Source organism: Bidens hawaiensis, unplaced genomic scaffold (genome assembly GCF_021521415.1).
Source record: "Bidens hawaiensis isolate Kalapana, Puna unplaced genomic scaffold, B.hawaiensis_p1.1 tig00003115_1, whole genome shotgun sequence".
NCBI lineage: Eukaryota > Viridiplantae > Streptophyta > Magnoliopsida > Asterales > Asteraceae > Bidens > Bidens hawaiensis.
In genome coordinates, this window is record NW_027491167.1 from 668,897 (window position 1) to 731,403 (window position 62,507).

Genomic DNA, 62,507 nt, shown 5'->3' on the forward strand with positions numbered 1-62,507 from the left:
CGAGCGCGACACGTGTTTCTGACACTATGTGAGGGGACATGAATGGCAACTGTAGCACCTCGAGCACACGAAAAGTCTGACACGTCTCCATCACTGACGCATGTCAGCAACAACCAACCACGTACAGGGACGATTCGTTTTCAACCAAAAGGATAGAATTTCGCGCACCGATGAGTAATAAGAAGAAAAGACAAACCCTATTAAAAGAGCAAACTATTAAGTCTAATATCTATCTTACCTCGCTCGCGCGAGACAAGACACACATTAGACTGGGGGGGCTTGAAGAGGTATGTACCCGCCTCAACACCGAGCGAGGCGGGTCAACCCACAAGATATAGACAAGAGGCTTGAAATCAAGACATTATGAAGGCACAAAGCCAAAACCTATGCGCATGGCGCATATCACATATGCTCACGCATATCACATATGCTCATGCATCACATGCTCAGGCATCACATATGCTCATGCATCACATATGCTCAGGCATCACATATGCTCACGCGTATCACATGTTCACGCACCATATATGCTCACGCATATCACATCCGCGCGTGACGCATATCACATGCTCACGCATATCACATCTGCGCGTGGCGCATCCGCGCGTGGCGCATATCACATGCTTGTGCATATCACATCTGCGCATGAAACATCTGCGCGTGAGAATAAAGAGAAGACCTCGCGCATCTCAGGATAGGCGCATATCACACACGCACATAATCAACCTCGTCCTTATCCAAATCAAGATAAGGACAACCTTGATTGTGCACGTCAGACAACCTTCCAGAAGGTATCTTTTTAAGGAATAAGAATATGCTGATGTTGACAGCTGCCAATGAAAGGTGGACAACTCAGCAAAACCCATGTGCAATTAATCAATGAAAAAGCACCAGGTGTCCCAAGGACACGTGGCGCGAAGCAATAGGAGGAGGCCAAAAAGGCCCTAATTGGGTCTGAGCCCAATCATTGGAAACCCTAGCGCTATAAATACCACATCAACTCCACAAGGAGAGGTATACCCTATTACACAGTATTACACATTATTAAGCAATACATTTCAATTCCTTACTCTCAGATTATTATCTTCTCCTACAATCTCTTATTCTCACACCGGAGGGTTACCCCAAAGAGGACCCCTCTGTCCCTTTCTGAGGGGTAAGTTTACGGTGCTGTTCATTTTGTAGGTGGAAGAATCCAGATCCCAGGGAACCATCGGTGAAATAGCATAATCACACCGAGGAAAGTTGATCGTCTACCAGTGAGTCGATCCACGTTTCTTCACTAACTATAAATTTTGTGTCATTTCTATTCTTCCTACAAAACTATGTATTTTTATTTTAACCATTTTCTATATATATATATATATATATACATATAGGATCAGGATCATGAGAGAACATTTTTGAAATTGAGAACTTTGAGAACCATTTTGGACCACAAAAAACTAAAAATAAAAAAAATCATAAAATAAAAAAAACACACAAAAATGAAAAAAGTAAAAAAACCAAAATTCTTATTGTAACATCCCGGTTTCATAAAAAAATAAAAAATAAATAAAAAAAACTCGGTTGAGCTAAATTATATATACATATGTATAATATATACATATATGTACATTTACATGTTTTTTTATACAGATGTGTATAATTTAAGATACATGATACTGTACATATGTGTATAATACGACTTTTTTTTTAATTTTTTATTTGTTTAATGAAACTGGAATGAAATATAAGAATTTTGGTTTTTTTACTTTTTAAAATTTTTTGTTCTTTTTTGTTTTTTGATTTTTTTAAATAATTTTTTAAATGTGTTTTTAGTAGTCTAAAATGGTTCTCAAAGTTCTCAATTTGCAAATGTTCTCTTAGGATCCTTACCCTATATATATATATATACGTGTGTGTGTGTGTGGTTTCAGTTTATAATTTCCTTTTCATGGTAATCATTCTAAATTCGTATTAAAATCATATCGTTGAAGTAATCTTTTCATATTTACTTGTAAACGGTGTTCAAAGACATCCAAATCCATATCCAAATTATCCAAAAATCTGAATCCAAACTATCAGAAGATTAGGATATGCGAAATTTCGGATATCCGGATCTCCGATATCCAAATTTTCATATTCGAATAGTCATTTTAAAAATTTTCGGATATTCGAATATCGAAATTATCTGAAATATTTTTTTAATTGTTAGAAAATAAATTTTATTAATAGATTTGGGATAATTTTTAAGTATTTCAGATAATCTTTCGAATATTTAAGATAATTTTTAGATATTTCGGATAATTTTTGGATATTTTTTTTGAATATTTTGGTTATTCTTTCGGATATTCAAAATATTTCAAAAATAATTCTCTAATTTTTATAGCTATTTTTTTCAGATGTTAGAATCTGTTTGGATATAAGAATCCGAATTCAAAAATTTGGATATCCAATTTTCGTCATCAGATATGCTAAATTTCGGATATGGATTCGTATATTGACCAACTATCAGAAATTTCGTATATCCAAAAGGTATCGAATTTTCGGATATTCGATGTTGAACACCCTTAGGTCCAGGTCCTGTAATACAAACAGTTCTCGTTAATAATAACTGATTTAAAATGGGTGCGCATCTTATAGTTTTAAAATTATTTAATCTAGTTTCAACTCAGAGTTATCCCCTTTTAAAATTATTTAATCTAGTTCTAATTATCCTTTAATTTACTTCATTCAATAAATCAATTGTGGATTTGAACACAAGTATAAATGTGACATGGTTTTAGTTGACTCGGTTATGGCCAACTCGAATTGCCATCAAGCAATAGCTGAACGATTCATTTCCATGTTAACTATATTAATATAACCGGGTAGCAAGAGACTAGACGTGACGCGATAAAATACTTAAAAAAGCGACTATAAATTCATATATAAGACTACAAAAGAACATTAATGTAACCAACAAAAGGGTAGTTTGAAAGGGAGCAAGACCGAGTGTCGGAAGATGAACATTACTTTCACAAATACTTTTAAAATTTTACAACTACGTCACAACCACAACTAATGGTTGCACCTTAAAAGTCAGATTCATAATAGAAAATTAAGTTTGACGTCAAGTAGTGTCGGAAGCTGAACATTGATTTTGATTGAGGGGTCTTTTGGTCCATGAAGAAAGTTCCAAGGACTTAACCTTGATCTATCTGAAACACTTCATTTTGAGTTAAAAACTTTTAAGATTGGAATCGCACGTCAATTTTTTTTTTTTTTTAAATTTTTTTACAATGTTTAGAACTACCCCAATAGGCCAATACCCAAGTAAACCATTCTGAAACGAGATGCCAGCTGTTCATACTGTTTTGGTGTTACAAGTATGACTCACCTAAGAACACCATTAAAGAGGAACCCACCACTGTGAGAACACAAAGTTTTAATCCCGTTGAGAACAAAATCATGGCGTTATATATTGTTTCCGGAACCAAAACAGCCAATGTTGATTTCACGCACACCATTATGGTTGTTGGAAAATGTTAAAATACGAAAGAAGACAAAAATGAGAAGTGTGAGAAGGATTTTTGATCCCCCCCCCCCCCCCGAGCCACTTGTTTTTTTTACCGTACTGTAATCTACCCATTGAATGATTTTTTTTTATCCTTTATAAATAACCAAACACATCTATGGAGCAACCAAATCCCAACGAATTGCGTCACGAAAATGGAGCCATAAAGAAAAAGTATGTTAGCTAAGGCTTGGGTCTATGTTTCCAAAGACATGGACCCCATGGAGCAACGGACGTTGGGTTTTTGGCCACAAGTTTTGAATTATTTTGTTTCGGAGAGAGGGTCATGCAATCATACACAACACCAAGTGTGTTCGAAATGGCGACATATGATCTGATCGGGCAGTTTAACGCTATAACAACACGTTCGAAATGGCAACACATGACTAATATAATACAATATCGAGAAAAAAGACACAATGTCACGGAAAAAAACAAATCAATGACAAAAATAAACAAAAAACACAATGACAAATAAAAAACACATCGATCGTTTTTCATTAACATTATGGTTTTTAACGAGGTCGATGGTAGAAACGCTTTAGTTCTCTTTACTTTTTTTTTGTTTTTGATTTATATTTTGAATTATGATTTTTATTTTTATTTTTAAAGGTTTTTTAGACTACAAATCATTCTCATACTTCTCATTTTTAAATATAAAATAAATATTAAGTGTTTTTGATGAATATAATTACCTTTCTTTTAAACTTTTTTAAATGTTTTTAAATTAATATATTGTTAAATTTTTAATAAAGTTATTAGTTTATATTTCTAGTCACTTTTAATAAAAAACAACATTATGAATTATATTGATTTAATAAAAATATGGTAGGTTAGGTTGCTAATAAGTGTGGAAAGTTTGGGTTTGATAGGTTAGCGTGAGATAAATTAGTTTTATAGTAAAGATTAAGTTGGGTTTGTTTGTAAATGAGGATGATCATAAAAGAAAACCCATCACATGTAAGAAAAATTTCTCGCCTAGCCTGTAACCCCTATTTTGTGTCACATATAGGATTTGAACTCTTAAGTTAAACCATTTATCCACAAAAAACTTTAAACTTTTCATAACATTTAATTTGAAGCAGTCACTTTTTTCTATTTAAGGTAATAAGATTTTATTGTATACATGTAAGGTATTAAACCTTTTAGAATCCATTTGTGGATTTATGTTTTTGCCATTATCGTAAAAAATTTATCCCGGTAAAAATAATATCTCAGACACAGAGTTTAGTTACTCTTTTATTACCAATTTAACCGATCAACATTTTGTATTACAGGGTTAAAATGCAATGCTATCATCATAACTCGACCAAACTTGTCAAACAAGAAACCATTTACACAAAGACCATCTGGTTACGGCGGCAACAAATTAACTTAGTTAGTGCTAGGATCAAGCTTTCAAAATAATCTAAATTTCATTTACGTATATTTCATGCTCCATATTTTATTACCACTCTAAATTCACATAACAACATTTTATTACAAATTACTTTTCTATTACTTACAACGGGGTTCGATTTTAAAACCGATCCAACCAGTGAATCAATAAAACCGAGAGGCTATAAAAACATCTCGAAACATATGTGCAAAAGTAGAAACGATGGGGGCTAAAATGACAAGAGATTGAAAGGTGGAGGCATGAGTTAATAAAAAATAATATTATTAATAACATAAAGGCGAAAACAGGAGTTTAATAAAAAAATAATAAATAATAATAATAATAAGCAAAAGAGTGGATTGTTGATGACAGCGAGCAGAGGGTAGAAGAGAATCATAAAGCCTGGATCACATTCACTCACGATTGCTAATCAAACCACAAAATGAGCTTCCGATTGCCCACTTGTAAGTCTCTCTGATTGATTGTAAGCCTATTTCTGTTTCACTGCTGCTGTTTGATTCTTCAGTTTTTAATCCAATTGGCTTCAGCATTTGACGAGATCTAAATCAATTATGCAGATTTAATCTTAATCTTGTTTCTTCAACTGGGTTTTATTCATTTGTGGCTTAATTTTGCTCTTACTCAATTCTACATTAAATGTATGTAATATAATGATTGTTCTGTTATGGTTTTAGACATGTGAAGTATACCAAATGTCAAGAACTCTTGCAGCAATAGCGGGAGGTGCTGCAGGAGCTATGGCCTTAATCGTGTTTGTCGTTTTCGTTACATGGTTCTTCCTTTGTAATAACAGAAGCGTTGCTAGAACGTCAGAAACCGACTCTTCTGATCCCTCTCAAGGTAAGTTTTTAGCTTTGAACATTATGTTTCGAAACGAGGGAATGGTAATAATATGATTGACTGATTGTTTTGATTGTATCTAGCTGGAAGACCACAGGCGCTTCAGCTAGTTATTCGAGAAACTAGACAGTTTGAGATTGACGAATTGTCGTTAGCTACAAAAAACTTTAGTGACAAAAGTTTGATCGGTGAAGGAAAGTTCGGGGAGGTGTACAAGGGTTTGCTTCATGATGGTATGCTTGTAGCGATAAAAAGACGGTTCGCTCCACCTACTGAAGAGTTTGTAAATGAGGTAGTTATATTAATGTTTTAATACGAGTTTTGAATCCGTTACTGTTACATTGAAATATGTAACTTCTAAACAGGTGAGGTATCTGGCATCTATTCAGCACAGGAATATTGTGACTCTGTTAGGTTACTGTCAAGCAAGTGGTCAACAGATTCTTGTACACGAGTATGTACCAAACGGAAGTGTTTCGATCCACTTGTATGGTAATAATCTGTCTGCTAGTCGTTTATGTTAACTACTTTATTAATGTTCATGCATTTTTAATGTATGATATTTCATGATTTGAACATGTAGGGGCTGGTCATGTTACTAAAGAAAAACTTGAATTCAAGCATAGACTTTCGATAGCTCTTGGTGCAGCTAAAGGTGATCCTCTGCAAAATCAGTGAGCATTTTTGGCTTTCCTGGTATTAGTTCGTTTTTTTAAGATAAAACATAAAAACGCAACATTTTGTGAGTTGCTTGTGAAAAATTGAGCTGCTTTAATAATAATATTATTATTGTGTAGATTTAGAAAGAAAATGCTTTTTTCGCATGTAACTCCCATTCGTATTTTCTAATGTTCAGGTTTGGCTCACCTTCACTCGTTAAGCCCGCGCTTGGCTCACAAGGATTTCAAGACCGCAAACGTTCTTGTAGATGAGAACTTTATAGCAAAAGTTGCTGATGCGGGTGTGCGAAATTTCTTGAACCGAGGTGACTCAGCGGGCCCGTCTTCTCAAGCTAGGATTGATGAGATATTCCTTGCTCCAGAGTTGTACTCTTTTCATTAGGCTTGTAAACGAACATGAACTGAGAATGTTCGTGTCCGTTTGTTAAACTTTAAGCGGAACAAACAATCGAACGTGAACAGTTAAATGAACGGTGTTTTCTTGTTCATGTCTGTTCGTTAAGAAATGAACATTTTTGTGTTTGTTTATTAACAATATAAGCGAACGGTTCGCAAACGTAAACGAACAAACATAATTGTGCTAAAACTAGTTAAAAAGTAATGTGAAGAACAATGTGCTGGGTCTAAAAACTTATTAAAGCCAAAAAAGATAACTGTAAAATAACATAAATGAACATAAACGAACAAATGCAAGTGAATGTTCACGAACATAACTGAACAACGAGACATGTGTTCATGCTCATTCGTTTAACTAAATGAACCAAATTTTTTGTACATGTTTGATCGTTTATTAAATAAACAAACTTCCTGCCGAACTGTTCATTGAAGTTCGGTTCGTTTACAGGCCCACTTTTCTTGCGTTTTCTTATTCTTTTTCACACTTTTTTTCTGGAGTATTATTCTGAACGTTTATTGGTTACAGGGTACGAGAATTTAAACGCTTCTCTGAAAAAAGTGACATTTACAGCTTCGGTGTGTTCCTACTCGAGCTGGTAAGCGGGCAAGAAGCAGTGGAATTACTATCTTCAAACTCCAACCAAAATCTTGTTGAATGGGTATATATCTTTTTGTTCTAGATTGTTCTAGATCTTTCAAGAATTTTTCGATAAACCTTTTTTTTTTTTTCTATTGAAGGTTCAAAACCATCAAGAAGCAGGAACTATTTCTAGCATCATTGATGCACGAATGGGTAACAGCTTTACAACCGAAGGTATGGAAGAATACATCCACTTGATAATTCGGTGTGTGGAGGTATCAAGTGAGAGAAGGCCCGCAATGAGTTATGTGGTAACCGAGCTAGACCGAATACTTGAAAAGGAAATGAGTTTGACAACGATTATGGGGGAAGGAACCCCGGTTGTGACCCTTGGAAGTCAACTCTTTCGGGCTGGAAAATAAACATAATTGGGATTGGGATTTATTTATTTATTTCTATCTCCAATTTGGTGTGTGTGCTTTGTGAAATAATTCTTTTCTTTTTTTTTTGAAGGAGATTCAGCTGTTTGATAAGTGTATAAAGAACAGCTGGTTGTTTTTATTTGTTTTATTTCTCAATTGCCATTTGATTCTTGTTTATTGATTGTGAATATATGGAGGTTGAGATTGGTGTGCGATCATTGTAAATAATATTATCATTGTTTATTATTGACTCTTTATTATTTAACTGCTGGTGGCCAGCTTATCTTTATGTAATAGGAAAGGATAGTTAGAAAGAGATCATGTCCAAATAAAGTTAGTATCATCATGGAAATTGGAATCTTTATTTGATTGATATTCATCAGTAGCAAGTTGCCATCTATAGTAGTTCGATCGGTAATTAACTATGGTCAATAAGAAGTTGCTCATCTGTTCATCAGTGCATATAACTTTGCCGCCCGGTGTCAATCGCTTGATATCAACATTAAGGGTTTAAAGTTGTTTTCGATCGGTATAAAACCCACCCTTATGAGCATCATCTTTAACTCTTAGCACCAAGACACTTGGTAGCAATGCATTAACACAATAAATAACCTAGTTTTGTATTATAGGTTCTTTGTTATTTCCAACAAATATACATAATTTCTTTCACTTGTTGTTTTGGATTGATCATGTGGTGAGTTCATTATTTAATGCAAATCTACATGTGAGTTCATTGTTTAATGCAAATCTACATGTGATGTCTTTGTTTATTTCCAACAACTATATATTTTATTAGGTGGTTCATTGTATAATGCAAATCCACATGTGATAACAAGGAATCAGGTCAACAGTAAGGACACCAAGCAAATAAAGTAACAAAGCAAATGGATTGCATGTTAATAACATGAAAGGAAAACTGAACATTCTTCTCCTGCTGATGGGGTTGGTGTACGTGTACGCTGAACCATCATAGGCGTAAGCGAGTCTGGTATCTTTTACGAAACAATATTAAATGAGTTTTTCTAAGGAAGGTTTATTAACTATAGTGTTATCTCAATTAACTTTCTCACTAATATAAATATGTTAAAACTTTTAAAGCTATTCGAATGGACGGTTAAGAGGGTAGAGTTCTCTGGATCAAAGTCAATCTTATTTTTCTAAGAGTAACCCTTTATGAATATTCCATATATATAAATGTCCTTTTTTTCATTAACAATGTAAATGTGCTGTGAGCTTGTGACCGACAACTAAACCCTCACTCCAGGCTGGTTCAACATTTTTGGAGACCTAAAGTTTTCTAAATTGTTGGGGCATTTTTCAAAATGATTTGATACAAACCCTCCTCCTTTACCCGGGCTTGGGTCCGATAATAATAAACTAAAAAGCTTATAGTTGGCGGAGTTAAATTTATTTATTTTTTGGTTATTATTATTATTATTAATTTTGTGCATAAATAAACTTACACAAAACTTACCTTTCTTGCTTTACTTGATGCAAATTGTTTAATCAAATATTCATATCAAGTTCTTCAAAAAAAATCTTTCTCAGTTAACAAAATAGCTAAACCATTTAATCTTTCTTGCGACATCGTAGATCTTAAGTAATTCTTAAGTAGGTTTAACATTGAAAAGCTATGTTCAGCTGAAGCAACAATTACAGAAATAGTTAACATAATTTTATAGGCAACATATGCATTTGGAAAGAATTAAATGTTTTAATATCTACATATTTTAATAAAATAAAATAACCGAAAGTACGTGTCATTCTCTCAATCCTTTTTGGCATCAAAATCCCGCTCAAAATTTTCCTAATTCTGAGCCTAATAATCTCGCGGTGCAAAGCCCTATTTGGGTCCAAACCCATTTATTTCGGGTCATAAAGTTCCTGATTAATTAAAAGATTACATTCTAGGGTTTTTCTCTGGCCACGTTCTCCTTCGTATGTGCATTCTCCCCTTTATTCAGGTAATGATTCATAAGAGCTAATTAATCGATATCTTAGCTGATTGATTCTTAATATCATCATCTTATATTACAATTTATAATCCTAGGTTTTCAAGATTCATCTTCGTCTCTGACATAGATATATAATTTAGGTAATTAGTATTGACATGATTTGATTACTGTCAGATTTGTATATTTCCATCACATTGTTGTTATTGGTGAAATAATTACTCTTTTAACACTAGCTTTGTTGGTGAAATAACTAACCCCTCAATCCATCCAAAATACTTTAAAAATCTATTTATTGACTACAAACTTAAGTTAGTGTGGAAACTCAGAGAAGAAAATGGCAGCCTGTGAGTTCTTTGTTGCTGTCATTGGTTATGAAATAGAACAAGAGGTTTGATGGTTGATGCAACTCTATGGCTTATTTGCATAATATTGGTGTGGATTAATAAAGTTTTGCTAGCCAGAGGTTGTATTGTTGTTTTACCATGACTTATACAATCAATTATTTTGGCTCTATTTCTAACTCACTGCATGTTCATCACTAAATAAACATATATGCCAGATTAAATGTTATTCAATTTATTGCTTTGTTTATAAATTACTTTACTGTTTATTTTGCCATTCATGTTGCTTTTATTTCCATATGCCCACGTGTGAGGCATTTTTCCCCTTTGGATACGCTGAGGTTTATCGAGGAGAATTAGACTAATTGGTGATTACTTGAAAGTGATTTCATGCAATCCATTTTATTTGGCCGTTTATCATTAGACATTTTTGAATTAATGTAGGTCATATATAATATATCTTTCCCGGTTCATAGTTATATGCCACACTATATATGAATATAAAAGTTTCTCACTTCCTGACTTCAAACAGAGCAACAGATAAAATAAAATATATTTTTCGATAGAGGATTAAAGATTTCCATTAATCGTTTTCTAGAAGTTGTACCATTTGAGAGTTTTGGAGATAAAATTGAACTCCTACCAATTCATGTTTTAATCACTTATCAGAGTAAGGTGCTTTTTGACAAAGGTACACTATTTGCATTCATGAACTTTGTAAAACTAAAAGTTTTTATTTGGATATTGCGTTTTTGGAACAAACACTTTACGTGAAACAACTTATTATTGTATAAAACCGTAATAAGTATACTGTTTTCTATTTTGGTTTTAGGGTTGTGACGGTATCGCGCTTTTGGATGATACCGAAACCTTCAATGGTGGAAAGAATGCAAGCCCAGATCGTAATTTGGTTTGTGGGTATGAAGTTATCAAAAACATAAAAGCTTTTGTGGAATGGGCCTGCCCTGTGGACCGTTTCATATATTGACATTTTGACTCTTGCTGCTCGAGAGGTGTTGTTTTGGTATAACATGGCTAACACATTTGCGATAGTTCATTACTTGGTTTCAGATAAAGGGGATAATCAAGTCCGGGTTGTAAGCCTAATTTTTGTTTGACTTGTAATACTTTTTTTTTTTACATAAATATGTTCTTATGTTTTACTATAAAATTTTGCATTTATTTGTATCAAATTATTTATTGATTAATTTACACATTGACCTATCCCGTGTAATTTACGGGCTCTAAAACTAGTAACTTAATATATTATTAGGTGTGTTGGATTCTATATGTATAATCTATCTTAACATTTTTAATTATTGAAATAAATCTAAACCACCAATATCTAACTTCTCATCATGTTTCAATAAACTTTCAAGAAAAATACACTTTTTTTTTTAAATTTCTCCATTGATGGATTTTAACTTTCCTATAGTAAACATAAAACTGAAAATATTTTCAAATTCTTTAAATTGATCAAATCTATTTTTAAGAGAATTAATAGCATGATCTACAATGTACAAGAAGTAATCAGTTGTAAGCGTTCAATAGGAGTTTCACAGTTTCATTGTCAACATTTTCATCATATTTTTTATTTCTACGAATATTACGTTTTTCACGAAAAATAGGTTCAATACCAATATCTATAGCAATTTTCTTATCTGCAATCATAGCATTTTCAAACCCTTCATCTCTATATTTTTCAAAATACAAAATAAGCCTATCTAGTTGTTTAATGGCAACATCAACACACGTCTTTTGTTTGTAAGTTTTTACTAACTAAATTAATAGCATGCAAAACGTCATACCAAATAACCATCCCTAATAAAAATTCAAAACTTTCAAACTCATTAGTTGCTAAATATTTAGCATCTCTTTTGATGAAGCAGGGTTCAAAACAAAGTACATAAGTAATGTATAATTATTATTATTATTATTATTTTTTTGAAAAATGGGGGCCTAAAAATAGTGAAGGCCTCAAGCTTGGGCTTGGGCTTCATATACTGTCCAGCCGGCCCTGCCTCACTCTCGAACAAAGTTTATTATGCAAATAAAACACAATATTTGGTTAATCGCTTCGCTTAACACACTAAATATATCTCGGTGTTCTCTCTTGCAAATCAACATAAGGGTCTTAAGTTGTGAATCTAGAGATTTAAGTTAACGAACATTTTAGTCTAATTTACACATCAATAGTAAGTAAAATAAACACATGCCAACAAAATATTTATGAGAATTTTTTTTTATGAAATAAATTATTTTCACAATAATACACCGAAAAATTTGATTACTTGACCCATTTATCCTTTATATTCATGTCACAATGCTCAAAACTTGTGTTATGTGTAACAAGTTCAAGTAAACTTTTAGTTCAGTACGGTGCACCTAATTTTATTTAGATTATACGCTTTAACTTTCACGCATATTTCTCAACTAGTCTTCACAAAACCGAAAGGCGAAACCAATTAGGTATTCTTCAACACTCGGCAATTTCGCTGATCCTTGGTATAGTTTCATGTTTTGCGACTAGGTTTTAGTTACTGAGATTTAAACGGTTTGTTTGTGTATAAGTTCTTAATTTTGTTGCTCCACATGTTTACAATCTGGTGATCGTAACTAAAGGTCAATTTAAACCCTTAACATAACATCTACAAAATGATTTAAGGCCCACATTAGTGGTCTCTGCTAACAAAGAGCCCATAAACTTTTTTACCGGGTGGTCCAATAAATAGCCCCGCTCAAAATCAATTCTCGATTTCAGCATATATTTTTTTTATATTTCACCTGTAGGTAGGGCTGTAAGCGAACCGGACGTCCGGCCAGTCGTCCGTTCGGCAAGAAGTTTGTTTGTGTTTGTCCGTTTAATAAATGAACCGGACATGGACAAAAAAATTTCGTTGGGTAAGCTTAATGGACGAACACGGACAAAAGTCATGTCCGTTCAATAGTGTCCGTGAACGTCTGGTAACGTCCATTCGATTACGTCCAGTAACGTCCGTACGGATATGTTTGCGTATGTTTGTTCTTCATTAATGACAATATTAGTGTTCGTTGTCTATTAGTGTCCATTAATGTTCATATGTTTGTTTGTTCATTAATGTCCATGTGTTTGTTTGTCCATTAGATTCAATTAGTGTCTGTTTGTCCATTAGTGTTCGTTAACGTCTGTTTATAATATTAACGGACGAACACAGACAAACTCAATTTCTTAATGGACAGATACAGACATGAATTTTCATTCGATGGAGTGTTCGTGAACCGTCCGTTTGTCCGTCAAAAGCTTAACGGACGGACCCGGACAAGGTCTCTTCCCTGTCCGCCCGGTCCGTGTGCACCCCTACCCCGTAGGATAAGGTTAGAATATAAAGGGAGACAAAAATGAGAAGTGTGAGTAATATTTGTGACCACACACAAACTTCTTAAAAATAAATTAAAAATAAAAATAAAAAAATTCATAACTCCAAAATATAAATAAAAAACGAAAAAATTTTAAAAAATAAAATGCCGCCATCAATCTCGTTCAAAAAATAATAAATAAAATAAAAAAAAGTTGACGAAAATACACAATGACAAAAATGACCAAAAGACACAATTATTACTATAAAACGACACAAACGTCGCAAAATATAACACAATGCCGAACAAAATATAGCACAACGTTGAGTAATATAGCACAATATAAAGAAAAAAAGACACAATGTCAAGGGAAAAAGACACAATTAATGACGAAAATAAACACAAAACACAATGATACCGACACAATGATCTTTTTCACTCACTGTTATGTCATTTTTTTAGTACGAGAAATGCGGTGGAAACATTCTTATGTTTTACTTTTTTTGTTTTCTTGTTAAATTTTGATCTATAATCAGTGGCGTAGCTAGAAATTTTTTCATACGGTTTGAAAAATTTCGAGAGACAGAAGACCGATTGTTTATCACTTAGATTTGGGTTTTCTACGGGTTCGATATTAAAATTTTTACATACACTAATATATAACACAAAAACAAAATTTTGTATGGGTCCGACCGAACCCGTTTCCCTAAGCTCCCTAAGACCCAGGCTATGATTTTTTATTAATTGCTTTTTATTTTTTGAGGTTTTTTTGTTGCGTGCAACAAATCCTTATTATTCTCAAAATTTTCCTTTGTAGAATAACTTCACCATTCAGCCGTAACCTATTGACGTTGGTTCTGATTATCTGAATTCGACACTCACAATTGAAGATTTGAATTCACTCCGACCTTCGATCTAACGGTTAGTCTCACCGATTCTATCTTTCAATTTGATTCTAATTGTTGTAAACCCTAAATTTTAGTAAAACTGTGAAAGTAGCTACTTTTATTTGCTGCTACAATAATATAACCTTATGAATCTGGGATTAGTTTATCAGACCTTTCACTGTGTTGTCTCCTTAGCATCAAGTAAATAGTTTTAGGCTTTTAAGTGTTGGAAACCCTAAATTTTTAGGTCTAAACATAAGAACAATGGTTTCAGAACCTGACCCAGGGTTCCTTACCCGTGCACCGGTTATGCCCCGGATGTCGCCATGAATATGAATATATTGCATAAACACTCTGGTTGGAATGAAACCCGTTTTAGGAGCCGAATGTCTCAGGTTCGAGGCTCTTCTAAACTTGTTTTACTCTTTTTTTTTTGCTATTCTAAACTCGTTTTACTCTTTTTTTTTTGCTATTTTTTTAGTAAAATAGGCAAATATATAGTCAATATAGTAATTAGGTTTTATAAGTTTGTCAAGTCTCAACTGCTACCAGAAACAGAAGCTGCTTCTCAAGTCTCAACTCCTCCTCAGGTCCGCCACCTGCCCAACCCCTGCTCACTGCCTAGCTTCTCTGCTACCAGCCACCCTCTCGGCACTCCTTCTGATTTTGCCTCAACTCTTAGGTAATATTAGGGCTAAAAAACTAAAATGTCCAATTGATTGATTTTATGCAATTATATACTTAGATTGGTAATTGTATGTTGTATATTATTGTTAGATTGTGACTTTGTTATGTTAAAAACTTAAATTTTAGGGTTAATAATGCAAGAATCATTGAAAATAATGGGAAAAGGGTTTGAAGATATATATACACACACACATACGCACATACATATATAGATATAGATTTAGAGAAGAGCCGTGCTATGGAGTTATGGTTTGAGGAGAGTAACATGGTATATTTTATGGAGTCACGTCGGACCCATAACACCTCTCACTGACTCACTGAGCCATACCCGGTCAGCCTAATATACCCATGCCAATATATCATATCTATATTTCGTTGGGTTTTTGAGTGTTTGTTTTCTTAAAATGTAAGACCTGTTTTGGTAAATGACCCGCCCAAAGTGACTTATAAAACCCACCCGTTGGATCCGAAATAAAAAAACAACAGACAATAAATAACCCTAATTCTAATTCTGCTTCAGTTGCTTTGCTGAACCATAACCAATAATCTCAAGTAAGTTACTTAGCATCATCAATCTTCTAGACTTTTGATTTAAAATTCAATTACTTAGCATGAATAATCTTGTTTGTTTAGTTCATGAGATTTTGTTGCTGATTCGATTCATCTTATAATTGCAATATTTAATCATGCCCACCACCTGTTTGATGAAATGTCTCAATGCTATTTATTTAGTACCACTACCTGTGTTTTTGCTCTTGCTGCAATCAAACAAACACTTATTGCTCAATCATAGCATTTAGTTACTGTGATTTTTTTCATGTTAGTGATATATATTATAATCCTTTAAAAATTAAAACCCGCCACTCTGTGCACCTAATGTTATTTAGATTCAACGTTTTTAACTCTCACGTGCTCGACTAGTCTTCACAAAACCGAAAACCGATTAGGTATTCAATTTCACTGATCCTTGGTATAGTTTCATGTTTTGTGACTAGGTTTTGGTTCTTGAAATATTTGGTTGTATTTAGTTACTGAGTGATTTAAACTGTTTGTTTGTGTACAAGCACTTATTTTTGTTATGCCGCCATGAATTTAGTTTATTAATTCGTTTACAAATTTGGCGTAAATTTGCTATTTACTTATGTTTTGGTGTAGATATGTAATTTTAATAATGTATAAGCATTATTAAATATGAACCCGTGAATGAGATTTTGTGGAGACAGAAAGGAATTTGAAAAACTGAAGCCCTAACCTGCCCCATGTCCTGTCTTGGTCCGACCTGCTGTAGTGATAGCATTGATACAAAATTATATATTGAAATTGCGAAATAGTTTTGAATTGTACCATATTTTGTGGTTTAGGAAATATGTTTTTCCACATTGTCCTGGAACGAAACATGCAGCTTCACCCTTGCCATTTTGGTCGGGACCTTCGCGAAAAGCTTGTTGCAAAGCTCATGAAAGATGTAGAGGGTACCTGCAGGTTTCAACTTCTATACTTCACAACTGTTTTGGTGGCAAATTTAACCTAACTTATGTCTAATTTAATTTTCTTTTTATTTACAGTGGACGACATGGGTTTGTTGTTGCCATAACAGGCATAGAGAATGTCGGCAAAGGGCTTATTCGCGATGGCACGGGTTTCGTCACTTTTCCCGTCAAGTATCAGTGTGTTGTCTTTCGACCTTTTAAAGGAGAGATACTGGAGGCTGTGGTCTCCATGGTTAATAAGGTTGTTATATACTTTATGCAGAATGTTTTCTTTTTATAAAAATACATATTTGGCTAAATAAAGTAATCAATTGCCAAATTTTGCAGATGGGTTTTTTTGCTGAAGCTGGGCCTGTTCAAATCTTTGTGTCAAACCATGTGAGTTAATCCTCTTTAGCTATTTGGTAATCACATAAAGAACACGCGTGTTGATTATGAGCTCATAATTGTTCCTTTTTAATTTTCTTTTAGTTGATACCTGATGACATGGAGTTTCAGTCGGGTGATATGCCTAATTACACAACTTCTGATGGATCTGTATGAACCCATATTTATTTAAAGTTTTATATTTTATCGTTGTCATTCGGTGATGTATATTTGATTGCCATTGTCGTGTTTTTTGGGTTTTTTTCAGGTAAAAATTCAAAAGGATAGTGAGGTTCGGTTGAAAATCATTGGGACTCGATTGATGCCACTGAAATTGTATGGCATAAGTTATTTGCAAAAACACAATTATTAAAATATACGTAACTGTGGAGGTTGAATTGTGCAAAATAGTCGAGCTACTCGTGAGCTACTTGAGATCGGCTTGCTCGCTAAAAGGTTGAATTGAGCCGAGCTTAAATGGGCTTGAGCCTAAAAATAAGCTTGCTTAATAAACAAACCTGAGGCGAAGCTTTACTTATCAAGCTCAAGTAGGCTTAAACGAGCTCGACAACAAATCGTGTTTTCTTTTTATTTTTAATAATTATATGCGTTCTTTTTTTTTTACAAATTATATATATTATATCCCTTTTAAACATATTGAATTTATATAATGCGGTTGTCGCTTTGCAGTTTTGCATTGGTACGATTAAAGATGATTTCTTGGGTGTGATAAGTGATCCCGGTACAACTTCTTAATGCGTAGGACTTCTCAAGCGTTGTAGACTTGGTACAACTTTGTAATGCATGTGATACTTGTAATTTCAATAGGACATTCAGAAAATGAAATCATGCATGTACTGCTATTATATAAGCTTTGTTGCACTAACATTTGTGGGTTTTATACTTTTATATTTTGTGGTAGTATAAGATGCATTGTGAATTGTGAACTATTAACCTGTTTTAGAATTGAGCCCAAAAGTTTATTTGTTTTATTTATTATGTTTGATTTTTGTTTTTTGATTGTGAATTTATAAAGGTTTGAGATTGGTGTGTGATCATTGTAAACTATTTCCAAAAGTTACATTTAAGAGAAAGTCTCACTTCATTACTGATAAGTCTGATACAATTTGTCTATTTTGGTGTCATTAGCCTTTTTATAATAATCAAAACTCACAAGAAGCCGAAGACTTTAGGATAAGTAATAATATGGGTTGTTAGGTGTTAAGTGTACATTCATAAACTATTTTAAATAAATGGCACATGTGAGGACTCAAAAAGGCTAAAGATAAGCTTTGATAATACTCAATTTCAGTGTGTGCAAAAATTGACAATTTGTTGGTTGGTTTTGACATTTATATTAAAGTTTATAAAAATTGATAATTTGTTAGTCGGCTTTGAAATGTATATTATAGTTGGTCGGATTTTATTGGAAATAATTGAATGGTGGGCGCAATTGTATTGGCGAGAAGGAGGGCTAGCACCCAATCACCATCGAGTTGTATTGGTGGTTGGTGCCTCGCTTGCTTATGTGGCCGGTGGCTGGCACACCTCCTATGACTACAACACTCAGTCTAAACAATTTTACATGCAAGTATTAGATTGCGAATTAAATTTATAAGAAAAAAGTTTATTTAGCTTTAACCTTATCAAATAAGAAAAGAGAGTTTGGTATAAAATTGTAACATGCATTAGTAGAAAACCAGTACTATGACCCATGTGTTGCGAAGGGTTGTGGAAGAGTAACCTAAATGACTAGTAGCTTCCAAACACCACCATAAAATCAGTCGTTTAAATCAAAGAAAGTTTTAGAAGGCTCAGAAACACTAGCTCATTGTAGCTGGGAAAAAAATGCCACGTAAAAAAAACTGAACACAACAATATTTTTTGGATCATCATCGCCTCGATTTCTTTGACTTTTAACCATTTAAAACTGAAGTCATCAAGTTAGGGTGAAAATCATATATGAATATATTGAAGATTTCACAATAGAAGGTTGAGGCGAGCATCATAGCCCTCAATGTTCAACTATGCATCATCGCATCAACATCAAAGTGGGTACAACCGACTACACGTAACAATTCAAACCTCGCATGCACAATGCACTTGCTAAGCATCAGGTAAAACACCATCTAGCACAAACCGAAAGGTTTTTACAGTAGAGGGTCCATAGTCCTCAATGTTTAGGTTGTCATCCACAACACTAATTAATAACATGAAGCACAAATAGTTGATTGCACTCCCAAACACTAATTAAAGGCAAATAAATCAGGAATTAAAAACCCTAAATAGAAAACACCAAAGGTCAGCACCGTACCGACCCGGTACCGGTACCGAAAAACCGATCCCGAAAATCGTGAATTCTTAGTACCGGTACCAAAATATTCGATTCGGTACCGGGATAGTACTGGTACCGAAGGTAAAAATTCGAGAAATACCGGTACCGTATCGATCCTGAAACTCAAAACTTTGGTACCGATTCGGTACCGACAGTACCAAATCGATACCGGTACCAATCGGTACAGGTACCTAATTTGCTCATCCCTAAAGGTTCAACAAAGAAAAATAGAATACACAAATTTTTGTAACTCCATATCACCCATCTTAAAAAGTAGGGATTTAAAAACTTAAGTCAAACATAAAGACCAAATAAAACCTGAAAATAACATAGAACCAAATTGTACCCAACAACTCAACAACACCATGAAACTAAATGAAACCAGGTTCACCGTCACTTAGAGTTCCGAACTGTAGAAAGTTTTTTTCAGCTTCTACTTTTCATAAGCAAAAAAAGAATTCCAATAATAGTATTAAGTATTTCATTTTCTTTTACAAAGGTAGCAACATTTACATTATTACGTTATTACTATGAGCAATCGTAATTAAATAATTTTGTCTTTTTCTTACGTGTCGTCCAATAGTATATTGCTTCATGTGCCACATATTGCTTATGCGTTGAAGTCATGTATTTCATAAAATGTCACTTATGTCTTAGGCTAAGGTTAATGGGGCTTGGTTAAGCCTATATGAGCCAAGCAAAATCCGACACGTAGGCGATGACATGACACTGGATCAAGCCCCTCAACCAAGCCCTGAAGGGTGTAGTGGTCAGATGATCCGGGGCTTGATCCAGTTATTTATTTATTAATTTTAATATAAATATTAATATTCTTCTTCACCTTCACCACATGGCTTCTTCACCTTCACCTATCACCGGACCACCACCACCACCACGATCCGGGGCTTCTTCCTCGGATTGTTCACACCACCACATGGCTTCTTCACCTTCACCGTTCACCGGACCACCGGACCACCACCACCACCACCATAGATCACACCACCGGACCTACTCTCTCTCTCTCTCTCTCTCAAAACATACACACACTCCTCTCTCTCCCTCTTTTACGCCCCGCGGCCACAGCCACGCCGCCCAACCGCGCCCCGGCTCACCTGAGCGGTGTTCGCGAGCCACATCACCGGCCACCTGGACCGCGCCCTGTCCTTCGCGAGCCACTACTCACAGTCTTATGCTGGGTCAAGCTGGTGTTACTCATCCTTTAAAGTTTAGGTTAAAGATGTTTACATCACTATATAATAATAGTAACAATATTAGTATGAGTTATTCCAAAATGATGTAGTTAAATATATATCATTTTTCTAATTCGTTGACTCGTAAAATACTAGTTTAGAACTATGGATAAACTACACGTACACTTAACCTTATCCACACTGAAGAGGTAGGTCCCAGCAGAGCCCAGTTGGACCCGCAAGACTCACCTTGAACAGGGACGTTTGCGCAACGACCAACTGCTCCCGCAGGACCCACCATGCTCAGAGAAAACCTTACGCGCAGTACGCCAGCTGTACCCGCAGGGAAAGCCTCCCAATGGTGAAGTACCCCGCCTGTTCCCGCAGTTGCAGATACAAGCCATCAGGGAAGGCTACCCGCACTAACAGCAAGGCTACACGCACAAGGCACTAGCTACTTCAGTAGTCACATGAAGGAATGAGCAAGGCGGGAATACTCCCGCCTAAATGAGCCAGTCCGTATGCTTCTGGAATATCTTTTGTACTATACCTACTAAGGTATGGGCAAAACAGACGATCTGACCGGAACAGCCCATGAACCAATCACAGGGTGACAGCTCACCGACAACAGTACGAGGAGGGGCACCCTCTAGTACTGTTGTCATTATTAGCCGCTGCCTACTCACCAACCCTTACTATGGGACGTGCGCAGCCTACAGTTGGTGATGTACAGGCAGTTCTTCGACAAGCTAGATGACGAAGACAAAGAGCGCCTGGAAACGATCTGCGCCTCGATGGAAGGGTTCGATGGCAGCACAAACACCCCCCTGGGCATCCTATCTTTCCCCGTCACTCTTACTGACGGGAATCACTCACACACAGAAGACGTGGATTTTGTCATAATGAGGATGCCACACCACACATACGACATTCTCTTCGGAAGAGACGGGATGGCAAGATTCAACGCCGTGGTATCCTCAGTCCACGGCATGATGGGATGGCCAACAGCTGAGGGTGTAGCGATGATCACCGGCATTCCCCAGGTATGCATCGCATCTGTCTCATCTAAACCCAAACCAAAGATGGCTAAACCAACCATCACCGAGCCAGAAAGATGGGCCTTCAACGGCAAGTACCCTGACCAGGCCGTTTCCATTGGCCCAACAGTTGTTGATCCCACACGCACCTTACTCAAGCGCTTATTACAGAAAAACGCTGACATCTTCGCGTGGACACCAGCTGACATGACTGGGGTACCCCGAAGTAAGGCAGAGAATAAGCTCAAATGCGATCCGGCTGTTACGCCAATCGTACAAAAGCGCAAAGTAATGGGGCCAGAACAAACTAACTCGTGTAGAACCCAAGTCAAGGAACTCCTTGACGCAGGCATCGTACGCGTTAGTAGATATCAAACATGGGTTGCAAATCCCGTTATGGTACCGAAGAATAACAAACAATGGCGCATGTGCATAGATTTCAAGGACTTGAACAAAGCATACCCCAAAGATTGTTATCCGTTACCTGAAATTGATCTTAAAGTGGATTCGTTGGCACCGTTCCGCCTTAAATGCTTCCTGGACGCGTATAAGGGGTACCATCAAATCCACATGGCCGTTGATGATCAGGACAAAACTGCTTTTCGGACGCCCGATGGCACATTTTGTTACCAAATGATGCCATTCGGACTTAAGAATGCCGGGTCCACATACCAACGCCTGATGGACAACCAGTTTCATGCCCAAATCGGGAGGAACTTGGAAGTCTACATGGATGACTTGGTCATCAAAAGCCCTGACCCAGAAGCGATGTTGAAAGACATCGAAGAAACTTTCAACACGCTCAGGAAGATAAACATGAAGCTCAACCCGAGCAAGTGTGCCTTTGGAATGGAAGAAGGGAAGTTCTTGGGGGTCATCGTCACTAAAGATGGCTTCAGAGCGAACCCTGAAAAGGTCGAAGCCATTATCAAAATGGAATCACCTACTACCATCAAACAGGCTCAGACACTGAATGGACGACTAGTGGCACTTAATCGCTTTTTGGCAAACCACGCGGATAAGTCGTTTCCCTTCGTGTCAACGTTGAGAAACTGTTTAAAGAAAACGCACTTCCGCTGGACACCAGAAGCGGAAGCAGCTTTTTAGGAGATTCGGTCACGCTTGATCGAACTCCCAACGCTCACAGCACCAAAAGCGGGAGAGGAGTTAATCCTATACCTTTCCGCAACAGATAGAGCAACCGGGGCAGTCCTGCTAGTAGAGCGAAAAGGCATCCAGATGCCAATCTATTATGTCAGCCGTATCCTAACAGACGTAGAAACCCGGTACTCTACCCTCGAAAAATTAGTCTTAGCACTTATACACGCTTCACGCAGGTTAAGACGATATTTCCAGGGTCACCCAATCACCATTCTCTCCAACTTCAAACTTGCAAACGTTCTAGGCAAACCCGAGTTATCGGGACGCCTAGCCAAATGGGCAATTGAGTTGGGGGAGTACGCGATAAGGTATAAGCCAAGACCAGCCATAAAAGGCCAGGTTTTGGCCGACTTTATTGCGGAAGTGCCTGCATCGCGGGAAAAAGAGTGCCAGGAAGAGGCTCAACCCTCTCCAGCACAAGACATCAATGATGTCTGGCGACTCTACACTGATGGAGCAACCAGTAACGAGGGTTCAGGCGCAGGGCTGAAACTAACCAACCCAGCAGGCCAAGAATACACTTACGCTATTCGACTGGATTTTCCAAGTACGAATAACGAAGCCGAGTATGAGGCATTCTTGGCTGGGTTGAGAATTGCGCGTAAGATGGGAGTGAAAAACTTGGAAGCCCACGTGGATTCCATGTTAGTAGCCAATCAAATCAACGGGACGTACACGGCCGTGAACGACACAATGGCCCTGTACCTCGCACAAGCAAAATCCCTTATGCGCGATTTCAACGACTGCAAAGTCATACACGTCAAGCGAAGTGAAAAAAAATCTGCGGATGCGTTAAGCAAGCTTGCATCATTAGCCTTCACCCACTTAGGAAAGGATATCCGCATTGAACTCCTCGAGACACCTTCGGTCCCGCACAAGGAAATTTGTGTCATCCAAACCGGCACGGAAACGTGGATGACACCAATAATAAAATACCTTGCGGCAGGTACACTACCAGATTCAAAAGCACAGGCAAGAAAACTACGCTGTAAAGCACTGAATTATCAACTCATCGATGACATCCTTTACAGACGTAACTTTCTTGGCCCACTCTTAAGATGCGTGGACAATCAAGATGCTGACTACCTCCTAAGGGAAGTACACGAAGGCATCTGTGGAGTATACGCAGGTCCCCGCGCCGTTATAGCTAAGCTAAACAACGCGGGATACTTTTGGCCGGGGATGCATACGGATGCGCTGGCATACATCAAAAAATGCAGGTCTTGCCAGCTCTACGCACCCAACACGCACCGCCCGAAGAATGAACTTGTTCCAGTCACCTCTTCATGGCCATTTCAGAAGTGGGCCATCGATGTGACAGGCCCATTTCCTACAGCAGCAGGAAATGTTCAGTTCCTAGTGGTAGCCATCGACTACTTCACCAAGTGGATAGAAGCAAAACCCTTAGCCCAAACAACCGCGAAACATATCAAAAAATTTATTTGGGAATTTATTATTTATCGTTTTGGACTTCCACAGAATTTGGTGAGCGATAACGGCACCAACTTTGCTGACAAGAAGCTACAACAATGGCTAAAAGAACTTCAAATCACCCACACCTTTACCTCAGTGGCACACCCGCAAGGTAATGGTGAGGTGGAAAGAGCATATAAGAGCATCGTCGAAGGCATAAAGAAAAGACTCTTGGAACACAGATCCGGCTGGGTGGACGAGCTTCCGCACGTCCTTTGGGCAAACAGAACGCTGAAGAAGGCCAGTACGGGAGAAACCCCGTTCAGTCTCACTTATGGCACTGAAGCCATGGTCCCGGTCGAAATTGGCTTACCCTCACCAAGGGTCTTGATTCAGCCAGAAGACAATGATGCGGAAAGACGGTTGGACCTTATGCTAACCGAGGAACGCAAAGACTTAGCCGCAGTGCGTGAAGAGAACTACAAGCGACAAATGCAAAAGTACTACAACACACGGGTAAAACTCTGCAACTTCAATGTAGGAGACTACATACTGCGTAACAACGAGGCTTCGAACCAAGAACGCCCAGGAAAGCTGGCCCCGGTCTGGGAAGGGCCATACATTATCAAAGAAGTCCTGGGAAAGGGCGCATACCGGCTTGAAAGGCTCGATGGCACTCCCATCCCAAGAACATGGAATGGAGCTCAATTACGCAAATGTTATATGTAGATCAATTCCAAACTTGTAAAGAAAAGGCCTAGAGCCACTTCTAATGGAAATGATTCTCCTTTCACAATGTGTTGATAGCCTTACCTTTATACTTATGAACTTCCCACACTGATGTGCCGGTATTCACCGCATAAATAGGGGAAGAAGTAAGTCGTTACGTGTGGAAGGCGGCAAAACCCGCATAAACACAACGGTAAAAATTTCAAGTTTTAAGGAAAACCTCCACGCAGGTCAGATGTAAGTAAAGTTTAGCTATCCTTGTAAGTGCAAGTGACGGTCTTACCCGCACAATCACGAACAAGGAGGCAAAACTTCAACCTATTATCTACCACGTCCAAAGGTTAACTTATTCTGAACACTTAGAAAATTTCCAAGGAAAAGATGAGGAAAACTTCCACGCAGGACAGATATAAGTAAAGTTAAGCCATCCTACTAAGTGTAAGTGACGGTCATACCCGCACAATCATGAAAGAGGAAGCGAAACAAACTTATAATTGGCCACGTTAAAAAGTTAACTTATCTAAGTACTAAAGAAATTGCTAAGTTAAATCAAAACATGCGTAAAATAAACAAGGCAAGGGATTAACACAATCTTTATTCCAAAAAGTTCAAATATTACAAAGATTGCTGGGTGCATACCCGCATACAAAAGAAGCTATACAAAAACAAAAATCTACGCTAATGGTGGAGAGGGATCTTCAGGATCATGCTTTAGGACCACTTCCACTTGGACCCGCACCATCAGTAGAGCGTGGCGGTTCAAGGAAAGCTTTAAGAATAGCTAGCCCATCATCAGCAGCAGCGACTTCGTTTACCTTCTCCACCACCGGATGCGGGAAGGCGGCATACTGATTCACTGCTTGGTCATAAACAGCTTCAGTATCCACATTATACAAAGGGAAGTTGGAAGGCGAGATGCCTTTCTCAACAAACCCTAGACCAAGCAGGAAGCCGGCCTTTTCCCCATCCTCATGAGAAGCGTTGAGGGCTGTGCTCATAGCATCGTCATAAGATGTCTCCGTGAAGACCCGATGCACAACCTATAAAAAAAAAAAAAAAAAAAATACAAGTATCAAAACCTTTTCTATTTACAAAGAAAAGCGTAAAAACATGAAAAGCTTACCTGAGACAACGCTTCTCGAAGAAGCCATTCCTTGGCAACCAGAGCTTCTTGGAGGGCGGCTTGAGCTTGGGTACAGGCGCGTTCGGCTTCACTTTTATTCAGGTTGGCAAGCAACACTTCCTTTGCAGCAGCCTCTTCGACGCCCTTTAGCTTCCGCTCAGTGTGGTCAAGCACGCCCCTCTGGTCCAGGATCTCTTGGAGCTTCTTCGCGTCCTCCATCGCCAAGGCATCATGAGCCTGTTGGAGCGCCTCTAATTTAGCTTTAAGTTCCTCATTCTCGAGGCGTAGAGGCTCAGCAACAGCTTCAGTCTTGGTGGCCCTTTCAGTTGCGTTCCTAGCAGTTTCCTTAGCCAGCCGAAGCTGTTCGTTAACAGCTTGGGCAGCCTTGGAACGGGCCTCGGGACGGGCCTGAACCTCAACTTCAAGGGCCTTGAACGCCTTCTCCTTCTCCACAGCCGCGGCGGAGAGCCTCCTATTCTCTTCCCGGACAGCCCGCGCCTGAGCTACTTCTTGAATACGAGCTGCTTTTAACTTGTCGTTTTCACGACAAAGCAGCTCGACGCGCGGCTGCATCCGGGCCAGGAGAACCCGAAGCTCATTTGTTAGCCTACCCTCCTGGTAGCTAGCCATGGCTTCCCCCAACGCACCACTGGGAGCTGCGTGACGAGCCCACTCCACGTACTCCACAGGTGTGCGAAGGGTTGTTCCTCGGCGGATGTTCCATCGTGGAACATACACTTCATTGGAATCCGACACTGCAAAAAACAAAAAGCAGTTAGGAAAAGATGATATAAAAAATAAATAAAAATTAGGCCAAAAAAACCCTACGTACCTGTAGGGTCAATAACAGGCCGATAGCCGCCAAACCCATCACCTGAACCTAAGGGAAATCCGTCCAAAAGGTTAGGTAGATGGGAAGGAGGCAGAGGTTGGCCAGAAGCCCCATGCATACCTGAAGGATCGGCCGTCGTTGCCGATGACGGAGGAGGCATGGTAAAGGCCGCCGCGGCCGCCGCGGTCGCCGTTGCAGAGTCCGCAGCAAAAGTAACCGCCGGCTCAGTGAAAGATGCTGTAAAAATGGCACTGACAGCCGGCGGTGACGTCATCACATCTGGAACAGTTGGCTCAATGGAATGAGCAACTGAACCAGCGGAAGCAGGCGCAGCCGCCTGGGTCGTCGCCTCAGGTAGGCTGACCAGGCCTACCGTCATTGGCGGGGGGGTACTCCTCCCCGCTCCACCCTGGAATGCGTCAACATCCACGCCTGCACAAAGAAGAAGTATTAATGATGGAAATCTATGAAGTTAAAAATAAAGTTTGTACTTACGGGTTTTCTTGAGCCTAAAAGTGCGGACAGGCGGGGATGAACCCGATGGAGCCGGCCTCTTCACGCCGGTCACCGTTGTCATCCTGGGCTCTCCGGAGGTGACAATCGTCGCAGCCTCCGGAGCAGTGGTCTTATCACCACCGGGGTTCCCCGCCACCTCCTCGCTCTCGGCCTCTGAGTCAGACCGAGGCACTGGATCGGCAGTGGAGGCCACCTTCTCCTTCCCCTTCCCGCCGGCAGCCTTCTTCTTCCGCACCAACGGAGGACCATCTGCGGATTCCTCATCAGAACATACGATTAGAGGAATTCCAGCAGAGGTTTCAACATTGAGGGGTCGAGGGTTGAATAGCGCCTTACCTGGCCGCCTGGCGCTCAGGATCTCGTGGCCTAGCGGGTAGACCTCCACAAACCGATCTGCCGTTTGTTCTAGGATGGGCAACTCGTTCTCGTCTAGAGCACGAGTACCCATCCGAGCGGGACTGTCAGCCTCCCGCGGATGCAGGAGCGACTGCAAATCGTTCCCCTCTGAAATAAACAGGAAAAAAGTTAGAAGAGATTCTAAATCAACAAAAAGAAACAGAGCATACCATAAGGAACAGAGTTCGAACCGTATTCGAGGACGATCGGGATCTTTCGCGCATCCGCATCCTTCCACACCCGGCTCATCCCGAGCATCACCATCCCGGACTCCGCAAACCGATAAACCGGAGATTGGACCCGGGATATCTTCGAGAACCATTCCGCCTCCTGGTAGTTGGAGGCGTGAAGGCTTGGGAGAGCTTGCCCATTCTTAAATTTCATGGCAAGGGGGATGGCGCGAGCAGAGAGGTAGAAGAACTCCCTCTTCCACGAACGAAGACTGCGCTCGGTTGCGCAAATCTTCAAACCCTTGATTCGGGTTATCAGCGTATACCACCCCTGGATGCACCTCCAAGAGTAGAAGGTCATCAGGCGGTCGACGAAGGGCTCAATACCCAGAATCCGGCACACCCACTCGAAGTGGCGAATCTTCGCGATCGCCATCGGGTGCACCTCGGTCAGGTGCACACCGTGCCTCTCCAGGACACGGTACACAAACTTTGTCAATGGGAACCTTAATAAACAAAGAATGCAGCATATACCCCGATCTTGCCTCTGGGGGCATCATACACCGTCTGATGGGGTTCAGGAAACTCAGGCTCGAGAGACTCGAGCATGAACTTCCTGACGATGTACTGGTACAGATCGACAGGCAGAGCACACTGGCACTCGCCAGCAGTACTCTTGTCATCGGTGAACACCCCAGCCTCCTGGGCTGTAGCTTCGAGATCGTGAGAAGACATCTTGCAGATGAAAGAAGAAAACGATTTCGAGAGAATGCTCGACTGAAAAGTTGAGTATTCGCCGGAAATCGCTTTGAAGATGAAGAAGAAAAGTGAAAGTGTGGATTACAAAGAACCCTCTCCCCCTTTATATACTAATCGCAATTAATGCGATGAAATTAATGCGGAAGAGAGAGAAAGTGAAGGTGCAATGAAACTATGACACGTGGCAAAAAGCAAGCTGGCAACAGCTGTTGAAAGGACGCGTACCATTAATTTCGCGGCCACGCGCCCGAAAAATCGCGCCCACGCGCCTGAAAAGGCGTCTGGAATGACCATGTACTGTCACGTCACCATAACTTCCTGCACGTCCTGACACAGTCAAAAGAAACCGTCGCACGACGTTTCAGAGGTTTGGACTGTTCTTATCCTTTCACCAACTCTTCGAATTTCAAAAAAAAATTCAAAAAAAAAAAAAGATTCAAAAGTAGGCGGGAAAATACCCCTTACCTTGGCAACCAAGTAACCATAAGACGGGTGCGGGTACAGTGTCAAGGCAAAACCCTTCACATACTTAGCACCCGCAGGGAATTGACACCAGGAATACCTTGGAAATAAAGTAACCGTAAGACGAGTGCGGGTACAGTGTTAAGGCAAAACCCTTCACATACTTAGCACTCTGCAGGGAATTCAAACCAAGAAGGATCTTCTGGGCCATGCTTGCGGAAACAGGAATAACATCCCCGCATGATGGGAACGTCGAGAACTATATTGTTTGAAACTCCAAGATGAAATTGGTGGTTTTAGCATAATTGATCAATATGTTGAAAACTACCAAAACCCCATGGAGAATCCACACAAGTGGGACTCAACGCTCCTGACTTGCGAGGAGGTTACAAACCTACCCGCTTCATACCCAAAGATCAAGCAGAAAAGTCGGGAATTTCTGCGTGACATCAGGAAAACCGCGGGAAGAATCCCCACGGAAAACCTAAAAACTAAAAACCCCTTTTCAAAACCCCTTGCTAAGTCCAAAAGTTCACCTCACTTATTAATAATTCATGAGAAGAACATTGGACTGGGGGGACTTGAAGAGGTAGGTCCCAGCAGAGCCCAGTTGGACCCGCAAGACTCACCTTGAACAGGGACGTCTGCGCAACGACCAACTGCTCCCGCAGGACCCACCATGCTCAGAGAAAACCTTACGCGCAGTACGCCAGCTGTACCCGCAGGGAAAGCCTCCCAATGGTGAAGTACCCCGCCTGTTCCCGCAGTTGCGGATACAAGCCATCAGGGAAGGCTACCCGCACTAACAGCAAGGCTACACGCACAAGGCACTAGTTACTTCAGTAGTCACATGAAGGAATGAGCAAGGCGGGAATACTCCCGCCTAAATGAGCCAGTCCGTATGCTTCTGGAAGATCTTTTGTACTATATCTACTAAGGTATGGGCAAAACAGACGATCTGACCGGAACAGCCCATGAACCAATCACAGGGTGACATCTCACCGACAACAGTACGAGGAGGGGCACCCTCTAGTACTGTTTGTCATTATTAGCCGCTGCCTACTCACCAACCCTTACTATGGGACGTGCGCAGCCTACAGTTGGTGGAACAGTGCATAGCCGGCAGTAAAGGAACAGTGTACAGCCGACCTTGTTACTGTCGACCGTAGTCTATCCACCAACCAGCATGGCCTGTGCGTAGTCCACTGTTGGTAGAACAGGAATACTATTCAGCCGGCTGTACCTTCTAGGAAACCTACCTTCGGCTATAAATACTCCAACACCTTGGAATGGTAAGGACATCATCTAATATCTCATTCTTATCTAGCAATCTCTTAATATACACTTATATTCAGAGCAATCTAGTCTGATTCTCACGCCGGAGGGTGGTCACAAGGAGGAACCCCCCCTTCTCAGTGACGAGCTTACGGTGTCTGTTTTGCAGGTCACCTGAAGAACAACCTTCTCTGCTGGACCTCATCCTAGTGGGAAACATTACTTAACCCCCAGATTATCCATAATCTGCCCCGGGTCACTTAGTGTTTCTTCACACACTTATTCAAAGTAGGCGGCAAAACAAAATTAAAATTAAAAGAGCCTTAAACATTATTTTACACCATGCGTGTCGTCAGCTTTACTCAACTATCATTATTTCCTTATTGGAACTAATAATCAACTTGTACAACACACTCTACACTATTACTCACTCAGATAACAAAGGCCTTTGTTATTATCGTTTTCAGGTTGCAGATAGCCACCGGAGACGATGAATCTCTTGCTGAGTACACTCCTCCTCCTCCTCCTGTGGTATTGTGCCGTGGAGTGCAAGTACATGGTGTATGACACTGCTCAAACAATCAAAGCTGACAAGCTCAATGTTCATCTCGTACCTCACTCTCATGATGACGTAGGCTGGCTCAAAACCGTTGATCAGTACTACACCGGTGCTAATAACTCAATTCGAGTATGTTTTTACTTCTCTATGCGCACTTGCATTTATTTGATTATTAGTTCATCATCAACTGTTGTTTGATTTAATTGAAATTGAAATTGAACAGGGCGCGTGTGTTCAGAACGTGTTGGATTCCGTGATTTCAGCTTTGATTGATGACAAGAATCGGAAGTTCATCTACGTTGAAATCGTAATAACTTTCTAATTTTGTGTATTCGTTGTAATTAGGTTATTGATTTGATAAGGCAAATTGGAGTTTACTAATCACACGTTTGTAGTTAGCCGATAATAGTCGCACTTCGATGTCACCGGTCCCACATTTAACATTAATTGTTTCACTTTCCATTGGAACTTTGTTAAGAAATACTTTAACTACGTAATGTTTTTTCCGAATTTCAAACTGATGTTTTAGGGATTTTGATAATAATTCAAACCGATGTTTTAGGGCTTTTGATGTCGATTGATGTAAAACGTATTATTTCAATATGGTGCTCCAAATAGCTTGGTTTTTGGTAATTGGAAGTTTAAAAACCTGAATTTGAGCACCGTTTCTAGGTGAGTTTTACATCAATCGACTTGTATCATCCTTCTGATAAAAAGCCCCAAAGCATTAGTTAGGAATTCGAAAAAAAAACTAATGAAATTTAGTGTTTTTAATGGTTCCAATGAGAAAAAAATAGGCCAAATGCGGGACTAGTGGCAAAATATTTTTGAGGTGGGATTATCAAAATTCAATTTGCCATTTAATAATTGATTATATTCCTCTTTTACGTTCAATTCAGGCGTTTTTCCAGCGATGGTGGAATCAGCAGAGTGAAGTACTTAAAACTAAGGTCAAGGAGCTTGTTAATAACGGTCAACTTGAATTCATGTGTGTTGATTGATTTTGAGCTTTTACTTTTGTTAAATTAAACACTGTTTAAATGTACTTGTTCTTAACCCTAATTTGTTGCACTATTAAGAAATGGGGGAATGTGCATGCACGATGAGGCGACACCGCATTATGTAGATTTGATCGACCAGACAACTTTGGGACACATGTTTATCGAACGGGAGTTTGGTCAGAAACCTAGAGTTGGTTGGCAGATTGATCCTTTTGGGCACTCTGCTGTCCAGGCTTACTTGTTAGGTGCTGAGGTATACAGTTGATTATCTTTCTTAGATATAACTTAATGAGCAGTTTAACCGATGCTTGGTTGATGTACTGTACCCTCAATAAGTCAATATGTTGCAGGTGGGATTTGACTCTCTGTACTTTGCTCGAATGGATTATCAAGACAGGGAAAAGAGGAAAAATGAAAAGACACTTGAGTTTGTATGGCGGGGTTCTAACTCTCTCGGTTCATCTTCACAGGTGATGTTTTGTCTATTAGCTTGTTCTTAATGTTTAAGTGGTCTGCCAGTTAATGTTTTTATGTGGTGACTTGCAGTTATTTACTGGTATATTTCCCAGACATTATGATCCCCCTGATGGTTTCACATTTGAGATAAATGATGTGTCTGAACCTATTCAGGTAATTGACATAGAACACAATTACCTTGTGTGATCTTTGATTCCTTTGTGGCTATGTTTGATTTTCTTTTCTTGGTTTGATTATTTGTTCTGTTTTGAAGGATAATCATCTCCTTTTTGACTACAATGTTCAAGAACGGGTCAATGATTTTGTAGCTGCTGCTGTTGCTCAAGTATGTAACTGAATCTCTGTTACATGCATGGGAATCTTTTTGTAGTTTTAAGTAGTGTTATATTCTTAATTATGATTTATATTTGGTGAAGGCTAATGTAACAAGGACAAACCATATAATGTGGGCAATGGGAACCGATTTTCGGTATCAATATGCAGTTTCATGGTTCAGGCAGATAGACAAATTTATACATTATGTTAACCTGGTATTGCTCTTTATATTTGAATGCGGTTTATTTCTTTGCATAGAAACTAATAAATTAGTTATTGTGAAGGATGGGCGTGTGAATGCACTATATTCTACCCCATCCATCTACACAGATGCAAAATATGCAACTGATGAAACATGGCCTCTGAAAACTGATGACTTCTTCCCGTGAGAACAATGCTATCCTTCAATGTCAAACAAATTGATACCCTGTACTTCATCTTATGTTCTAAAAGAACAAATGAAACTTTTAGATATGCAGATAAAGTAAACACCTATTGGACTGGATACTTTACTAGCAGGCCAACTTTTAAAGGTTATGTCAGGACAATGAGTGCTTACTATGTGGTAAGTTGTATTAATTATAAAAACTCTTTTTTTATAATTCTGTACTTCTGTTCAGATCTCACACTGTGCTGCAAATTCAGGCTGCAAGACAGTTAGAATTTTACAAGGGCAGGAATGGTTCTGGACCAAATACAAATGCTCTAGGGGATGCTCTTGCAATTGCTCAACATCATGATGCAGTTAGTGGTACCCAAAGGCAGCATGTGGCTGCTGACTATGCACTGCGTATCGCAAAGGGCTATGCTGAGGTGGAGCTGATTGATATTGTTAAATTTAGTTTAAATAATCAAGAGTCGCGTGTGTTGATTATTCTAGTACTACATACATGCAGGCTGAGAAAGTTGTTGCTTCTTCTTTGGCGTTCGTAACATCATTAAAATCAAGTGGAAACCATGAAAATGAAGAATCAGTTGGCACGTTTCAGCAGGTTGAATGTGGATAATATTTATGTGATTTTGACTACATATTTGGTCAATGGCTAATTGGTAGTTTGATATATCAGTGTCCTCTACTTAACATAAGTTATTGCCCTCCATCAGAAGCTGTTTTGAGTGATGGAAAGAGTTTGGTAAGCATAATCCACATCTCTTTTTTATTAATTTCTTATTTTTTTTGATGTCTAGATGACTATCATAGTAAACTCTCTTATCCTTATAGGTGATAGTTGTCTACAACCCTTTAGGATGGAAGAGAGAAGAAGTGGTCCGAATTCCAGTGCGTGCTGAACTTGACCTTGACTTTAATATATTTTGTCTCTGTTTGATGTAATGCGAGTTGCTGCAGGTTTCTTCTCATGAATTAATTGTTTCGGATTCAAGTGGAAAAGAAATTGAATCACAGCTTCTTCCAATTTTCAATGCGTCATTAAACACAAGGGATTATCATGTTAAAGCCTATCTTGGTAAATCTCCAACTACTACACCCCAATATTGGCTTGGATTTACAGCATCTGTACCGCCTCTCGGTTTCAGCACCTACATTATCTCAAGTGCCAAACACACAGGTCAACTCACTGACCCTGTTGTTACAACTGTGTCAATGTTACAAATAAAGGTTCACAACAGTTGAGATGATATTAATATGGCATGTGTAATAATGATTAGCAGATACAAGTTCAACAATGTCAACAGTGTGGACTTCAGATACTACTAATGATAAAACTGTAATTGTTGGTGGAGGAAACTTGAAGCTGCATTATGCTACAGATGAGGGAAAGCTTACACATTATGTTAATAACAGAAACTTGGTAGTTAGCTTATATTAAGTTGTAGCAGTTGTAGCAACCGTGTGATATATGATTTTATCTAACATAATATTAACATTCCTTTCTCGGCACATGATTCAAGGTTGAAGAATCCATTGTACACTCATATAGCTACTATTCTGGGCATAATAGCACAAATCAGGTACATTGATTCAGTCCATTTTTTTTTCATTCTTGTATGATAATTAGATGAATGGTCCTTGAGGTATATCCGGATCTTACTTTTGGTCCACAATTATGATTTATGAGAATGTGCACTATCAGTCCCAACTTATACATAAACGTAACACAAATGGTCCCTAACATGTATGGGCGATTAACTTTTGTTGTTAAGTGGTGTAAAATGACCAACATACCCCTTACTATGTTACAGTTGTGCATAAGTTGGGTTCTGTGGTGTACTTCACATACCTGAGGATACAAAGTGAAATCTAAAAATAACACAGGGACCATTTGTGTAATTTTTTTCTCTTCTATTCATCTTCTGAAGTTGTTTCTGATTTTTGAAGGCCTCTGGAGCTTATATATTCCGTCCTAATGGCACATTTCCAATAAAATCTGAAGGACAGGCAAGCAATTATTCTTTTTCTAGTCCTATTTGATTTGAGGTAATTAACACAAGGACCCATTACATGTTCTATTACAGAAAGCTTTTGCTGTGCTAAAAGGTCCGTTAATGGATGAGGTGCATCAACAGCTCAACTCATGGATATATCAGGTCACTCGTGTATACAAAGAGAAGGAACATGCTGAAGTTGAGTTTACTGTAAGTTTTCAATGGCTTGATTATGTCATGGTGACAGTTTTCTGGTGACACGTGCATACTATCTAATTTCATGTTCTATAATTTGGTAACTAGATTGGACCTATACCTATAGATGATGGTGTCGGGAAAGAAATAACAACTCAGATTACAACTTCCTTAAAGACAGACAAAACATTCTATACTGATTCCAATGGGAGAGACTTCATCAAAAGGGTATATATATAGATATATAGCTATATTTGTATCTTAATATTCCTCTCTTTGTTTACAGCCTGATATTAGTCACTGTTTTGTAGGTTCTTAATTACAGAACCGACTGGGACCTGCAAGTTAACGAACCAGTTGCTGGAAATTATTACCCAGTATGTGCTCAAATAATAACTTAAAAGTTTGAGTTTCTTATAATTGTTTGACTTCTTGTTTTTTTCATGGTTGCGTAGATAAACCTTGGAGCTTATGTTAAGGATGGAAATTTGGAACTTTCGGTGTTAGCGGATCGTGCGGTAGGTGGCTCAAGTTTAAAAGATGGTCAAATAGAACTAATGCTCCATAGGTACGATTTTCAGTCACTGATGATGTGGCACCTCCAAATATAATAAACATTTATATAAGCATGTACTTTTAAATTGCTTTTGTAGGAGGCTGTTATTCGATGATGTTAAAGGCGTTGGTGAGGTGCTAAATGAGACGATATGTGTCCTTGATGATTGCAAGGGATTGGTGGTAAGCACGTTGCTTCATTGTAATATTTGTTCACTTAGCAAAGTAAAAGAAAAAGAAAAAAAGAATGCTAACTTAATATTCATGTATGGTGTTTTTTAGGTCCAGGGAAAGTATTATATTAGAATTGATCCCGTTGGAGATGGTGCCAAGTGGCGTCGCACATTTGGTCAAGAAATTTATTCTCCACTCCTGTTAGCATTTGCAGAACAAGTAATATGATCTTCTATCATTATACATACATATATATATATATGTGTGTGTGTGTGTGTGTGTGTGCATTCATGTGTCCTTTATATATATTTATATGTTGCAGGATGGAAATGATTGGAAAAACTCTCATGTATCATCATTCTCAATGATTGATGAAACATATAGCTTGCCAAACAACACAGCAATTATAACTCTACAGGTATACATTGATCATATTGCAATCCTGTGTTGTTCATTGAAGTTATTCATTGATCATATTGTATTTGAATATTTGATCACTGCAGGAGCTTGAAAGTGGAACCGTACTCCTTCGATTGGCTCATCTTTACGAGGTTTTTGTTCAACTTCAACATGTTTTATAATAATTTGTCATGTAACATTTAGTATGATACTTAACAGGGTTTTTGTTGTATGGTTTTGAAAGGTAGGGGAGGAGAAAGATTATTCTGTAATGGCGAGTGTGGAGCTAAAGAAGCTGTTTCCAAATAGAAAGGTATTTTACTTTTCATTATGGGATTATATACTGAGGTTGTTTTGATTTGTGTTAATTTTTATTCCAGATAAGGAAAGTGAGAGAAATGAATCTATCTGGTAATCAAGAAAGAGGTGAGATGGATAAGAAGAGGTTAAAGTGGAAAGTGAAAGATTCATCAGAAGAGAAGATTGTGAGGGGAGGTGGTGTTGATCCTGAAAAGCTAGTGGTGGAACTTGGACCCATGGAAATCCGGACGTTCTTCATCAACATTGATAATCTCATAATGTTTGGTTCTAAATGATGTATATCTGACCATGTTATGGTCGTGTAGGGTGAACTTTTACCATGTTATGGTCATGCAGGATGTATTTGACGATGTGTTTTTATTCGTTCATCCTTTGGGTTTATTTTGAAGTCTTTTGATGGAAAATAAGTCCGGGTTTGGTGACACTAAGGAGTTCATGAAACGAGTCACACTTTGCGACAACCAAAGGGTAACCAATTTCCTTTCTTTTTAGGCCAAATGTGTGTTGGATATGATGCTTGAAGCTTTTAGACCACCTTCCCTTTTAGTTTTACCTCAACTGTCTGCATGATAAAGAAGCGGTTGGGGTCAAGCTCCAAAGAACAAGAGAGTTCCTTTTGAGACAAAAGACATCTGATGCTTGATTCTTTCTAATCTAAAAAACAATTATATATGTAAAAGCAAACTTCATAATGGAATAAATCTGAGTTAATTGTGCTTCCCCCTTGAACCGGCTTCAGTCTTAGACTCTTAGGTCAAGCGGACGCTACTGCAGTAAAAAAACACACATCCAGTGGGCACTACTGCAGTAAAAATACACATCACGCTGCAACCTTAAGCAATGGCCAAGTTCATCAACTGTTTTAACCAAATGCCTCAAACGAGCACGTTCACTATTTGAAATTGATTTTTTAACCACAAAATACACCCTTTAATTCTACTTCTAAAATCCACCCGTTGTCTGCTTTGTGGGACTTAAACCCACACCAATTTGGTGGGATGAACACCAGGCACCACTAGGCCATCAGCAAATCGATTCTATATCTTTGGGTGTTCTAACTAGCCACCAGAAAGATCTTTCTAACTTCAAATTTATGCCTTAAGATACAGAATTGATGTCAAGAGAACATCACATCCAAGGTTGATCTTTTGCACATATGTGGACAGTTTGGTAACACACAAATTTGAACGAAATGTCATTTGAGCCAGAGAAAATCATGTAGTCTTTAGTCCTGAGATCTTAATAGGATTAACAAAATTTTCAAAACAGTTGCAATTGCACTATTCAACATGAAGAGTCCAAGGGATGATGCACTTAAATATCATAGTGAGCGGGCCGGGTAGTGATTGTTCTTGCACACATCAATATACCATTAAGATCAACTGCTGAAGTAAAGAATTTGCATGCAGCAATAAAGAATATTTCCAAATGTGTTGGGAGATATATCATAGTCAGGGATTCAAGCAGGTAACAAAGATACAAAAATGCCTGATAACAAAAAAAAATTCTTGCTTTTATTCTTGTTCTTTATCACTTTCATTCCATAACGAATAAATAATAATTTTGCATATTCAAACATAAGTTGCCCAATTCAACTGTAACACCAATAATATAAACACAGGTAACGCATACTCTCCAATCCATTATGAAACAAGAAGCACACAAACAAATCCCAATAATTAACCGACCGCAAAAATCCCTAACCAAAGCACTCTTCCAACACACAACAGCAGCAAAGGGCAGCCAAACTGCAAAACAAAAAATGTTCAATTCCACATCAACCGTCTCTGACCTAACTTCGCATTACTGTGTAAAGTGAGTCGGGCATGTTTGGGATTGAGTTTCAAATCGTCTTTTTCAATATAAAAAGAGGCTTTAGGAAAACAGCTTTTTTAACCGTATCAAAAAGCTAAAATAAAAAAGAACACTTTTTTGACTTACGGATTTTTAAATTGTTTTCAAACGCAATCTTAACCATACCCGAAGTACAAACATACATACCAGCCTTTAAGGAAAGAAGAGCAGCCATCCTGATGATGATGATCATAGTGGCAAGCCTGGTATTGTGGCTGAGGCGGTGGTGGCGGATAATTTGGAGCATAATATCCTTGATAAGAAGGCGGGTGTTGCGGATACGAATACTCGCCTTGGCCTGATTGATCCGGGTACTGGTAACCCGGTGGAGGGAATGGTGGTGGTGCAGATGGCGGAGGGTATGTAGACCCGTATCCTTTGTTTAAGAAAACAAATTAATTGATATTTGAAATCAAGAGAAATGAATGAATATTACCTGATAGCTCATTTCTTTCTTGCTTGATCAGAGTCGATGAATGAAGATAAGATGGATGATTGTTTAATTCTTTTCCTCGGAAATTTATACTGTCGCCATAAACCTAGGAACCCTCTCGAGTCTCCTTGGGTTATAAATAATGTCAAAAGGATTTCGGACTCGGGTGAAATAATTTTAAAATAAGTTATTATAGGTTTAAACAACAATTAATATAATAGGTTACACAAGAGTGAAATTTGATATGAGCCGTCCGATAAGATCTAAGATTGAATACTAATCGTTCGATAAGGATGGATTAAAAAAACGGTTATTTTTCATCACATGTAACTACCTCACTAACCCATTTACATGGGTAACCACCCACTACTAGACATAGTTATTCCCACTCGACTATTAGTATAATTAAACTAAATTCTACCACCTAAAAAAGTGATGTAACTAACTTAGCGTTAACTTCCCACTACCCATGTGGGTAGTTATTTTGTGTGGTGGGTCAAATGTGTTGGAAGGAATATGTGTAGTAGTGGGTAGTTACATACTTTTATTTCCGTTCATAGCATTTGGTGTTTCAGTTGCTAAATTGTAGTGCATACCACTCTATATAGTTGGATTTTGTTTGCTTATAAATGTAGTTCTAAGGTTCATTTTTTATTGTGTTGGTAAGTGACTTAGTCATGAATAAAGAGTTAAATCATCACACATCCTTGTATGATGAGGAGGTACTTTAATTCAGTTTTTTGTTTCTAAGTTTCTTATACTTTATCCTCTAATAATTGATATTTTCCTAATTGTAGAACAACGTTATTGAAACAGAAAGCAAGCTTTATGAGGTATATGTGGAGGTAAGCATGTTTGAGTTATTTGAGTTTCTAATGTGTTTTTTGTTGTTGTTGCTGAAATTCTTTTGATATTACATAATATATATATATATATATATATATATATATATATATATATATATATATATATATGAAATTTGATACCATGATTATGTCTTTGTATATTCTAAGTTTTTACGGAAACTCAAAAACAGTACCAACAGGTCAATGGTTATTATTATTAAATATGTATTTGTGTGTTACACGAACTTCCTAACTATTGTCATTTGTGTTTTTAGCTGCACAAACTTGAGAAGGGCGTTGGTGAACCCACTTATGTTAAACAGGTAACAACTTAACTTGCTTATTTGCTCGCTAGCGTACTAAAATCAAATGCTAACACCAAATGCTAACACCTGTACCATTATGCTAATAACAGGAAGAAGATTCATTTTGGGGGACTTGAATGACTTTGATAATATCCCACTGTATTGTTCTTGCCAAAAGGATATTGTTGTCGAAATTAAGGATGAGGTACTTATTTCTTACTTGTGTTTACTTGAAAATAACTTACAGTTGATTAAATATTTTGTCTTAGAATCGCAATGCTAACTGACTCAAGAAACGATCTCACGCACTCGATAAGTGGAAATGGGAGGATGTGATAGAGATTGCAAGTTCCGAAGATGAGTCAGAAGAGGCTTGGGTGCCTATTAAGAGGAGGACTTACAATGCTCGTGTTGTAAATCGAGTTGATCTTGATTGAGGACCGTATCGCTTAATGTTTTAATATTGAGTTTTTTAAGTACTATCATTTTGTAGCTAGACTTATGTTTTTATATAAGTTGTTTCCGTTATCATGCGTGTTTTGCTTTTTTGTTTGACGCTTCATCTATGTAATTGTTCATTTTAATGTCGAATTATGTCACTATTGCATTTTCAAACTCATAACCAACATGAATTATATTGTTCAATTCTTATCAATTTTATTTAAAGTATCACAAGCAATCATTCATGAATGTTAGCTTCATGTTGTAAAAAAAACGAAATGTGACAATGTGGTAGACTGCGTTTTTGAAATTTGATCGTGTAAATTACTACATAAACAAAAAAAATAAAAAGTTAATCAAAAGGCATCATCATATGATATGTTAAGGCATGCAAAGTAAGTTGATGTTTATATAACACATTGGGTAGTAACATACATGCTTTAGTTGGACCAATGCTTTTTTTCTTTATGTCATTGATAAGTTCAGTAAGCTTTATTTTAAACACACGTGCCACGATATCGGGTCGATCTGATGCAGTCATACAAGGAGTTGTCACGTTAATGTGCCTTTCAAATTCTGGTCATTTGGAGTTGCATGTCATTGTGATAAAAAGGTCAGGAGGACCAGCCCAACGACCTACAGCCATTGCGTCCTGATATTGTTGGATCATATATCTAGTACCGCCGGTAAACGATGCTGGTAATATAACACGAAAACCAATTGATTCACCAGTTGTCTCTCCCCTGGTAATACGGCTTGCAATAAATCAACGTTAAAAATTTGATTTATTTCTTAACATAATGACGTTAGTGTAAGTCATTTTAATGACCTAACAACGAAACTTGATGTTTACTATCATTTTTAGATTTATAATGATTTAATTAGACATACGTACATTGATATAATATACATATTTAATGATGTCTAACGTTGGGTAGTACAAAAGCATATAGCTAATTCCCATACCACACATTATATAGGAAACAAGAAACAACCCCAAATGATATCACTTTATATGTCAAAATACATATGCATATGAATTAATGTAGTCGTCACATTCCTGCATTGATGTTCCCGTCCACCGGACGGGAAAAATACTAGTTAAATTGGATGAAAATTAACTTTTTCAGAGAACTTTTAATTTTAAATATACCAGTAGAGTGCTCGGGCGATGCGGCGGCAGTGACAATTTACAACGCCATAGTCATTTATGTTGGCTCATAAGTCAACTTGTGAGATATTGTATAATAGTACTTTAGTTCGTTAGTTTTGTTATTCGTATAATAGTTTACAAAACTATGTTATATAATTGTTATTAGTGTTATTACTATTTCAAGGTAGTAATATCAATATAGTATATCTTTTCATAACCATTACACATGTAAAAATAATAAACTGACATTAAAATTATTGTCTAATTCATTAAACTATTATGACACTGCAATAAAATAAGAATAAGAATAATAAATTTTAGTCATACTCCTCCCATATCCTAATTATTTTATCTTGATCTCTCAACCATCATTCTTCATGGGCGAACATGTTATCTAAAGATTCACAAATAGGCTGATGTCCAGGTTTCGTTGATACATTTGGTGGAGGTTGAGTTTCTTTTGTGTTGGCTTCTTGCATTGCTACATCTCCTATAGCAGGTTTCGATACTGAAAAGAATAATATTATATGTTTTATCAAAGTAATAATGTTATATGTAGTTAGTATACATACTTGACAAAGCTTCAAACTTTATATGTGTTTCGTCCATTACAATTTCCTAATTAATCTAATATAAAAATGATTAACTTAGTATGATGAAAAAACATTAAGAAAAAAAATAGGTAAAATCAAACAGTGTGACAATTTATTCATGATTGTTGAAGAGGTATGCACCCGCCTTAACATCGAGCGGGGCGGGTCAACCCACAAGATATAGACAAGAGGCTTGAGATCAGGATGTCATGAAGACGCAAAGCCAAAACCTATGCGCGTGGCGCATATCACATATGCTCACGCATCACATATGCTCGCGCATATCAGATATGCTCACGCATCACATATGCTCACGCATATCGCATATGCTCACGCATCACATATGCTCACGCATCACATATGCTCACGCATATCACATCTGCGCGTGGCGCATCTCACATATGCTCACGCATATTACATATGCTTGCGCATATCACATGCTCACGCATATCACATCTGCGCATGAAACATCTGCGCGTGAGAATAAAGAGAAGACCTCGCGCATCCCCAGGATAGGCGCATATCACACATGCACACAATCAACCACGTCCTTATCCAAATCAGGATAATGACAACCATGATTGTGCTCATCAGACAACCTTCCAGAAGGTATCCTTTAAGGAATAAAGAATATGCTGATGTTGACAGCTGCCAATGAAGGGTGGACAACTCAGCAAAGCCCATGTGCTACCACGTGATTGCACATGGGTCAGGTGAAATACCTTGGTCAGAGAATAATCAATGAAAGAGCACCAGGTGTCCTAAGGACACGTGGCGCGAAGCAATAGGAGGAGGCCAAAAAGGCCCTAATTGGGTCTGAGCCCAATCATTGGAAACCCTCATACTATAAATACCACACCACCTCCACAGTGGGAGGTAAGCAAGAAAATATATTCTAAGTCCTTACTCACTTTCACATTCTTATCATCTTCTCCTACAATATCTTATTCTCACACCGGAGGGTTACCCCAAAGAGGACCCCTCTGTCCCTTTCTGAGGGGTAAGTTCACGGTGCTGCTCATTTTGTAGGTGGAAGAACTCATATTCCGGAAAACCATCGGTGATACAGTACACTCATACCCGAGGAACGTTGATCGTATATAAGTAAGTCGATCCACGCTTCTTCATTGGCGCCATCCGTGGGACCACGGCAACAAAACCACTATTTCACCAATTTTCTCTCTGAAAATCTTCACCATGGTTTCCGGTGTTTGAAACAGCGATCAAGTTCTGGAGGATAATGAGCTTGAGGACGTTAATGAGGGACATCAGTTTCTTAGGACGCCGCGTGATACTGCGCGCACCACCAGTAACCATCCCTTCATCACAACACCCATAGCCAGACTGAAACTCCTCCAGACGATCTCACGTTCCAAAATCTGACTGGTGCAAAGCAAAAAGGACCAATGGGTCCGGAAGTTGAAACCAATGACCCTAAAGAATGGCTCATAAATGAACAACGGCGTTTAATGGACAAATACAATGAACTGGTAAAACACAAAAAGTTAGCCGACTTGACACAAAGGCTCGCATTTGATAAACAAACCATTCAAGGAACAACAAAAAAGGCGCGCGCGCCGGAAGATGGTCACTCTGTTCACACCGAACACGCTGATATTAGTGATGAGGAAGAGGTGCACAGCATGAGGAAGACGCGAGATACTCATGCAGGAGGGTCACAGCTCCGCGCGCACATGAACATAGCGCCTGGAGCCAAAGCCGATATGGATCTATACACACCATACAACCCACAAGCGAAAGAGCAAGTAGACGTAACCACACCATATAGGCCAGCCATCTTGGTAAAACATTCAAAATTCACTGAGCGCATCGCGAAGGCTCCCATTCAACACAAAACCAAGATGCCAAGTGGTTTAGGAAAGTACGATGGCACAACAGATCCAGACGATTTCTTACAAGGTTTTTACAACACTGGAAACCTAGAAAGCTGGACGATGCCAACATGGTGTCACATGTTTGCTCGCTGCCTCACGGGCGCAGCGCGTGTCTGGTTCGAAAGCTTGCCGACAGGACAAATCGATGGGTTCGAAGAGCTATTGGAAAAGTTCCAGGCTCACTTTGTACAGCAGCGCAGACACACGCGCGACCCCGATGACATCATGCACTGCGTGCGCAGGAATGATGAAACCATTGAAGACTACATAACTCGTTTCAATCAGGAATCTCTTGCAATTGGAGGTATCACTGAACAACTCTTGCGCGTGGCCTTTATACAAGGTGCACGCAGTGATCAACTCCGCAGAGCTCTCGTGAGCAGAGATGGCATGCCAACCACTTGGGCTAAGCTTATGGAAGCATCGCGAGTCTTCGCGCGAAATGAAAAACAAATTGCCCAAGACAGAGCAAGAGATAGAGGGCATCAAACAGAAACACCACGCAACAATGAAAGGAGGGGCAAACAAAACTCCGTATGGTCCAGGTTGCAACAAACCAATTATTCTCCCGCAAAAAAGCAAGCGCAACAAAGTTCACCCCAGCCCCAAAAATACATGCTTAATCGCGGAGAGGGGGACAGGAAGGAAGGCGCCAGAGAGCCTAACAGACCTCTACCAAGAATATGGACCCCCCTCACCAAAACGCCTTCGCAAGTGTTAAACACAGAGAATGTCTAGTTTAAAAGCCCCAGGCCATTACTCCATATGGGACCATCAAACATTGGCAAGTATTGTGAGTTTCACAAATCCACAGGGCACAACACCGATGCATGCCACCATTTGAAGGATGCGATCGAAAAAGATGTAAAATCAGGCAAGTTGGCTCACCTGGTAAAAAATCCAAGACCAGAGAATGAACAACCAGACGGAGCCCCAGCCAGTAAAAAGTTCAAAAGAATCTGTGTAGCTGAAGGAGGAAGGCAAGGGCAAAGATCGAGGAAGAGAAGCGCGCAAGTCCAAGGGGATTGGCGCGAGCAACAACTAATCTTCCCAAGAATCAGAGGAGGCCCGTCTATCAGCAGTCCTCTAGTCATCACTGCACACATCGCTCATTATGAGGTGTCAAAAGTCCTGGTGGACACCGGCAGTGAATCAGACATCATGTATGAGCAATGTTTCAGGAAGTTGGATCCAGCAGACCAAGCAAGGCTCGAAATTGTGAATGCACCAATCTCGGGTGTCTCAAACGAAATTATTCACCCCCTAGGTCAGGTACAATTCGAACTAACTATGGGGGATGAGAAACACAAGCGAGCTGAAATTGTCAACTTCTTGGTCTTGCCCACCACTTCATGCCATAATATGATCTTGGGTAGAGGAACGATTACCCAATTCAACGTCATACCGTCACCAGCGCACGGCGCGTTGGGGTTCCCAACACCAACAGGAGTAATATTTGTATACCGAGATCATTTGTGCGCAGTAACAAGTATACCTCGAGAAGGGAGAATGAAGCTTCCAATGGCAAACAACGTGCCAGAGGAATGGATTCTCAACCCAAAATTCCCAGAACAAACAATCACAATTGGAGCTACGATATCATATGACACAAGGGTGAGAATGAAAAGATTGCTCACAACGTATATATCGGTCTTCGCGTGGCAACATTCTGATATGACTGGGGTTCCGCGAGACCTGGCGCAACATTCTTTCAACACATTCAAGTCTGTAGAGCCAATTGCTCAAAAGAAAAGAGTCATGGGAGATGAGAAGGCAAAGGCCATGAATGAGCAAGTAGAAGATCTACTGCGCGCAAATATCATCCGCCCAATACGATACCAAACATGGGTAGCCAATCCTGTGATGGTAAAGAAGAGCAATGGGTCATGGAGAATGTGCATTGATTTCAAGGACCTCAACAAAGCGTGTCCAAAAGATTGTTACCCCCTCCCAAACATTGACGCGAAGGTGGACTCTGTGGCGCCATTTAAGCTCAAATGTTTCCTGGATGCCTATAAGGGCTGTCACCAAATTCAAATGGCACCACAAAATGAGGACAAGACTGCTTTCAGAACTGACAAGGGTGTTTTCTGTTACACAAAAATGCCCTTTGGTTTGAAGAATGCAGGAGCCACTTACCAAAGACTCATGGATGCAGTTTTCAACGAGCAAATTGGAAGAAACTTAGAAGTCTATGTGGATGATTTGGTGATTAAAAGCAGGGAGGAAAAACAAATGCTCAAAGACATCGAAGAAACCCTTCGGCGCCTAAAGGAGATAAACATGAAGCTCAACCCGAGCAAATGCACATTCGGCGTAGAAGAGGGAAAATTTCTCGGTGTAATGGTCACCAAGGATGGTTTCAAGGTGAACCCAGAGAAGGTGGAGGCTATCCTCGACATGCCCTCGCCATCCACCATGAAGGAAGTTCAAAAGTTGAATGGTAGATTGGTATCAATTAACAGGTTCCTAGCGAACCATGCAAGCAAATCTACCCCATTCGTTAACACATTGAGAAATTGCTTAAAGAAAAGCCAATTCAAGTGGACGCCTGAGGCCGAGCAAGCTTTCAGTGAGATAAAAGAATGTCTGATAAATCTGCCTGCGCTCACAGCTCCACTACCTGGCGAAACTCTAACGTTGTACCTGTCAGCAGGAGAGCGCGCCATTGGCGCAGTGTTGTTGGTGGATCGCAAGGGAATCCAAACACCAATCTATTAAGTAAGTCGGGTGCTGACAGATCCTGAGACGCGCTACACCATCATAGAAAAGTTAGTTTTATCACTAACACATGCGTCGCGCAAGCTTCATAGATATTTCAATGGTTATCCCATTGAAGTCCTGACTGATTACAACATCCAGCAAGTCTTGCGACGTCCCGCGCTCTCAGGAAGGCTGACAAAATGGGTGCTGGAATTAGGGGAGCACACGATCACCTACAAACCTCGTCCAGCAATCAAGGGACAAGTCTTAGCTGATTTCATTGCAGAAATCCCTGAAGGAAAAGTCGAAGAGGCTCAGCGCGAAGTAGACCCTCCGCAAGCCAATAATGAAGAAAATGTTTGGAGATTATTCACTGATGGAGCTTCAAACAACGAAGGGTCCGGCGCAGGCCTCAAACTGGTGGATCCAGAAAATCATGAGTATACTTACGCAATCAGGTTGGATTTCAAGAGCACCAACAATGAAGCTGAGTATGAAGCCCTGCTGGCTGGTCTGCGCATCGCGCACAAGTTCGGAGTTAAAAAGCTAGAGGCTCATGTCGATTCATACTTGGTAGCAGCACAGGTCAATGGCCTTTATGATGCCAAGGAGAACACCATGCCTCTGTATTTAGAGCAGGCGAAGAAACTCACCGGGCAATTTGACTTTTTCAAAATCATACATATTCCGCGCAGTGAAAACAAGTCTGCCGACGCGCTGAGCAAGATGGCATCAACCAGCTTCGATCATTTAGGCAAAGATGTCAGAGTGGAAGTAATGAGCAACCCGTCGGTGGAAGCGAAGTCTGTCCTTGTAATTCATACAACACATTCATCATGGATAACTCCAATAATGGAATTCTTGAAGGAGGGAAAAGTACCAGACGATCGCGCACAGGCGAGGAAGATAGGACACAAGTCGCAGAACTACGAACTGCTTGATGGTACGTTATATCGACGCTCTTATCTTGGACCGCTCATGAAATGCTTAGACGCCGAGGAAGCAAGCTATGTGATCAGAGAGATACACGAGGGAATCTGTGGAATACATGCTGGCCCGCGCATGGTGGTTGCCAAGGCAATGAACGCAGGTTACTATTGGCCAGGCATGTACTTGGAAAAGAGATCCAAAAATACAAAGCGTGTCAGAGCTATGCGCCAAACACCATGCGGCCAAAGAACAACTAGATTCCGGTGACCTCCGCATGGCCTTTCCACAAATGGGCAATCGATATTGTGGGTCCCTTACCACAAGCGCAAGGGCGGTTAAAATTTTTGGTAGTGGCAGTAGATTATTTCACAAAATGGGTTGAAGCCAAGCCACTGGCAAAAATCACAGCCGAGGCAATGAAGCAATTTATTTGGAGCCACATCATATGCCGTTTTGGCCTGCCCATGGAAATTGTGAGCGACAATGACAAACAATTCACTGACAAGAAGATATCCAGTTGGTTCAAAGAATTGCGCATCAACCAGGTCTTCACTTCAGTATACCACCCTCAAGGGAATGGCCAAGTGGAACGCGCGAACCAAAGCTTGCTGAATGGGCTGAAGAAAAGGTTGGAGGGAGAATCCCATTCATGGGTCGAGGAGCTATCTAATGTCCTGTGGGCGCACAGGACATTAAGCAAAACCAGCAATGGCGAATCTCCGTTCAGCCTAACCTATGGAACGGAGGCTATGATTCCAGCAGAGATTGGATGCCCATCCTATAGAGTGCTCATGATGAGTAAGACGGATAACGAGCGCGAAAGGAGGTTGGATCTCAACTTACTTGAAGGGCGCAGAGAGGCGGCTATCATCAGTGAAGCCAAATACAAGAAAAAACTAGAAAAATATTACAATCAGCGCGTGAAAGAATGCCACTTCAAGAAGAATGATTTTGTCCTTCGGAACAATGAAGCTAGTCGCGCGATACCCCCTGGAAAGATGTCCCCCAACTGGGAGGGACCTTATCAAGTCTCAGAAGAATTGGGAAAAGGCGCATACGCTTTAAAAGATTTGAATGGAAAGAAGATCCCGTGCACATGGAACGCAGCACAACTTAGAAAATGTTTCATGTAAAAATTGTCAAGTTTGTAATCAAGGCTTTTTAAGCCATTATGAATAATGATACGCGCTATTTTCTCTTAATGTGTGTTCTATTACCTTTTGCATACATGTTTCACACTTCCCTTTATTAATTTTGAGCAATATGACAACATTGTATTGACATCAAACTAAAACTAAAACGAAGTAAAACATACATGCGCGAGCTTCAAGCTCAAACGCGTTAACGAGTTTTAAATCTAAAACATCAGGGCCTTAGCCCAATAATATGAGCCTTAGCTCAAATTACTCACAACATCCATCCTACATGCTGCGCTGCTAGACCATAAAAATACCTAAGCACAGCTAAGGCAAAGCACATGCCAAAACATAGTTGTTAAGGTCTCAGGTCGAGGTCGCGCATGGGATTATAATGGATATCAGAGTAACACATACTGACACGTAAAGGCTAAAAAACTCATTCATAATTCCCTATAATAAATGCGCGATAACGTCGCGCAAAAGAGGAATAATGAAATGCCAAGGCACGTGTCAGCATATTCAGAATATTGCAAAATAACTTGAAATATGACAAGGATTAAGTAAAATAATTTCCTTACAACCTTGTTCAAGTTTCAATGTGCAAGCATATCTTATATTCAACAAGCAAACACATGCAATATAAAAAGATGAATTGGGAATGCGCAAGATGCGAATAAGGAAAAAACACAATTTCATTCCAAAATATAGAAGTTTACAAATTTACAAATGATGAGATAAAAACTACAAAAAAAAAAAACATGAAGGGCTTTTCAAGTCTCTATATCAATATCAGCCTCTTCATCGTCCTCATCATTACCTCCTCCCTCAGCATCTGGCGCAGCCCGCTCCTCGTCATCTCCAAACTTACCATAATCAAGCTGTTCGTCTTGAATGGAGTCGTCTTCTATCACGATAGTGTCAGGAGTAGGTCCTTTGGCCACGCCAGAGCCGCTAGCAGAGGCAGCATTGCCCGCGCCATCATCGCTGCCACCAGTCCCTTCACATTCATCAAGTAATTTCTTTAGCGCGCCAAGATCGGGCTGGTCAGCAAGCGCGACTATCTGCAAGTCACCAGGAAAAGTATGAGTACAAAAGATTAGGAAAATAAGTCGAAGTAAACTCATTAAGGTTAAAATACCTGCTCAAGGATAAGAATTGGAGTATTCAAGTACTTCTCCCCCACCTCGGCCATGTCAGCGCAGACAGCGTCGAGCTGATAAGGGTAGTCGGATGGATTCTTCTTCAGCATGCCATATTCATAGCCATCCTTAAACCCTTCAGCTCGACCCACCAAGCGCGATGCTGCATTGCAATCCATCACAAGGGTCTGAAACTCGTCTGAGTATTTCATCGCATAAGCGCAACGAGTCACACCCTGTGAAACTAGCCATTGACGATCCTGCGCGAGGGAAGAAACAGACGTCTCAAGAGCAGGAATCTGAGAGTTTAACAACTCAACAGTTTCCTTGGCTTGTTTTAGCTCTTCTTTGTCAGACGCTGCTGCCGCCAAGGCTTCATTCTTTTCCGCTCGCGCAGCATCGAGCTCTTTCTTCAGGCGCGCAACCTCATTCTCTAATAAAGATTTGTCAGTGTTAGCCTGCGCAAGAGTTTGGTCACGCGCCTCTGCCTCCAACTCCAGGTCACGCGCCTGGCGCGCGTACTTGGCGGCATCCGCTTCTGCCACCTGCAGCTTCTCCCGCGCAGCTTGCAGCTCATGCCCACGCTTCACAAAAGCAGCGTTGGCACTTGCCCGGTTCTCGCTAAGTTCCGCTTGGAGTTTCTCAGCCCTCTCTCGGGCATCAGAAAGATTCCAAGCTGAAACCTTAGCCTCTCGCTTGGCCTCCACAAGGGCATCACGCACTTTTATATAATCATTGCGAAGCTCTTGGGAGGCAGCAAAAAATGCAGACCCAGCAAAAAGGTGGTCATTAAGCAAGTCCACGCGAGCGCGGTCCTCTTGAAACCTCCTCTCAGCCGGAGGAACAGAGTGAGCCCAGAAGTCTTCACATACGCCCATGGATTAAAATGAGCTATCTTCAGTGATATTCCAGCTCGGGCGGTATATGTGATCGGCTTCTTGCAAACACAAAGCAACGCAAAAGCAACGTTTTAGTCATCTAAACACTAATCTGGAAGTCCGCACAGCGGAGCAAAACAAACTTATACCTGCGGAGAGCCGGCAGAAAAGTCAGCGCCAGCCCCACGAGAAGAAGGCTGCGCCACGAAATCTCGTGGCGCTACAGGGCTTGCGCGGCCACCATCAGAGCCTTCAGAATTGACCTCCTCATCATCCTCTGTAACAGGTCTCTTCTCCTGCGACTTGGAAAAATCAAAAACAGTCTCACGAGGGCTGTGCGCAGGAGGAGGTGAGGGAGGTCTTGTCGCCGTTAGATCAGCGCGTAAAATAGTCTCCTGCTCCTTAGTAATCCCAATGAGAGGAGATTCAGTGCTTGTTGGAGCAGGAGCAGAACTAACGGCGCCGGCGCCGGCGCCAGCAGTGCCACCAGCAGCTTGTGTGCCAGCTATAATTCCTATGAAAAAACCAACAAGGAGAAATGATTCATGACTTGATCTAAAGGAAAAAAATCAGAAAATCAAAGCGCAATAAATACCTTGGCGCACCGCCGTCCGCGAATTGAGCATCGCCATGAAGTCCATTTTCCCCCTTTTCGAGGGTAAAACAGGGGACTTCAAAGCAACCTTCGGCGCAGCCTCGGCACCTTGCTGCGCCTGAGGTTGAGCCACCAAAGTCGCCGGCTATACAAACATTTGAGTGAACAAGGCTTCATTAATAACTCTATCTGAATCACGCTCATAAAACCACAAAATATAAACAAAGTATACCTGTTGGAGAAGATGAAACAGCAGGCGCAGCGCCACTTCCCTTGTCCGCCGCACGAAGAGATTAGGTGGCAGCACCATACCTCGTGTGGACGGGAGGATTGCCCACACCTCGAGGCAAAGAAGACGAGGAAAACTTGGAGGTAAATCCCTTGGTTTTCTCAAGTCCCTTCGCTTGGGTAGGAGGAAGATTCTGGGCAACAGGGGCATCATTTTTCTTCTGTTTTTTACTGGCCCTTGCGCCAGTTTTGCCTTTAGCTTTGCGCTTGAGTTGTGGCGCCTCAGCTGCTTCCTCCTCCACCTCCTCTTCCGCAAGCTCCAACTCATAGTTCTCGAGCGCATCTACAATACGTGCAACAGAAATGTTAACCAAATTTGGTATTCTAAAGGTATAAGCATAAATACAAAGGCTTACCAGGCGTATCGCTGTTAAAGCAAAATTCTAAATCGACAGGGATGAACATATCATCGAAGCGATCGGGGAAAGCAACTTCCCCAGCGCTCAGCGCGACAGAGCCGCCCTCCATATGCTCGTCATAGGCGGCGTGGACGTATTCCTTGCTTACTGCATAAAACAAGACAAATGATATTGTTGGTGCATGATGTCAGTAGTTCTGTGTCGAGTGTCTGTAATCGTGTTAGTTAGATTTGAGTTTTGTATGTAAGCGAAGTTACTAACAAGTTCGCTTATATGGGCGAACTTGTTAGACAAGCGAAGTTAGGGACAACTTCGCCTGAACATACCAGGCGAAGTTGTCGTGTCTATATAAGCCATTTGTATACGGTTTATTAAGGGGTTAATAGATTAAGAGTTTATTCGTGTATTCGAGTCAGAGAGTTTTGTATTCAGTGGTCATTGTATCACGTGTTTACGGTTGGAATACAACGTGTGTTTGGTTATCGTATCGTGTGTTAGCTCGTATTGTTTTCTATACTCGTAACGTCTTACGTAGGGATTCCGCACTTACGTAGTACGCGATATCTCGTGTAGATCCGGCTGGGAACCTACAATTGGTATCAGAGCATTTGCTCGATTGTGTGGTTCGGGATTATCACGCGGGTATAGAAATCGTTCCGTTCGACTATTCGCGGGACGAGTTTTCTGAGTTTTTGTGCTATACTCTCCTCCTACAATTTTAAACAACCCATAACACCTTCACAAACCTCGAAAAACCCAGAAATCTAATCTGCAGAAAGTTCGTGTTCATCAGGCGAAGTTGTCGTCACTGTTAGTAGGGTTTCGGCGAAGATATAAGGTTAAGCGAAGTTATCCACAACTTCGCCTACCTCTTCAAGTTCGCTTACCTCAAGCGAAGTTACCCACAACTTCGCCTACCTCCCAAGTTCGCTCAACTTAAGCGAAGTTATAAACAAGTTCGCCAATCCGGCGAATTTAAGAAAGTGAGCGAAGTTACAAATTCACGCGAAGTTAAGTTTTAAGCGAAGTTATCCACAACTTCGCCTACAGTGCTGTTTGAAAAATAAAATTTTTGATTTTCGGATTTCTTTGAGTTTTTGTGAAAGATGTCTTCGATAAACATTACTGAACTGGTAAAGATGGAAGTAGAAGCGGGTTCGGCTACAAAGGCACCTAAGATGCTTAAGAAAACTGATTATGTAGCGTGGAAAGATCGTTTTGAACAATATGTCAAGTATCAAGATGCCAAGATGTGGGTGTGCATACAAGATGGTTACATTCCACCTACTGCTGAGTATGAAGGTCGTGATCAGATCAAGAAATACAAAGAGATGGAAGAAGAGGAGAAGAAAATGTATGAGGCAGAAAGCAAAGCTCATGCAGCAATTACGATGGCTCTTCCACAAGAGATACTCCACACCTTCCGAAAGTATAAAACTGCTAGAGAGCTTTGGGAAGCACTTGAGAACCGGTTTGAGGGCAATGTGGAAATTCGTGCCTCGAAAATTAAACTTCTAAAAACCCAATTCTCGGTCTTCAAGTATCTGAAGAATGAATCACTTGATGATATCATCACTAGATATTATCATCTGATGACTGAACTCAGCAACTATTCAATTGCTTACAAAGAAGATGAGATAGTTGAAAAGCTTCTTGATGCTCTCCCACCGAAATGGGAGATGTATACTGTGTTGATGAGAGAAGACAAAGACTTTGCTGACTATGACCTGGAGACAGCAGTTAACAAGCTAAGAACGTTTGAACTGAACATGGTACGAAAGGAGACACCTACCGATCAGGTTCAAGATCCGGGTATGTATGGTGCAAAGGTTAACTCTGGATCAAGTTCGAAAACTGAATCATTTGCTTATTACTCTAAGGGAGAGTCAGGCGCTAGCTCAACACATGAAGGACATGTATCTCTCAACATGAACGGTGATGTGTGCTTTGTAGCTGGAGGATCAAATGCTTCTCAATCTCAAGCGACCAAGAGTAGTTTTTCCCCAAGTGTGTCAAACAACAACTACTCGAAGATGCCCATGAGTGTTAAATCTGCTGAACAGCAGTTAGCTCTCTATGCATCTTTTATTGCTTCGTATGAGAACTACATTCAGGGTAAGATTGTTGATCCTGCAATTTTGGATGAAGACTATGATCAGATCGATGCTGATGATCTGGAGGAGATGGATCTGTAGTGGCAGATGGCTATGATTGTCAGAAGGGTGAAGAGGTTCATGAAGAAGACTGGCAGGAAGTTTGTCGGAGAGAGGCCAGGGTTTGATAAGTCGAAGGTACGCTGTTACAACTGTCAGCAGAATGGCCACTTTGCAAAAGAATGCAAAAATGAACGTGTAGAACGCAGTCAAAACAGATCTACACAGCAAAGTGGTAGTGGTAATGACTATAGAGCCATGATTTCCAGACAGAATGACGAGTATAACTGGAATCTGCATGTTGAAGAAGTATTTGAACAGGCCAATTTGGCAAAAATCGAAACTGCAGATAGTGAGAAGGGAACTGGCGAAAATGAAGCTTACATGGCAGATGTAGCAGACCAGCTCTCCGAGGTAAGTACCGAACTCCCTTGTACTAAGTGTGAACATCTGTCTGAACAACTGACAACTATAACTGATCAGTTTGTTAGTTTGGATGCGCAATTTAAAACTTTAAAAGAAGATCATCATTTCACTAAAGCTAGAGAAAATAGTTACAAAGTAAAAATTAAAGCTAGTGAGAAAGATATTAAAAGTCTTAAAGCAAAGCTTGCTGAAAAAATTCAAGTGATTGATCTTAGCTATGAGGTTCTAGAAGAGAAAACCAAACTAATAGCTGAAAGGGAAAAACAGATAGCTGATCACCAGGTAAAAGTGGTGGAACTTAACAGGAAACTGGAGCAATTCAGAAATTCCTCCGCTATACTTGATCACCTCGTTAGTGATCAAGGTTCCCCAAAAAGGGGAGGAATTGGTTATCATGAAGTTCCACCACCTTTCAATCATAATTACACTTATGACCCTAGTAATCAGAAATCTGTTGATGTTGACTATGGTCAGACAGTTCCAGTTCAAGTTACTACTAAAGAACCAGAAGTTAGTAAGTCTGTTGCAAGTGTTAAGATTTCTGCTCCGAGTCCTGTCTCATCTAACTCAGACAAGTCCTCTGAGTCGTGTGAGACAAAACAAGAGGAAGTGTTACCGAAAAGTGGAGAGAAAAATAAAACACCTGAAAAGAAGTCTCCACTAAACCCGTATGTCCCACCATATGTGAGACAAACGGGCAGTAATACAGCCTCAACATCTAAGACAACTATTGATAAGAAAGTTGAACACAGGAGTTGTTTTAGATGTAATCAAATAGGACACCTTGTTGCTGATTGCCCTCTGAAGCAGAAATTCAGAGGTGTGAGGACTTCAAAATCTGAGAAAAGAACGAACGTTAATCAATATAATGGTAAAAATGAAAACCCATCAAATTTCAGAAAATGGACTAATTCAGGTTTTCAAAAAAATAGATCTCAGTTTTACACTGCTAACAACCAAACCTTAAGTAATAATTCTTTTAATTCACGGAGGTTTGGATGGCCTCATAGTCAATCCACAAGAAGGTATCCTGTTAGGACTCACAGAAATTATTATGATACTAACTTTGGACAGCCAAGGTACGGAATGTATCGACCCAAGACCAATCGGTCTTGGGTCCCCAGATTTTAATCCTCTGCTTTAATCGTGCAGGAACAGTTGAACAGGGCTGCCAACAATCAATGGGTTGTGGATAGCGGCTGTTCCCGGCACATGACGGGTAACAAGAATTTGTTACACGACTTGAAACCTGTTCAAGGAGGAAGAGTGAGTTTCGCAGGAGAGAGCGGTGGAAGGTTACAGGAATAGGGACGGTGTCGAATGGAAAGATGACTTTGGAGAAAGTAAACTTTGTTGAAGAACTGAAGCACAATCTGCTGAGTGTTTCGCAGATTTGTGACAAAGACTACACCGTACATTTTACAAAGAATGAAGCGATTGTGTTGTATCCTGGTTTTAAGATACCAGAAGATTGGATTGTTATGAAGGCTCCAAGAGTGAAGAATACGTATATCATGGATATGATGATCGACTGAGATGGCCACAGAAGAATCGTGTCTTCTGTCAAAAGCAACTGAATCGGAGTCCGAGTTGTGGCATAGGAGAATGGGGCACATTCATCTTCGGAAAATGAACTACCTTGTCAAAAATGGGCTTGTGCTGGGTGTTCCCTTGAAGAATTTCAACTTTGAAGACAAATGCTTATCATGCAAAAAGGGAAAGCAACACAAGAAATCCCATCTCACCAAGAAGGTCAATTCAATTGTCAGTACCCTAGAATTACTTCACATGGATCTCTTCGGTCCCGTGAATGTAAGAAGTCTAGGAGGAACATCGTATTGCTTGGTGATCACTGATGATTTCTCTCGATACTCCTGGGTATATTTCCTGAAGTCAAAGGATGAAACAGTGCAGATGGTAAAGAATTTGATTAACAAGGTTGAGAATATCATGGGGAAACGGGTTAAATTCATCAGGAGTGACAATGGAACTGAGTTCAAGAACTATGAGATGGAGATCTTCTGCTTACAGAAGGGGATAGAACACCAATACAGTGCACCGTATACACCGCAACAAAATGGAGTGGCTGAGAGGAAGAACAGAACCTTAATTGAAGGAGCTAGAACCATGCTGGCTGATTCGAAACTTCCCGTGGTGTTCTGGGCTGAAGCTGTTGCAACAGCCTGTTATATCCTTAATAGAGTGTTAACTGTCAAAAGATTAAATAAAACCTGTTATGAACTTATGCATGGGAGAAAGCCAAACTTGAGTGGTCTTGAACCATTCGGGTCCCCATGTTCGATATTAAAGACCAATTCTAAATTTGGTGAAGTAGCCGACGAAGGAATCTTAGTCAGATACGTTGTTGGGACTCCCAACAGACGGGTCTTTAATACATCGAACAGCAAGGTTGAGGTGGTGTGTAACACTGATATCACAAGTTACAAATCACCAAAACCAAGCTCGGGACCCGCTGGGGTTTTCGACTATGATAGACTTTTTAAATCTTTTAACATACCTTATCTGGATTTTGCAGAAGTTGAGGAAAGAATTGCTACGAAGATGATATGCGATGAGGAAGACAATTTGGTGCAACGACCACAGTATGATGAATGTCAGCCTTCCTCGTCAAATGCTGTCAATACCCCTGCTGCCTCTACTGAAGAAGAATTCATCAATCCATTTCACTCTCAACATCAATCACCCATTAATGAGCTATCTTCGAACTTGGAAGATAATCTGAATGTCAGTTCGGTTCTGACTACGAGAATTCACAAAGATCATCCTTTGGAGAATGTGATAGGTGATCTGTCCGCCGGTGTACAAACAAGACAAAGCTTGAATGAGCACACCTGTGTTTACACAAGCATTAAAGAATCAGGCATAATCAACGAGTGCTTGTACACCTGCTTTATCAGCCAGATTGAACCAAAGAACTATCAAATGGCTCTTAAGGACAGCTCGTGGGTCGAAGCCATGCAAGAAGAGTTAGCTCAGTTTAAGAAAATGGAAGTATGGAACTTGGTTGCAAAACCAGAAAATGTGCATACGATTGGCACGAAATGGGTCTTCAAATGTAAGAGAGATGAGAAAGGGATTGTTATCAGGAACAAGGCGAGGCTGGTTGTTAAAGGCTTTAATCAACAAGAGGGGATTGGTTACAATGAGGTGTTTGCTCCTGTAGCAAGATTGGAAGCCATTCGTTTGTTTTTGGCATTTGCTGCTCATAAGGAGATGAAGGTCTTTCAGTTGGATGTGAAGAGTTCGTTCCTAAATGGTAAAGTCGATGAGGTTGTGTATGTTGAGCAACCTCCGGGTTTTCCTGACCCTGACTTTCCCGATCACGTGTACAAGCTAAGTAAAGCGCTTTATGGACTACATCAGGCACCTCGTGCCTGGTATTCAACCTTATCAGATTACTTGCTTGAGAATGAGTTTGAAAGAAGTAAAATTGATAGCACATTGTTCTTCAAGAGAAAGGGTAGCGACTTTCTGCTGGTGCAAGTCTACGTGGATGACATTATCTTTGCTGCATCAAAGGTCGCCATGTGTCAGGAGTTTGAGGCCGTTATGAAGAAGAGATTTGAAATGAGTGCTATGGGTGAACTAACCTTCTTTTTAGGATTGCAGGTTGATCAGAGGAAAGATGGGATGTTCATTCATCAGACGAAGTATGTCCATGATGTTCTCAAACGCTTCAAGATGGAGGACAGCACTCCATATGATACTCCAGTCTGCGTCAATCACAAATTGGGTGCTGATTCAGACAACGATGCAGACGTGGACCCAACCCAATATCGGGCTATTATAGGTTCTTTAATGTACTTAACTGCTTCTAGGCCTGATATAATGTTTGCTGTTTGTCTTTGTGCACGCTTTCAGGCAAACCCAAAAGAATCTCATTTGAAGGGTGCGAAGAGGATACTGCGGTATCTCAAAGGCAAGCCGAAGCTGGGGTTGTGGTACTCGAGAGGAGGAGACTTGGAGCTAGTCACTTACACAGATTCTGATTATGGAGGGTGCAATCAGAGTCGGAAGTCTACAACTGGTGGATGTCAGTTTCTTGGTGGCAGACTAGTGTCGTGGCAATGTAAGAAGCAGACCTCAGTCGCAATTTCAACCTGTGAAGCAGAATACATGGCAGCATCCAACTGCTGCTCCCAGGTTCTTTGGATTCAACAACAGTTGCGCGATTATGGTCTGAATTTCTCACTTACTCCTATTTGCATTGATAACACTGCTGCTATCTCAGTAACTAACAATCCCGTGAAGCACAGTAAAACTAAACATATTGACATACGTCATCATTTTATACGGGATTGTGCTGAGAAGAAGCTGATTGAGCTCGAAAAGGTTGACACGTTAGATAATTTCGCTGACTTGTTCACGAAAGCGTTTGACAAAACTAGATTTCAAAACCTTGTTGAGCTGAATGGGATGATCAATCCCGAGTAACCATGTCATATGTTTGTGTTAAAAAAAAAAACGTCACTATCGCTTAGAATTATGTCGGTTGCCTCAGTTTGAAGGACATGTCTTCGGATATGTTTGGTCCACATTTCTACTTGTAGAATATGAGGATAGCCATTAACCAGATGACTGAAAGTGATCGGGGCGGTTTATGATGTGTTTTTATTCTTTCGCTGAAAATTAGTCGATCATACTTAATTAGAAGGACACATACTAGTATGTGGTCGGTCCAGCTGATCCATTGGATCTTCGGGATATCCGTTTACCTGAAGACTTTGATTTGGTCGGGGCGATAGAAGTTAAATTTTTTCTTTTCGGGAGATGAAATTATTTTTCAAGTCTACTACTTCGTAAGAAGTACCTTTACTATGTTAACAGAAAATTGATCTAACCTTGGAAAGTGATAGATATACTGATTCTGTGTGCTTAACTAGTGAGTTATAAGGCCCAAAAGACTTTAGAACAGTCATTGTATGTCATGGTAGCTTATTATGGTGCGTAAAAGTAGAAGTGATACTAACTAAATCTACTCGATTTTATGTGGAAACTCCTTAAGAGTTATGCATGTCTTTATACATATCTTTCCGAATGATAGGCAGAAAAGCGATTACCCAGTCATACACGAGCCCGTGAGTGTTCTGATTCCCGTGAAGATAGCGTGTAAAGACGCTGCAGTGATCCAGATTCGGGACTTGCAGTTATTTTCTACTTGAAGTTGTGTATATACATGATAGATTAAAAAAAAATAAAATAAAATTTCTAGAGTTCATAATGATAATGATTATCAATCAAGACACAAGAAAGTGAACGGGAAACAGAGTCTAAGATCGAAGAGTAATTACTACTTAATCAGATACTACGGGTCAAAGTCAATTCGGGGTGACTTGGGGAAAGCCAAATACACATTGAGAATAGATAGGAGGCATCATAATCTCTGAGTTGTTGCCCACTTAAGTTTTGAGCTTAATTGAACCTAACTCGTATCACAGAAACGATGAAAACCATTTTAAGTAGATTACCTGCTTACAACCTGTTTCTTTATGTCATAATACAGCTGAACACGGATCTGTGTGACAGTCACGAAATTAGTATGATTCCTGTTCGGATCTTTTCTAAAACATGGTAGTCCCTGTCGAGACTGAAATTTGATCCCGTGTACTTTAATTTTTCAAATTTTTGTTACTTTTGTAATTGTTTGATTTTATACCTGGTTACTTGGTCTTGATCGTATCATTTAACGCTTTAAAGGATGTTTTTAAAACTTTATTGAAAATTGTTAAAAGTATAGGGGTTTGTTTTGTAAATACAGGCGAACTTGTTTATAACTTCGCCTGGAATAGGCGAAGTTATCGATAACTTCGCCTGTACTAACTTTGACCATATATAAAGAAGTTTGAAGGTCAAACGATTTATTATTTTCCAAAAACCAGCGAACTTACTCTCTGTCAACCTAAGCGAACTTATCGATCAGTTATTCTCGATCTTCTGTGTTTAACCTTACTTCGATTCAAATCAAATTAAAGGTGTGTAGGGTTCGATTATCATATTATCAATGTCTTTTGAGGTTAATCATCGGTCGTTTCGACTCGATTCTCGACCTCGTCTTTCGAAACCTTAAACACCCGATTTCAAACTTGTTTTTACGTGATAGTAAACTACTTGAACGTCTAAACTTCATAAATTCATGTATTTCGGAGTCCTCGATCTCCGAAATCATCATCTACACGTCGTTCAAAATCTCTAACTGTTGCCGATTCAAATTCGGCGAAGTTACAGTTTAGGCGAAGTTATCCGTAACTTCGCCTGAGGTTTAACTTCGCCTGATTATTGACTTTGAAACAGTTTATGAGGCGATGTTGTGATTAGGCGAAGTTATCAGTAACTTCGCCTGGACCATTTTACTTAACTATTATCAGACGAAGTTCAAGTTGAAGCGAAGTTGTTTCCCAACTTCGCCCCACCTTTAACTTCGCCTATACAGAATTGATCACAACTTCGCTCATGGTAACAGGCGAACTTGTGATTCGCTTTGACGTTTATCTAACTTAACCTGTTTGTTGCAGATATGGCTGCTGTTGCTGGAGCAGGTGGTGCAGGCGGTGATGACGGAGGTGATCACCAGAGACAGTTCTTCCCGGGTCACAACATGTACATAACATTAGACCCGGAGGCGAGCGGAGTTGATGATTTCCGCGAAATCATCACATTTCTTTTACGCTCGAGGATATTCCACGCGATTACAACAACTCTGCCAATATCCTTGTCCAATATTGAGGATTTCTGGCAGACAGTGGAATACGACTGTAGAGTCGAGCCCCCGGTGATGCGCGCAACAGTCAACAATCAGATTGTTCAGTTCTCTTCTGAACAAATCCGGGCGGCTTTACGATTTGGGAATGAGACAAGGGATGACCCAACAGAGTTTGTAGCTCCTTTCCGTGATGGAGCGTTTTTGAGAATGGGATACTCTGGTCCCTTGGGGGATACGCAGAGGAGGAAAGGATTTTTACTTGACCAGTGGCGCTTTCTCATGCATGTCATGATTGTATGCATGTCAGGGAGAAAGGCGGGCACTGATGGCATGGGCGCGACCATGCAGTCAGCGATGACTGCTCTGACTTACAACAAGCGATTCAGCTTTAGTCAGATGGTCTTTTATGAGATTGATCGTCAACGAAGAGCGATGGCGCGTGAGCGATTCATCATGTATCCAAGATTCCTACAAATGATCTTGAATCATGTTGCTCCAACGCTTCCTCAGCGCCGTCCGATCCGATATGTAGAGAGTGTGAACAAACGGATCTTCGCCCAATGTAGATCCTCCAGTGCGAGGAGCAAACCTGAGCTCCGTCCTCGACATACTCCACTCTTTGGGTACTTGATCAACCCGGGGTATGTGCCTGCTCAAGGGGACGAGTTTAGGGACCCGGCACCACAACAGGCAGGAGCACCTCAAGGTATACCTGCTGCTCCTGTTGTGTCACCGGAGGAGAACGTGGACCTTGATGCAGAATTTGGTGGTCAAGGCTTCTTTGATATGGATCGGGTGGATCCAGAGGAGAACGTTCAGGTCCCGGTTGAACGTGCTTCGACTATGAATGTTACTAGGGCAGCTACAACGGTGGCTGGCTCAGATTCTGATGATGAAGTGGCAGAGGCAAGAAGGATTATGGTAACCCGAGAAAGACTACATGGGAAAAGAAAGAGAACTG

The 62,507-nt window shown here is 39.9% G+C and overlaps 3 protein-coding genes across 3 annotated transcripts; all 3 read left to right on the forward strand.

Annotated features, from left to right (window-relative positions):
* Positions 1–5,264: 5,264 nt before the first annotated feature.
* On the forward strand, positions 5,265–8,081 carry LOC143622248 (proline-rich receptor-like protein kinase PERK3). Its single transcript, XM_077093441.1, has 8 exons — positions 5,265–5,380; positions 5,612–5,777; positions 5,861–6,069; positions 6,143–6,269; positions 6,361–6,432; positions 6,634–6,820; positions 7,380–7,512; positions 7,592–8,081. The coding sequence occupies exons 2-8, from the start codon at positions 5,630–5,632 to the stop codon at positions 7,853–7,855; spliced, it is 1,140 nt and encodes a 379-aa protein (XP_076949556.1). The 5' UTR covers positions 5,265–5,380; positions 5,612–5,629; the 3' UTR covers positions 7,856–8,081.
* A 6,849-nt stretch (positions 8,082–14,930) lies between these two features.
* On the forward strand, positions 14,931–17,975 carry LOC143622249 (DNA-directed RNA polymerase II subunit RPB7-like). The gene is made up of 7 exons (XM_077093442.1): positions 14,931–15,055; positions 16,421–16,543; positions 16,627–16,792; positions 16,879–16,929; positions 17,023–17,088; positions 17,186–17,253; positions 17,608–17,975. The coding sequence occupies exons 2-7, from the start codon at positions 16,428–16,430 to the stop codon at positions 17,645–17,647; spliced, it is 507 nt and encodes a 168-aa protein (XP_076949557.1). The 5' UTR covers positions 14,931–15,055; positions 16,421–16,427; the 3' UTR covers positions 17,648–17,975.
* A 12,821-nt stretch (positions 17,976–30,796) lies between these two features.
* Positions 30,797–37,428, forward strand: LOC143622298 (alpha-mannosidase At3g26720-like). Its single transcript, XM_077093485.1, has 29 exons — positions 30,797–31,003; positions 31,098–31,181; positions 31,774–31,862; positions 31,954–32,128; positions 32,226–32,345; positions 32,422–32,505; positions 32,606–32,677; positions 32,769–32,882; positions 32,952–33,052; positions 33,139–33,232; positions 33,313–33,480; positions 33,564–33,659; positions 33,735–33,800; positions 33,890–33,946; positions 34,016–34,235; positions 34,339–34,478; positions 34,579–34,638; positions 35,006–35,065; positions 35,143–35,262; positions 35,356–35,475; positions 35,559–35,624; positions 35,703–35,815; positions 35,901–35,985; positions 36,085–36,195; positions 36,299–36,394; positions 36,480–36,527; positions 36,620–36,688; positions 36,756–37,164; positions 37,404–37,428. The coding sequence occupies exons 1-28, from the start codon at positions 30,806–30,808 to the stop codon at positions 36,969–36,971; spliced, it is 3,042 nt and encodes a 1,013-aa protein (XP_076949600.1). The 5' UTR covers positions 30,797–30,805; the 3' UTR covers positions 36,972–37,164; positions 37,404–37,428.
* The last annotated feature ends 25,079 nt before the right edge of the window (positions 37,429–62,507 follow it).

Coding starts and splice junctions, on each gene's coding strand:
- LOC143622298 (XM_077093485.1), top strand. CDS start 30,806: ATGAATCTCTTGCTGAGTACACTCCTCCTCCTCCTCCTGTGGTATTGT. Junction 33,801..33,889: donor TGAGTGATGGAAAGAGTTTG/GTAAGCATAATC, acceptor TTATCCTTATAG/GTGATAGTTGTCTACAACCC. Junction 35,986..36,084: donor ATGATTGCAAGGGATTGGTG/GTAAGCACGTTG, acceptor GGTGTTTTTTAG/GTCCAGGGAAAGTATTATAT.
- LOC143622249 (XM_077093442.1), top strand. CDS start 16,428: ATGTTTTTCCACATTGTCCTGGAACGAAACATGCAGCTTCACCCTTGC. Junction 16,793..16,878: donor TGGTCTCCATGGTTAATAAG/GTTGTTATATAC, acceptor CAAATTTTGCAG/ATGGGTTTTTTTGCTGAAGC. Junction 17,254..17,607: donor CGATTGATGCCACTGAAATT/GTATGGCATAAG, acceptor GTCGCTTTGCAG/TTTTGCATTGGTACGATTAA.
- LOC143622248 (XM_077093441.1), top strand. CDS start 5,630: ATGTCAAGAACTCTTGCAGCAATAGCGGGAGGTGCTGCAGGAGCTATG. Junction 6,070..6,142: donor CTGAAGAGTTTGTAAATGAG/GTAGTTATATTA, acceptor ACTTCTAAACAG/GTGAGGTATCTGGCATCTAT. Junction 6,270..6,360: donor TGTTTCGATCCACTTGTATG/GTAATAATCTGT, acceptor TTGAACATGTAG/GGGCTGGTCATGTTACTAAA.